Source organism: Schistocerca piceifrons, chromosome 1, assembly GCF_021461385.2.
Source record: "Schistocerca piceifrons isolate TAMUIC-IGC-003096 chromosome 1, iqSchPice1.1, whole genome shotgun sequence".
Classification (NCBI taxonomy): domain Eukaryota; kingdom Metazoa; phylum Arthropoda; class Insecta; order Orthoptera; family Acrididae; genus Schistocerca; species Schistocerca piceifrons.
This window is the reverse complement of record NC_060138.1, coordinates 726,067,021-726,139,109: the sequence shown is the minus strand read 5'-3', so window position 1 is coordinate 726,139,109 and position 72,089 is coordinate 726,067,021. Positions and strand designations below refer to the sequence as shown.

General features: G+C 39.7%; 1 protein-coding gene across 1 annotated transcript; it reads left to right on the top strand.

Annotated features, from left to right (window-relative positions):
* Window positions 1-22,595: 22,595 nt before the first annotated feature.
* LOC124711173 (39S ribosomal protein L9, mitochondrial) lies at window positions 22,596-60,899 on the top strand. The gene is made up of 5 exons (XM_047241101.1): window positions 22,596-23,041; window positions 33,746-33,905; window positions 43,111-43,274; window positions 44,082-44,282; window positions 60,690-60,899. The coding sequence occupies exons 1-5, from the start codon at window positions 22,967-22,969 to the stop codon at window positions 60,816-60,818; spliced, it is 729 nt and encodes a 242-aa protein (XP_047097057.1). The 5' UTR covers window positions 22,596-22,966; the 3' UTR covers window positions 60,819-60,899.
* The last annotated feature ends 11,190 nt before the right edge of the window (window positions 60,900-72,089 follow it).

Here is a 72,089-nt window from a genome sequence, read left to right as displayed (position 1 = left end):
AAGTAAAGCAGGGTACACACATGCAGCAAAAGTGTCGCAACAGCTAGTGGCATACTGCAGTTGCAATACAGTTGCATGTGTGAACTCCCAGTTTTTAATGGCGCAACTTCAGAGACGCAATTTTTGTCATGCCACAAAAAATTCAACTCAATTGAAATTTGTTGCGCCGCTTTCATTCCACCACTGCTCCTTGGTGGCAGTATTTCGAAACATGATCATACTGTCACATTTATTGTCGAGTAATTGCTGCTGTACTCTATTTGATTTCAGTGTGTTTTCGTTTTTTCTGAAAAAAGTGAAAACAGAGGTCGGTGGATACACTTTCACAGCTTCTAGGACTACGAGAACAGCAACCTATGTTTGATTTTCTGTAGCAATGAGTATATGTGTGTGCAAGTGTGAGAGTGTGCGTGTGCGTGCGATATTTGCAAACCAATGATACATCCCACAATCTTAAAAGATTTTTTTGACGAATAAATAAGTAAATTTAACGTACATGGCGGAGAAAAATTGTGTCATGAAATTTAAACCCTGGATAGCTGATGCCAGTAGGTACTAAAGTTACTAATGTGTAAGTTGACAACGCACCATTTTAAATTACGGAAACTTCGCGCGACGTGCTCTGATTGGCCGTGGGATTGCCCTGCTGCCATTTGTCAGCTGACAGGCGTCGCTATGTTCACAGATGCAAATGGCCCTCACCTCGTCACTGACCCAACGTGATATGCATACTTGTCGAATAGGTCTTCTTGTTTGTCTCCACCTCCACCTACCCTGAACACAGGCTCATGCATTACTTTTCATTATGTTCAATGACACTTTATTGCTTATTGACCTATCATAAACTTCCTTGAGAGTTTCATTTGCTTTCTCAGCAAGGACTTCTCTTCTTTTCTCAGTGACTGTAATATTGCTGTCATCAGCGAAGAGAATTTCTTTATCATGAGTGACACTACTGGGAAAGTCATTGATTTACATCAGGAACAGTATTGGTATTAATATGCTACTTTGCGGAAACCCTATATTAATGTATGTTAGTTCTGATAAGTGTTTTACTAAATGTTTGGATCTATTTGAAGTATGTGTTATCTCTACTCTTTGTACCCTATCTGTTAGCTACCCCTCTTATTCCTAATGCTTCTAATTTATTTAATAGAATCTTGAGGTCGACTGTATCAAACGCCTTAGAAAGATCCACAAATATGCCTGTGACACACTCATCTTTATCAAGAGCATTAAGTACAACTTTTGTGAATTCTACTATGGATGACTTTGTATTTTTGCCACTTTGGAAACCAAACTGTGATTCGCTTAAAGGATTGTAATTATTCAGGTAATTAATTACCCTGTCTTTCATAACTGCTTCTATTATTTTTGGGAATGGTGACAACAGGGAAATGGGCCAGTAATTTTCTATGTCTTCTGCATTACCTTTCTTAAGCAAAGGTACAACTCTTGCCTGTTTTAACTGCTCTGGAAATGTCCCTGATGTGAAAGATTAGTTTATTATTTTGTTAAGGGGCCTTGTATAATCCCTATGCATTGTTTCAGTACACACATTGGTACTTCATCTGAGCCTACTGACTTTTTGAACAGTTTTATTGACTTCATTCTCTGTAGTTGGAAGTAACATCATTGTATTTAGTGCAACATTATTTACAGGCGTTATATTTGTTTGGGGGAATTTTTGCTGTAACTTCTCTGCAATACTTAAAAATGCTTGTTTACATAGTTTGCTAAGTGTTGTGGATCATTCATTACCTTATCCTTCTCCCTTAGCAGTATGTTATTCTGCGTTTGTTTGCACGATTTACTCATGAGAGCATAGTGTAGCTGGATTCAAGTATTTTTATTAATTAAAATAAAATTGACAATTACAATCCATTGTCACACACAGCAGCTTAAATCTTTTTTATTTGTTCTGTCCAAAACGTGTCTTAATGTTAGTGTGATTTTCGATGCGGGCAAAGTGCAAGCATTACTTCATCAGTTTTCATTTATTTAAATTTAGTGTTCCATAGTTAAATCAATGGGTTTCAATGGATTTCTATATTTGTTTACCACCTTAAGTTCAGTTATACGTAATCATACTCAGTGTAGTGGTAGTACCTGATGAGTCTCAGGTACACAGCATTCACTGTCTCCCTAAAAAACATGGAAAATCGACAGGAGCAAATTCTAATTTTAGTATAATCCAAAGCTTTCCAGGCCATTTAGTGCCACTACATTTTGACGAATCTGTATATAGTCCATGTCTCCTTATCCTGTTGCCTCACAGTCTGTGAGTGAGCACTGTATGATACTGAGTAGGAGGAGTGCCGGGTGTGTGCTTTCGCAGTGTGTGCAAAGTGAGTGCTGGGTGTGTGCTTTCGCAGTGTGTTCAAAGTGAGTGCTGGAGCATAGAGTTTCGCCACGCGCTTGCAGTGCTCTACAATGGACGATCACGTCACGATGAAGTCCCCTGGTAAGTAAGCTCTGACGACGTCGTCGTTTGCTAACATTTGAAGGTAACCTATTTACACTGCACTCACTCATGTTGGAGTAGATTTTGTGCTTTTTATGTTAATAATCTTTCTGTTATTATTGCGCTTTGTTTTCGTGGTAAACTGCGTATATTCCTCAACGACTTGGATATTTTTTCCATTGAGTGCTCTTACACTAGGGAGGTCAGGTGTCTGAAACCGAAACATCGTTTAGGTTTTACGATAATAGAAGATAGCTGACTTAGAATCTGTATATAAATAAGAAAGTCGAGGCAGTTTTCATTAAATAGCATTTTAAGTGAAAAATCAGTTATAATGAAGGAGGAAAATACTGCTGTTTATGACATTGTTAATTATGTAAGAAAACAAAACATAATGCATAAGAAAAACAGGATCTGTTTCTTTTCTCATAAATATTGTTTGCTGTGTTTATATATAATAATTTTCACTAGCAAATTAACGCCATTATTTTCAAACGTTTCCCCCCTCAGCACTTTACCCCACTAAATTGATCAAGAACATAGTTTTTGAAGTTTGCTTTGCCCATTAATAAATTTATCATTGTTAAATCCTCAAAAACCGATACCACACTCCAATTTCTTATGTCATGGATGGTAACTCACCTCACTTTCATTGTTAGGTAATGGGCTAAGGGAACTGACACAATGTAACGAGCCATGACAGAAGGTGTGCATATATCTTGCCATGGTCATGTGTTGACACTATGTGATGGTCAGTGTGAATTGGCATGGAAGCGAAGTTGCCACAGAGATGAACTTCTTACACATGCATTTCCCCACCACCTCTCATGTAAGTCAATTTATATGTGGAAGCACCTACTTGCACACTGTCATGCCAACTTACATCTAATTTATCAAAGTTAAAAGCAATTTCACGATGTTGCTCCCCTTACCATCACCTACAAGTTTCAGGACCTGTCGCTAGGTGGATCTGCTCTCATATTAGTCTGGTTCGTTAAACTGTAAACATCCTCAATCATTTTTTATGTATATGAGTAGTTTGCATTATGGGAAAATAATGAGCTCAGTCTTCAATTAAACAAATAATTACTATGTGAAGTAGCATAACTTTCTTAACTATGCAGTATATGTCTCATCCATCATTCAGCAATTCCCTACAATCATTTATTTGTAATAAATCCTTTAAAGTGATACACAGACTCAAAAAATGTAGTAACAAATAGTGGATTTGCTGAGGTTCATATTAATGCAGAACAGTAAATATGGTAAAGGTACTTTTTACTTCAGTATAATGACAATAATGTTTTACTCTAATCATTGAGTATAAGTATTACATTGAAGTGAAAATGCTAAATTTGTTTTGCTACTCTTGACCGTAATTAAAATCCTATATCAATATAAATATAAATACAACTCCATTCATATTGATACAATCGCTGAGTAGCGACTGTCGTGCACAGTAGCATGAAGTTTGTTTACAAAATTAAGTATCATATTGACAAAATAAGCATTATATTTAAGTACCTGTCACCTATTAGATTTTTGCCTTAATTCAAAATAAAAACAAAGTGGAACTATTAACATAAACAACCTTTCTTTTTGATGCACCTTTGGTGTACTGTAGATAACATTCGAATATTTAAAATGAAATTTTAGAATTTGTGGTCTTTGGAACTTTATACTGGTAAGTATGTGGTAGTGATGATAACGTTTCCAATTGACAGATAGCCCACAGTTATTTGTAATGTAATGTGAGGACTTATCATCTCACATACATGTATTAGATTTTTGTTTAGAACCATAAATGTGGCTCAAAAGAAATTCAACATTGATTTTACATTCGAAAGTGAGTTTCGTCGTTGCAGATAGCTCCGTTATTAGCATGTTAGAGGTCTCAATTTCTGTAACCAACATTTGTGAGTGTATTTTGTGTTCATCAATATCAGAATAAGCAGTCTGCCTAAAATCTGCACAACCATATTAACTCCTTTACAGAGAGATGTTCTTTTCACTAGAATCTTACTGGGAAGCTTCATGTGACAATAGTTTCTACTGAGAATAAATTAACTTGAGACATTAAATTTTCCCGGCGAATCGAATGTTCAAATAACTTACAGGTTTGCTGCTGGCTGATGTCGTCGAACACTGCCGATATTTCGACAGAGCACACCCTGACATTCTCAAGACATTTGTGCCTTGAGAATGGCAGGCTGTGCTCCTGTCGAAATATCGGCGGTGTTCAACAACATCACCCGGCAGCAAACCCGTAAGTCATTTGAACATAAATTAACTTGTCACCAACATACTCGACTTATGTCTGAAATAGTGCTGGAAGGAACTGACACCATGAATCATGCAGGGCTGCCCATAAATCCGTAAGAGTACGAGGGGGAGAAGATCTCTTCCCAGCAACACATTGCAAGGCAGCCCAGATATGCTCAATAATGTTCATATCTGGTCAGTCTGGTGGCCACTGGAAAGTGTTTAAACTCAGAAGAGTGTTCTTTGAGCCAATCTGTAGCACTTGAGGACGTGTGGGGTGTCGAATTGTCCTGCTGGAATTGCCCAAGTTCGTCAGAATGCACAATGGACATGAATGGATGCAGGTGATCAGACAGGATGCTTATGTACGTGTCACCTGTCAGAGTCGTATATAGAAATATCAGAGTTCCCATATCACTCCAACTGCACACATTCCACACCATTACAGAGGCTCCACCAGCTTGAACAGTTCCCTGCTGACATGCCGGGTCCATGGATTCATGAGGTTGTCTCCAAACCTGCACACGTCCATCCATTCGATACAATTTGAAACGAGATTCGTCCGACCACGCAACATGTTTCCTGTCATCAAAAGTGCAATGTCAGTGTTGAGGGGCTCAGGCGAGGTGTAGTGCTTTGTGTTGTGCAGTCATCATGTACAAAAGTAGGCCTTCGACTCCAAAAGCCCATATTGATGATGTTTCGTTGAATGGTTCGCATGCTGACACTTATTAATGCGCCAACATTGAAATCTGCAACAATGTGCGGAAGATTTGCACTTCTGTAGAACGATTCTCTTCAGTCGTTATTGGTCCTGTTCTTGCAGGATATTTTTCTGGCCGCAGTGATGTCACATATTTGATATTTTACCGGATTCCTGATATTCACAGAACACTCATGAAATGGTCGTATGGGAAAATCCCCACTTCATCACTGCTTCGGAGATGCTGTATCCCATCACTTGTGCACCACCTATAACACCACGTTCAAATGCACTTAAATCTTGATAACCTGTTACTGTAGTAGCAGAAACCGATCCAACAACTGCACCAAATACTTTTTGTATTACATAGGCGTTGCCGACCGCAGCGCCGTGTTCTGACTGTTTACATATCTCAGCACTTGAATATGTATGCCTGTACCAGTTTCTTTGGTGCTACAGTGTATAACCAGAATTAGCAATGAAGTTCATTAATGACCAAAGCAAATTTCGTTACAGATATTCCTTATTAATGTTGTAAGATAAAATTTGAAAAATGAACATACATTTCAAAACATTGGCATTTATTTAAAACCAAAATACATACTCACAAATACACAAAACAATTTTCGTAAGGATATATGTAGAACCTCTTTACTTTATTCATTGTGCCATTCCCACGAAGCAAATAAAGTCGGATAACTGAATTTTTTCCTTCAATACAGCTGACTTTTTCACATCGAAAAATGTTAAGTAATAGAAATAGTTTCATCATTTTTTTCCTTATTTGTATGCAGGGTATGGCAGCTCTGTTCTACTTTTGTAAAATTAAATAATTTTTCTGCTTCATATATTTGACCTCTCTTGTGGCAGAAAACATCCAAAAGCAATATGTCACGAAAACAAAGAAAAACAATAAAAATAAATATAAAGAAGAAGCAGAAGTACACAGTCCACTACTGTAATGTGAGTGCACTCTGTGAAGATAGGTTATCTTTCGATGTTAGCAAAATATTATCTTCCACCCTCACCTACGACAACATCAACACTTTCTCCCCTAATAACCTTATCACTGACATCTCGTTCCTTCGACGACCTGTTGCAAAGTAACCCACATTTTTGGCGAGCTATCAACAGGTAGAGTCTGTGAACATATGGTGTGATGACTAGGGGCAGGCCTAACGGGTGTCTTGACGGTCCAGCAAGTAGGAACAAATTGTCTTTGAATCCTGGATCCTGAGTGAGACACTTCACAGTATAGCGAGCAATGACTACCGCATAACACGACGAAATTGCATAATAATTTACAGAAACCTCACATCTGAAATCCACCTACTCGTAAAGATTATGATATTGAGATGAGTACACTGCCTTTTTAGTAATATTTATATTGTAAAAATTACGAAAGTTACGTCAGTGCAATATAGGAGCAATATTACTTAAACTTTGAAAAATTGATATCTCATAAACAATTGCAGTGACCTTGACAGTCAAGGGGCTAAACGATAGCTAATGACATCAGCTATCATCAGTGATGATCGCGCATTGCTAACTATCATACATATTGAAATATATTTTATTTTCATTATTGCAAATTTTGTCAATGTGTCAGAACAATGATTACTCGATAAATGCACTTCGAATAAATGCAGCAGTTGTAGCCTGAACCATTCCTTACTTTTCAGCATGTTGTACTGATTTTTCAATTTCAATTAAATAACCATTTGGTCCATAATAAAAATGTAAGTAAAATGAAATTGGTTCTACTTATGTAAATCTGACACGACCATTCAGTGGAGATCAAACAAATGCCTCTATTGAGCAGACCGTATTTATTTTGTTTATTTATTATAAATGGAGATTAACGCAGCCAACTAGCTGCAAATAATAATTTAGTACATTTACATCGGTTTTGACACGTCTAAGGATATCTTCATCAGAATGAAATTATGAGAATCCTATAAAATAATACATAGAAGAAAAAGTTCGACACAAACATTAACCAAGATCAAAAAGTCTTAACACAGAAAGATTATGTATGTAAAATTATATCACAAGAAGGTGAAGGTGAAAGTTTGGGGCACACATACTAAGTCAAAATTAAAAACAGTCCTGCTTTTAGTACATATATTTTGCAAGGAAAATAAGACTGATCAGCCTGGTGGCTTATATTGCTGCTACGAAAACATGATACAAATTGCGCCGCCTATAAGGACGGCAGTGACTTATGCCAATTAGAGACATTATAACAGAAATAATCGAACTGAACAACTCTTAAATATAGAAAACAAAATTCGAAAGGTGGGTGCTTAATGTATTCTTGAAAATATGAAGTAGTCAAATGAAGTACACCTAAGAGCCATATATTAGACTTTACAGAAATGGATTTACATAAAGTTTAGAATATTGTAGAATATTTACACAAATAGTTGAAGAGTCAAAAACATCCACATGAAGGAAACTTTAGTAGTACACATCCCTATGAGTTCTGAAGAAAAAGATGTTTCAGAACTAGTGGCAGGGAAAACGTAGTAAGAAATAAAGAAACCAAAATACTGTGAGTAGTGCATTAAAGCAATCGAAAAATTTTTTGTTGTGTAATTGCTAACTGTTCATTGAAGACAAGGCCATCGTTCTTAGAAATAGGCCTGAAAATCTCCAGCTCTTCGAGTACCTCGAGCCTGTGACATTTCTTTTCCCTACACAAAATGAAAATTTCTTCAGCACTATTTAGTTTGTGGCCAGGAACTAACAGATGATCACCAAAAATAGAACAATGAACAGTAATGTCTCTTTTCCCAATAAATGTTCCTTATACCTGGCATTGAAAGATCTTCCAGCTTGTCCTATATAATAAACAAGGCATGTATCACAAATGATTTTATAAGATCCGGAAGTGTATATAGAAGCAACAGTGGACTTGACATTGTGAATAAGATTTTTCTGTAAGTTCTTGTTAGTAGAGAAGGCAACATTGCATTCACGGTTTTTAACTAGAAGACAACGAATTCTATTAGAAATATGGCCTAAAACTGGAATGGAAAAAACTTTTTTATACTCATTACTGTTACAAACAACACTGATGTCCAAAAAAGTCACTTTAGTGTCAGCTTTAACTTTGAAGATGTTTTCAGCTAATGAGGGATAATAATCGTTATTAACTGCAATAGTCTTTATTAAATTCATGTCATCATTAATTTTTCTGGTCACAAAACTACAGAAACTGCAAGATGAATAGCTGAATGCAAAAATGCTTCTCTATAGGTTTGAGGATGCTCTGAACTAGTGGACAAAATCTGATCTGCGTTAGCAGCTTTTGAAAAATACCAAAGGAAAGCTTGTTACTGTCTACGGCAATGCTAAGGTCCAAGTAATGTAGCTGATGATCATTACTTTGTAATTCATAACTGAAATTGTTTTTTTGTGGAAGACTATTAAAAATTACAAACAAATTCTCAGTATCTTCCTGTGAATCACTGTATACGGTCAAAGTGTCGTATATGTACCGAGAATATAACAAAATACCCAGATCAGTAGCTGAAAAATTATTGAAGAATTTTTCTTTCAGCGAATTAATGAAAATATCAGCCAAGATGCCTGCCAGTGGATTACTCATTGTCAGACTGTCAGGTTGATCGTATAGTTTTCAACTGAAAACAAAATATTTGTTTTTTAATACCATTCTTGGCAAACACATGAGGTCATTGATTTGCTCATCAGAAATATCTTTTTTAAAAAGTGTGTTGGTTTTTTTCATTGCTGTCAATAGTTGTTTGAACAAGTACATTAGTATATAGATTTGTAATATCTAGTGAAAACGATTTAGTATGCCAATCACACAGCAAATCTTTGTTTTACTCACTAGGTTTTGACTATTGACAACAGAATAGTTATTTTGAAAAAGGTCTTATGCGCAGACATTTCACTTCAAAAAATTGTAATGTTTTAGCCACATACATGTTTTGAGTAGCGACGATTACAGTATTCACTTCATCTGATTTCCTTATAAGGGCATTACTTTCTTTTCCCTTGACATTAATATTTTTAATCAATTTTTTAACACAATCTTATTGGGAGGATTTTTAACTGCATATCTCTCAAAAATATTACATACATCATGGGGTACACTCATTTGTAGAGAAGTGTCAATTTTGATCTACAATCTTACTTTTTACAACATTTTTGTCTGATGTGTTGTGCATTACATTGTATTTAAGCCCTTTTTCCAGCATGGCTATTTCTTCTGGTGTAAAATCTATTTCATGATATTTCAAAATTCTGTTAATTACTGATGCTCAGATCTATGAAAATTACTAACAATGGGATTTTATACAGGTAAAATGACCTTGCATTTAGCCAGTTTCTTCTCGTGTCTTTTAGCAATACAGTTATTATAATTGCCCATCCCCTCATTAATAAAATCCCAAATTCACCAATTAGAAAATGAAAATGCATGTGAAAAAAATTAGTAATCTCAAAATACTAAACATAGATTTCTTCATTTAATCTGTCCTTTATCTTGTATAAAGTACTAATTTCGTCGGAAATAGTTGTTTGAACTAGGCACAGAAACGTTTTTGGATCCTTCATGCACTGTCTAGTGTTGAGATTGGATTTAATCTAATTTGGCAAAAGTTCTTATTCTTCACAATGATTATTAAAATTAATAGCCATGTCTATATTAACAGTTTTCTTACCATGTCTTTATATTTTGATACTGCTGAAGACATCGGGGCCAGTAGAAATCTTATATTTTGAACATGGCTGTCTTTCAGCAACTGTATGTAAGTCTCAATGGAGAAATAACACAGCCAACCAGCTGCAAATAATTGTTTAGTTCACTGACATTGGTTTTGACACCTCTAAGGATGTCTTCATCAGGATGAATTTCTAAAAATCCTGTGAAATAATACACAGAAAAATAAGTTTGACAGAAACATTAACCAAGATGAAAAAGTCATAACACAGGAAGGTTACTTATGTAAAGTTACATTGCGAGAAGGCAATAGACAAAGTTAGGAGCAGACATGTTCAAGTCAAAATCAAAAACGATCCAGCCTTCAGTACCTATATCTTGCAAGGAAAATCAGACTGATCAGCCTGGTGACTTACATTGCTGCTACAAAAACATGACAGAAATTGCGCCACTTATCAGGAGCAGGCTCATTTGAGACATTATAACAGAAATAATCGAACTGAGCAACAGTTATCTATAAAAACAAAATTCAAAAGATGAGTGCTTAATGTATTTTTGAAAATACGAAATAGTCAAATGAAGTACAACTGAGCGCCATATATTTGACTTTACAGAAATGTGCATTACATAAAGTTTAGAATATTTTAAAATATTTACACCAACAGTTGAGCAGTCAAAAAAACATCTGGAAGGAAACTTTAGTAGTAAACACCTATATGAGACCTGAAGAAAAAGATGTTTCGAAACTATAGGCAGGAAAAACATAGTAAAAGTTAAAGGAATCGAAATTCTTTGAGCAGTAGATTAAAGCCATTGAAAAAATTTGTTACATAATTGCATAATTCTAATTGCATTGAGGATGAGGCCCTTGTTCTTAGAAATATGCCTGAAAATCTCCAGCTCATCGAGTATATCGAACCTGTGACTTTTCTTTTTACTATATAAAATGGAAATTTCTTCAGTACTTTTTACTTTGTGACTGGAAATTAACAGATTATCAGCAAAAGTGGTACTATGTATATTAGTGCCTCTTTTTCCCAATAAACGTTCCTTATGCCTAACACTAAAAGAACTTCCAGTTGTCCTATACGATAAAAAGGACAAGCACCACAAATGATTTTATAAGCTCCTGAACAGTGTGTAGTAGCAACTGTGGGCTTAAGATTGTGAATAAGATTTTTCTGCAAGTTCTTGTTAGTAGAGAAAGCAACTTTACATCCATACTTTTTAACCAGAAGACGACGAATCCTATAAAAAATACTGCCTAAAAATAGAATGGATTTTTTTTTATACTCATTACTGAAAGAAACAGCGCTGATGCCCTTAGGCACCATAGGTGACTTGAACTGCAAACATGCTTATTCTGTTCTGAACCATCGAAGAAGTAACTTGTGCATGAAGGAAGGCCTTATTTAGTTTATTCGAACTTGTAATGTGATAGAATTTGTGTGCAAGTGCCCACACAGTATCGTAGGAAAGAGGAAATTTTATTAAAAGTCAATGAAAGCGCTGTTGGACGATGGAATCTGGGACCGCTTTGTGTGAAGCAACAATGAGGCAGCAAACTGCAGCATTGCTTGAAGTTATTGCGATATGAGGCGAGGAACTAGACCAGAGCCAAGTCGAGACTTGCAGATGGCTGACGTTTGGGAATTTATCTCTGCCATACTTTCTGTCTCTCTCTGACATTACGTCAGAGGCGAGGGAAAAGGCAGTTTAAATAGTGAGGTACTTTTACCTTGGGACAAGGTGTGCTAGGCCAGTCAAGTGGCGGGATGGACCTGTGCTGGTCCACACTTATAGGTGACAATCTGGCAGCAATGTTGTAAATATTCTATGGAAATCTTACTTGTTTGGGCCATATTCCACCTCTGGGGACGCAACACCGGGGCACAACAATGTCAGCCAGTTACTTGGAGATCGCACAGTCAGCAGTACGGGCCACGTTCGCTTCCCACATAGCGTACCGGGGTCCTGGTGAGGCATATGCTATGGGAGGCGTGGCAGGGCTGGAGCAGTGCGAGAAACAGCAGTGGGGGTTGCCATCCGGCAAGCACAACTAGCGGCAAGTTGCAGCACAGGAGGATGCAGGTTCGATTCCAGCCCTGTACTGGGAGCAGCAGCAGCCGAGGGCCACGGGTGACCAGTACACACACCTTCGTTCCATGGTCGGACAGAGCAGTCCAAACGGGGCAGAGTGCGGCGAGGACCAGGGACTGTAGCAGTCCGGACAGCGGCGTGGCGCCAGCCTCTACGCCGCAACAGGCGAGGGCGAGCGGGCGAGCGGGCGAGCGCGGCTGAGTTCCAGCTGGGCAGCTTTGCAGACGGTAGCAGCGATGTCAGCATACCAGGAGTTGCTGAGCCAGTTGGACTCGCGACACAGTGCGTGGGCGGCCGCCAACATTACGCTGCACTCATCGAAGCACTGTAAATCATGAGAACAAAGTAATGCCACCAAATACCACTGTATCACTCTGCACTGCCCCTTGATTCTCTTGATAATGTTCGGCCTCCTGACGAAAGACGGTGGTGTGTCCAGGCTTCAGCACGTCATCTCGAGTCCCGAGTTCGACCAGCCTGACACCCTGCAACAATATGATTAGTCTTCATTGTACTAAAATTGATTCATCAGAGAAAGAAAACAACAAATTTATGACGAGCTGAGACTTTAGTCAGTGGTGCGATAAAAACACTGTTCAGATCAGGAATGCAAAAGATTGTGACTGTAAGTGCAGGTAACAGCATTATTTTTAAACTTTACATCTGTGTTTGCAAGATAGTAAATCTTTCTCATCAACTGACTACGTGATTTTCATGGTCGTTACAATGTTGTGGCCAAAATAAAGCAAATAAGTCTGTGAGATACATGAATGTGATGCTCTGTAACTTAAAAAGCACTAAAATAATTGTTATTAACATTCTACAGAGAAATGACATGCTTGAAGACTCTATTGTCCAATTTGGAGTGTGTCAAACAAATGAAAGATTTAAAGCAATCTGTAATAAATTACACATTGTGTCTCTGATAAATGTCAGCGATCTAGGAAGAGACCTGCACATAACTCAAGGCATGCACATGAATAAATAAAATCAAAAGACTGCAAGCAAATTTTTGAGAAATTTAACGAAATTTTCCACAAAATGGTCTAAATAAATGCATTGCCATGGAATGGTCAACGTACACAAAGAAGATCAGTAACAGAAACAGCCACTGCTAATAAGCCAGGGAACCTTGAGAACTTGTGTGACATCTTAGTACCCCTAAATACTCCTGTATGGTCGAACAGACGAAATTCAGACTTAAAATCATACAACAGAATTTATGTACGTGGATTGACAGACCAGATATATTAGTTTAACTGAACACTGATACACTGAAGAGGTGATTAGTATTGATGAACCACTCACCATGAACGTTTGCTCAGCTGTTAGCAGAAAAGACTGATGGAGGTGTAGCAGTCTTCATGGAAGAGAACGTAATTTCAATATTTTAACGGTAGCATTACTTTCTGCTTTGGAGTCTCCCAATCTGCTGCAATAAATCTAAATGCAGAGAATTAAACAGCAATTTTTTGTGCCTGTAGGCCTCCTGTGGCAAATATGGATATTGCATAACAAGAATGGTTGACCTTAATTTAAAAAGTGTAAATGACTGAGTAATCAAGTGATGACCTAATCCCAATCTTCATCTGCTGCTTATGTATTGATATATGTTAGTGCCAGAACAATGCAGCTCTGTTCTATGACCTGCAGTATGAAATAGATGAGATGCACTTTGTAATCTTGTCCACTGCTTCATTTTATTTAACCAAGATATTCTTCTTCTACCTTATCTTCATTGTCTCTCAGTCTTCCTCTGTAGAATCAACTGTAGAAGCGTATATTTGTTGATCTGTAATATGTGTCTCAGGTATATAGTTTTTCTTCTTTTAAACATTGTTAACATTTCTCGCTGTCATTGTATTCTTCGAAATACTTTAGTGTTAGTCTTCTTGCTGTCCATGGGATTTTAAGTATTCTCCAGCAAATCCATATTTCAAAGACCCCTATCTTCATTACTGTTGTCATATTTAGTGCACATCCCTCACAATGATATAGAAGGACAAACCAGGTGCAATATCTTACTTGAGATTTCTTACATTTTATGATAGATTTATGGGCGTTCTCTATGCAACATTTTATTTCCGTGTCTGTGCTGCAGTTTCACAGAGCCACCTTCAAAGGTAATTAAACATGTCTACTCTATGTATTAAGGAGTCGGTGAATTGTAAATTTGCATTTGTAAAGCAGTCACTCTGCCTGCTGTATGACAATCACAAAATTTGTCTTTTTGCTGATAATATTGAGACATAGATTACTAATGTTATCTCCTGCTATGCTGACAAGTTGTTGAAGATAATATAAAATATCAGCAATCAACACTGTATCATCAGCGTAGTGAATGCTGTGATGAAGACTTCATTAACCTCTATGCCTTTTTCCATACCACCAAGTGCTTCCTGAAAAATGCTCTCCAAGTACAAATTGAATAACAGGAGTGACAGAGTGCATCCTTGCTGGACTCCTCTTCAGTTGTTAAATGAGTCAGTGACCTTCTTATTAAAACTTAACCTGTGCTGTCTGATTCCAATATAAATTCTTTGAATGGCAGATGTCTTTTTGATCTACAACCATTCTTTTGAGAATATGCATAAGTTTATGATATTGCACAGTATCAAAGGTCTTTTCACAATCAATAAAACAAAGGCCTACATTTTTATTCTTATCATAATATTTTTGCGCTACAACATGCTAGTACAACTATTGCTTCTCTTGTACCTAAACCTGTCCTAAACCCAAACTGTGTCTCACTAATGAATTTATCAAATTTTTCATATAGTCTTTGATGGACGACTTTTAGAAGTATTTTCAGGGAGTGACTCGTTAGACTATTTGAGTTTATGATCTTCACATATTCTTGCATTCTTCTTTTTTGCTAAAGGTATCAAAGTTGATAATAGCCAATGTGCAGGGTAATGACCTGTATAGGAAATTTTGTTGAAGACTTTGTGTAAGGCTCTGGTAACTTCTTCATCAGTAAGCTTAATGATTTCCACTGGAATTTAGTCAGGTCACATTACTTTGTTGGTTTTCATGTTTTCTGTGACTTTCTCGATTCTGAGATGAAAAGAATTAAATTAAATTTACTGTACAACTCAAAACAAATAAATCTGTAGTCATATACCTTCACTTCCGATCAAGAAACATATCGAGAAAAATATAGAAACGTCTCTGATATTAACTATAGTTCCCACAGTTACATAGTACCAACGTTGTTTCATAATATGTATCCATGCACCCAGAATTGTATCAGTTGTAGCCACTCTGTTTGTTTTAAAATGAAATATACTTTCCATGTGGTACTACAGAACATGAAGAAAGAGTTTCGTGTTTTATTCAAAAGCAAAATGTTCATGCAATACTCCATTGTTGGTCAGATAGGATGTTTTGCAAAATAGGAAAGAAGAACTTTGTGTGTGTGTGTATGTGTGTGTGTGTGTGTGTGTGTGTGTGTGTGTGTGTGTGTGTGTGTGTGTGAGAGAGAGAGAGAGAGAGAGAGAGAGAGAGAGAGAGAGAGAGAGAGAGAACCCATTTTTGGAGACAGAATATTGATAGGAAACAGAACATTAAACAAATGCTGATAGGCATGTGAAATGAGGGGAATAGGAAAGCTGGAAAACTGACCTGTCTCGTTGAGTGCAATTTCATCATTTATCTTAAATACATTTTCTGCATAAGTCTTGTTCAGAAGAATTGTTTTCTTTATTTTTTATCACAACAGTGGCATCTTCACATCTAGGGCGTATATTATTTTTTGTAAGTAAATCAATAAGAAATCAACTGACTGAATGTGGATGATAATCATAGGGAACAAAAGTCTGAAAACACACACACAGTGTAACCAAAGTACCAAACCGGCCGTTTTGTTGAATTTTACCTTCAGTTTATTGTTTTTACCATTTGATTAACAAGCGTATAATACTGTTACATAAGCTGCCATCTAAGCGTGTCATCCACTCTTCTTGGTGCTGTTAAATGGTCTTACACTGAAGATCTAAAATAGATGCTAGAAACAACACGTTATAAATCTAATTTCATTGCACAGTTTCTTTAGAAATAGGTTAGCTTGAGAATTTTCGGGTGCTTAGAAAACTATATTTTCCTTCAGTTACCGGCATGAGCGTTTTGGATACATAATTTATTTCGTAGTAAATCAACGTTTTTGGTTCACAGTTAAGCCAAAGACTACATCACCCCTGAATTTCATTGTATATGAACGCAAATAAACGCGCGTTTTTGGGAATTTGCGTAATCTATGGGCTGTTTTTAACAAATCGGCGTTTGTGATTTGGTTACTGCAGCAGATTCTCTAATTAGCATATTGTGTTACATAAACTTTTCCCTTAAAGAGGACTACCCCTATATACACTCCTGGAAATTGAAATAAGAACACCGTGAATTCATTGTCCCAGGAAGGGGAAACTTTTTTGACACATTCCTGGGGTCAGATACATCACATGATCACACTGACAGAACCACAGGCACATAAACACAGGCAACAGAACATGCACAATGTCGGCACTAGTACAGCGTATATTCACCTTTCGCAGCAATGCAGGCTGCTATTCTCCCATGGAGACGATCGTAGAGATGCTGGATGTAGTCCTGTGGAACGGCTTGCCATGCCATTTCCACCTGGCGCCTCAGTTGGACCAGCGTTCGTGCTGGACGTGCAGACCGCGTGAGACGACGCTTCATCCAGTCCCAAACATGCTCAATGGGGGACAGATCCGGAGATCTTGCTGGCCAGGGTAGTTGACTTACACCTTCTAGAGCACGTTGGGTGGCACGGGATACATGCGGACGTGCATTGTCCTGTTGGAACAGCAAGTTCCCTTGCCGGTCTAGGAATGGTAGAACGATGGGTTCGATGACGGTTTGGATGTACCGTGCACTATTCAGTGTCCCCTCGACGATCACCAGTGGTGTACGGCCAGTGTAGGAGATCGCTCCCCACACCATGATGCCGGGTGTTGGCCCTGTGTGCCTCGGTCGTATGCAGCCCTGATTGTGGCGCTCACCTGCACGGCGCCAAACACGCATACGACCATCATTGGCACCAAGGCAGAAGCGACTCTCATCGCTGAAGACGACACGTCTCCATTCGTCCCTCCATTCACGCCTGTCGCGACACCACTGGAGGCGGGCTGCACGATGTTGGGGCGTGAGCGGAAGACGGCCTAACGGTGTGCGGGACCGTAGCCCAGTTTCATGGAGACGGTTGCGAATGGTCCTCGCCGATACCCCAGGAGCAACAGTGTCCCTAATTTACTGGGAAGTGGCGGTGCGGTCCCCTACGGCACTGCGTAGGATCCTACGGTCTTGGCGTGCATCCGTGCGTCACTGCGGTCCGGTCCCAGGTCGACGGGCACGTGCACCTTCCGCCGACCACTGGCGACAACATCGATGTACTGTGGAGACCTCACGCCCCACGTGTTGAGCAATTCGGCGGTACGTCCACCCGGCCTCCCGCATGCCCACTATATGCCCTCGCTCAAAGTCCGTCAACTGCACATACGGTTCACGTCCACGCTGTCGCGGCATGCTACCAGTGTTAAAGACTGCGATGGAGCTCCGTATGCCACAGCAAAGTGGCTGACACTGACGGCGGCGGTGCACAAATGCTGCGCAGCTAGCGCCATTCGACGGCCAACACCGCGGTTCCTGGTGTGTCCGCTGTGCCGTGCGTGTGATCATTGCTTGTACAGCCCTCTCGCAGTGTCCGGAGCAAGTATGGTGGGTCTGACACACCGGTGTCAATGTGTTCTTTTTTCCATTTCCAGGAGTGTATTATTTGCATTTACCGTAAATTAGCTTTGTTTTTGGGTTTGCTAACAACTATAGTTTTAGGAAGCTAGCAATTTTTACTACAGGTTTTTGTGCTGCCTTAATAGAAATCTCAGTTTATGTGTGTACTTCAATTTTTATAGGGAATTAGCAACTTTTTACTCCAGCAGATGAAAAGATATCAGCAGGCTTAATTTAAAGTTATTTGTTAACTGCCTTATAATGCATTGCACCAGTCAAAATGCAGCTACATTTTGAATGCTGTTCTCAAACATGGGATGAGTCGGTTGACGTTTGTAAGTAGCAGGAAATCGCCCTGACTGTTGTCAAATGATTGACAGCTGCTGCGAATTTGTGTGTTGGAGGACCTCTCGAGAGTTGTGTAACTGTGGTACCTAAAGTACTATCCTCTCCCTAGGACCCTGCCCCCTCTGCAGAAAGTACAGGATCTGTCACTGTGAATGGCATGTCAGTGGTAGATCTAAGCGTCCTGTACAGTGTGGATGGGGACTTGGGAGGACTCAGGTTGTTGTACTAATACCTCTAAACAACAAATCTAAGGTGCTGTCTTTCACTGAATCTGAAACTGAGCCAGTGGGACTCACTTCACCTGTTTTGGGAAACCTCTTTTATCTGGTGTTAGAAGGAGACATATGCAAAAGGATAGGGGTCTATTAATTGTAGGCAGTTCAAAAGTAAGGTGAATGATTGTACCTCTTAGGGAAATGGCAACTACGTACAGGAAAGGACACCAGATGCTCTGAGTGTATATGCTTGGGGCCTCAGTCAACATGTTGAAGAGGCTATCCTAGCAGCCACTGAGGGAACAAGGTGCAACCAACTGCAGATTTTGGTGCACATTAGAACAAATGATGCCTGTCGTCTGGGTCCGAGAAGACCAAACATCCATTTGGACTTTTAACGAAGCTCAAATATGCAGAATTCTCCCCAGAATCGATCGTGGCTCTTTGGTTCTGAATCGAGTGGAAGGACTGAACCAGAGACTTCGAAGGTTCCATGACAAGCTAGGCTGCGACTTCTTGTACCTGCGCAGTTTTGTTAGTGGTGGGTGTGATAAGACATCCTGTGAAACTTTACTAAATGCCTTCTCTGAAAACTACCTAGAACGGGTAGTTAGGAATCCCACTCATGATGGAAATGTATCGGATCTAATGGCAACAAACAGGTAGCTGACTGTGGGTGGTGTGCATACAAGGGTTTTTGAGATTAGGGAGCTATTTATCAAATTCAGATAACGATAGTGGTAGGAAACCCAGACGTATCAGTGTAAGATCGAAAGAATTGCCTCCCACAGGTGAGGGTCTTAAAATTCTAATGGTAAACCGCAAAGCATTCACAACAAAGAGGCTGAGTTGAAGAGCTCATGAAAAGCAGTGAAGCTCACATAATACTAGGTACAGAAAGCTGGTTGAAACCTGAAACTGATAGCAGTGAGATTTTTGGGAAAAATTTAAGTGTATATCGAAAGGATAGGCAAATGGGAAATGGGGATGGTGTGTTTGACACAGTAGACAAGAAACGCAAATTCACCGAGATGGAAATTGAAGCTGCATGTGAGATTGTTTGGGCAAGACTCAGTATCAGGGGTGGGCATAAAATGATAATTGGATCCTTCTATGACCCACCAGACCCATCTCCTGATGTAACCAAAAACTTTAAAGAAGATCATAGTTCACTTGTATGTAAGTTCACCAATCATACTGTAATTATGGATGGAAACTTAAATGATCCAACAGTTAATTGTGAAAATTGTAGTTTTATTAGTGGTGGATGTGAGAAGACATCCTTTGAAACTTTACTAAAAGCCTTCTCTGAAAACTACCTAGAACAGATAGCCAGGAACCCCGCTCATGGTGGAAATATATTGGCTCTAAAGGCAACAACCAGACCTGACCTCTTTGAGGATGTCTACGTCGAAACTGGTTTTAGTGAGCACAGCACGGTTGTGACAACAATGATTACCTAAGTACAAAGGACAACTAAAACAAGCAGAAAGATACATATGTTCAGTAGTATCATATCTCAATAAGGCACTTGAAACTTTCAGCTCAGGACAGGAGCATGTAGAGGAACTATGGCTCAAGTTTAAAAGGATAGTTGATCATGTACTGGATAGAGATGTACCCAGTAAAACAGTTCATAATGGGAGGGAACCTCCGTGGTACACAGTCACTGTAAATAAACTTCTAAGGAAACAGAGATTACTGCATAATAAGTGTAAAACAAAGCATAGGGTACAGCTAGAGATGTTAAATGCAATGCATTTGGCTGTCAAGAAAGCAGTGTGTCAAGCCTTCAATGGCTACCATAGCACAATATTATCAAGTGATCTTTCACAGAAGCCAAAGAAATTCAGGTTGTACGTAAAGGTTGTTAGTGGAACGAAAGTTAGTGTCCAATTTCTAACGAATGAGACAGGAACTGAGATTGAGGGTAGCAAAGCAAACGCTCAAATACTTAATTCCGTATTGAAATGTTCCTTTAGAAAGGAAAACCAAGGAAAATAGTCCCAATTTAATCCATATACCATTGAAAAGAAGAATGAAATAAGTTTTAGTGTCAGTGGTGTTGAGAAACAGCTGAAATCGTTCAAACTGAACAATGCTCCAGGGCCTGACGGAATCCCTGTCAGATTCTACGCTCAATTGCGGCTGAGTTAGCCCCTCTTCTAACTATAATCTATTGTAGATACCTCGAACAAAAAACCGTGCCCAGTTCTTGGAAAAAGGCATATGTCACACCTGTCTACAAGAAGGGTAGTTGAAGTTATCCACAAAACTGCCGACCAATATCCTTGACAGCAATTGGTTGTAGAATCTTAAAACATATTCTGAGCTCAAACATAACGAGGTATCTTGAACAGAATGACCTACTCAATGCCATCCATCATGGATTTCTAAAACATCGATCAGATGAAACCCAACTTTCCCTTTTCTCATATGACATACTTAAAGCTTTGGGTCAAGGCAACCAGGTAGATGCAGTATTTCTTGATTTCCGAAAAGCATTTGACTCAGTACCAGAACTACACTTCTTGCCACAAGTACGATCATATGGGGTATCAAGTGAATTTTGTGACTGGATTGAGGACTTTTTGGTAAGGAGGACACAGCATGATGTATTGGCTTAAGAATAATTGTCACATGTAGAAGTAGTTTTAGATGTGGCACAGGAAAGTATGTTGGGACCCTTGCTGTCCATGTTGTATATTAATGACCCTGCAGACAATATTAATAGTAAAATCACGTCTTTATCATATGATGCAGTTATGTGTAATGTTGTACTATCTGAAAGAAGCTGGGTAAACATTGTCAGATGGTGATAAGATTCCAATGTGATATGGAGATTGCCAACTTGCTCTAAAGGTTCAGAAACGCAAAATTTTGCACTTCACAAAACGAAAAAGATGTAGTGAGTGTCTGTTGGAATCGGCCAAATCATATAAATACCTGTAGGGAGATGAAATGGAATGATCACATATTTTCAGTTGTGGGTAGACTACAGTTTATTGGTAGACTACTGGGAAAGTGCAATCAGTCTACAGAGGAGATTGCTCACAAATAATTCGTGTGACTCGTTCTGGAATATTGGTCAAGCGTGAGGAACCCCTACCAAACAGGATTAACAGGGGGTGTTGAACATACACAGGAAAGGGCAGTATAAATGGTCACAGGTTTGTTTAATCAGTGGGAGAGTGTCACAGAGATACTGAAGGTGTTGAATTGGAAGACTCTTGCAGATAGACATAAACTTTCCCTCGAAATTCTGTTAACAAATTGTCAAGGACGGGCTTTAAATGCTTACTCTAGGAATATGCTACAACCTACTACGTATCGTTCGTTTAGGGATCGTGAGGATAAGATTAGAACAATTATTGCATGCACCGAGGCATTCAAACAATCATTCTTCTCGCCCTTCATGCGTGAATGGAACAGGAAGAAGCCCTAATAACTTGTACAATGAGATGTACCCTATGCCATACACCTCACGGTTATTTGGAAATTGTAGGTTTAGATGGAGATATTATGTGGGGGGGAGGGTGCAGAGATGATAGTGTATCATAAGCATTTGTAATATGCTGGATACATCTTCTTTTGCAACGCATTTAACCAGCGATCGGATGTTTTATTTACATCTTACTTAGACTGCAATGTAATGGGAGTTAATGCACTAAATATAAACGTCAAAGTGTTACCAGAGAACAAAAACGTGCACTAGCCTACAAGAAAGAGGAAGATAAATCCACAAAAACTGGAAAATCGACGGAGCTGGTGGTAAATAATTAATATGTGGCAAATGCACTGGTTTTCTTAAACTTCAAAGTTATTTAGTTGCTATCAAGACGTTTTGCAATACTATCACAGCAAAAATTTACTACTTCAGACTCTGCAATACGTTGTTTTAAGTGCCGTGCGATACCTAAAAACTTACTGTGGCTGACCCAGATCCCGAAAAATGAGTGCATCTGAGCTGTGACACATAAAGAAGGTCTTCAAAGTTTGAGCTTTTTGGTTTCCTTCATTCTTCTTCAAAACGATTTATTCCGGGTTTCAAATGCAAATTGTTATGATGCTTACGAAACATCTGTGCCAAATCTCTATGAGGAGAATCTGTCTGTACTAGTGATGTAATGACATTCTAAATGTACAGTGTGCTTTACGGACAAACCTACGGCACAATCTACGAGTATAAGGCTTACGGCGTCCTGAGATAACGTGACCAGGCTGACAATGTATGTTGACAGCACAAATTGTGTTCTACGCATTTGAATACTCACTCCAGAGACCTTTGTATTCTCTGCCCTAGACACAAGTTGTTTACATCGTGGGTAGGCAAAGATATGCAGAAGCATCGTACATTGTTTGTTTGTGTCGTCGGACTGTTTTGAATAGTAAATGTTTTATTTGAAGTACCTAAAAGAATACAGACACTGGAAATGTTGAAGCATTTTTTGAGTGCCTCAAGAATATGTGGGGCAGTTACAGGAGTGCTTACGTCCCAACCAAACAGAGTATGTTTCCTCTACAGTGGTACATTATTTTGCTTTAACAAATCACTGCATATGAGTAGGGTGTACACAAATGCGCAGAAGCTTCTATGTTCATAGCCCTTTTTAAAAATTATTTGATCGAATGATTCTTTTTCCTATGAAGTCAAGAAATAAGTGACAACCACCCTGAAAAACAGATTAGGGCAGATAACAAAAAAAGTTTTATCTTTTTTTAAATTTACTCAGATGCCTAATAACTGATTTGACATGAAATGGAAGTTTTGTTGTGTACTTTTATGCATTAATAATGCGCCTTTTTCTCTACTATATTGAGATTTCTTACATATTTGTGAAGATTGTCGAGTTGAGCTGAATTCTTTGGTGTGCGTGTGTCACCAGTTATGTTGAATTGCGTTTATAATGGGATCCGTCTGCCCATGCCTATTTTCTTAATGATTAAGCGTAGGTATATGCTGTTCAACGTTCAGTCAGGCTCAAGTGCAGCAAGAACATTTCTTTCTGCACACAGAATGACAGTGAGTTTCACATAGCCAATGGAAGGGTAGTATAAGCGATGCAGTGAGAAATGAGCAAATGACAAACTGTTTTCAGTGCTGAAATTGAAAATTTTTACATTTTTTGGTGGCGTACCATTGCTCTCCGCCATTTCTTGGAATACATAGTTGCGTTTAGCTTTGGGCACAACAGGTTTACTTAAATTGCTGGAACCTGAATGACATTTTTGTACTGTAACTTCAACAGATTGATGGCCACAAGTTTTTGTAAAACATTGTGTATTGTAAGATTTATGATTAGATTAGGATATGAAAGGTTTGGTTACATTGTGACCACCAAGCATTTGGTTGTTTAGTTCTGAGGTAGGTACAGAATGTATATGACTGTAGTTTTGTTCAGGTTTATATGCAAGACATTAATTTTAGTTAATTGGTACAAAGTGTGCCACCTAACATTTATCTAGTCATTAGTTATAAAAGCAGCACACCCCATTGTATTCCCGCCACACCACACTTTACAGTACACACTGGCGCCATTGATATGCAAAACACACAACACCTCAGCATAATCTGCTCAGTTGATCGTCCAATTCAGCAGGTTCATTCCATACACTGATCTGTCCGATGCATGAAATTGGTCAAGGAACTGCGAATTATCAACCACATTGTTTTGTGTGCTGTCTGAAAGGGGGGGTAAGCATAATTGGAAATCAATGTTGAAGGTGACAGTATAACCCTCTCAGCGTTTCATCCAAAGGCAGTTAGTATCATAACTCCATCTTTAAGTGCACGTGTTTAAGTCTCCGTTAATTATGTTTATATTCTGCACATCCCTGTGAAGCTTATGACACCAGATTCTTTCCAGAGTAGCTTACCATGTAGTGAAATATCTTTCAGATTGCTTTGTTGATGAAGCAAAGGAAGAATGGCTAGTTATGCATTTCTGAGGTAGCTGCTGTCAGTTACTTTTATCTTCATGGCACTTGCTGGAGTGGTATGTAGAAGACTTGAAGATTGTAGATCCTTACTCTGTGAGTGTTTAGATTTTTGTGTGTGTGTTTGTTAATGATAAAAGTGTCCACAAAGAGGGGGTCGGCAAGAGGAGTGGACACTTGCTTCCTCCTCCACCCCGTTCTCCAGTATCTAGGTTACAGTAAAATGAAATGAAATGATGGTGTGGCGTTGTAGGCTGGGAAGCCCTTCCCAGGGAAGTTTGGTCACCAGGCGCAAGTCTTGCGTGTTGGTGGTGATGAGATGATGAGGGGGCAACACAACACCCAGCCCTACTTGGCTGGGAATCGAACCCGGGCCTGCTGCATGGTAGGCAAGCATGTTACCACTCAACTAAGCAAGCAGACTGGAGTACAGTGTCATTATACATCACATAACTGTCATAAACTTTTAGAAGTAATTTCCCTTGATTCTGTTGAACCTCTTATTTAGTCAGTCAGAACATTAAATTAGTTCTTTTGTCCTGACACATCTTGAAAATCACCAGCCAATTTATGGAAAATTTGAGTTTTGACTCCCCTCCTCCTTTCCCAGATAATTTCAATGGACGTCCATGCCGAGTGGCCTATTTCTATACACTTCATGCCTATATTAGTCCAGCCTGAAATAAATCCCATATACACTTGAGCCGTCTTCTAATGTAAACTGCTTAAGACTTTTTCTCGAGCAATCTTGGTATAGGAGTTGCATAGTGCCCCATCCTCCCACCTTGCATATTTTGTAGTAACATTTAGTATATGTGATATGTAATATGCACAAAAATACTTGTCACAGATATGTATGTAATGTAATAATGTACTATAGCTTTTATGAAATTATTTTTATGAAGTTACTTTTCAGTTTCTATTTCTACAAAGAAAACTGTTAAATAAGACACAAATGTAGACATCTGGCTACATAACAGATCAGCCTGTTATTTCACATTCACATTTATTGGCTTTGTCCTCTCACAACTAATTTTTCACCTTGCAGTCTAATCTAGAGTGTAGGTTATGCTAGATATCTTTCATCATAACCGGGATTCAGGAGGGTGGGCCACTGTCACACTGTAGCTAGAGTAGAGTCGGCAAAAGAAGATCCCATACAGCTGTCATTGCCAGTGTTAGCTTTCATATGAACTGCAAATGGTTGCAGGCAGAAACAGTAGTTGTCTATGGAGCTGGCGGCACCATTCAGACATTTGCACGCTCTGCTGAGCAGTTATACAATGAAAGAACTTTCTGGATGCATTTTGTTATGACACCTGAATTGTTATGAGGGTTACAAGTTTCAGGCTCACCTGTAAAGTGATTGAAGTGCTAGAGCCACTTTTGTGAAGACCACTTTTACAGAGACTGAAAAGTCATGAAGAAATCTTCAAGGTTGGCATTCCACTGTTCCTAATGTAAAAGAGGTGGACTCTTGCTTCTAGGTATAGTGTTACAACTTTTTGTGCTCTACACAAAAATGATGAAAATAGAGTTCAGAAAGCAATGCATTTGGCATAATCTCAGTTCAAAGTGGGCAACAACTCATGTCATGAGAAATTTGTCCCATAGTTTAATGAGGCATAAGTAGTGGAGAAAGTGCGCTATGGACCTAGTCTTTTGCCTAACTACTGTCTGCCTGGGTTTTAGTATATCACAAATTTGGGCCTGGCTTGTGTGTTTAATTACTGTGCTACCATCCTGTAAATTTGCTAAAAAACACGAATGTATCAAAATATACCTGTGTTCAAAGCAATGTATCTCATAATGGATGCCTACCACATTACATTCATTAACACCATTCAACAGAGCACATTTCATTCTATTTCTTTTCTCTATTTAGCACTTGACAATTTGATTTTAGTGCCTGAAGCATATCAAGTTGTTGCTAAAATTGAAAAACAAGATCAAGTTAATGTATGCAGTTTTGGAAATACTGATTCACCATGCCATTTAATGACATACAGTTCCTTAAAAGGACTTAACACTGTAAAGGAACTTTCTGTAGAACAAGGATTACTTCCTAGACAGAGTGATTTACACTCTACTGAAAATGCTCTACTATGCTTCCGCCACGAAGCTTTACTCCTACAAAGACTTGAATTTTTGCAAAGATCATGCTCCAACCCATTTATTAAGAAAAACCATAAACACGAAATAGTATGCGCACAGTCAACATAAAAAATGCTGATCCCCTAAAAACGATAACCATGTCTGATATTAAACCAGGCCAAAAAATGTGCCCTTCCTGTAGAAAAAAATTTGATTCTCTGAAATATTCACATATGGAAGCTACATCTCAGTCAGATGAAGATGATGAGGCTAATGTTGCTCACAATTTGGGTACAAGCTTAGCAGCTGTTGGAATATTACCATTACAATTTCAAGTAATTGGTGCAAAGGATACAAAAGGATATGCAAAGCACAAAATACATAAACTTGACGATCCAATTATTAAGAAAATTGCAGAAGTGGGAGGACTTGATACCAGTGAACTGGAACAACCATCCACTCAGCTGATCCAAGAATTGAAAGACAAATTACATACATCAAGTCATAATGCGAAAATTCAAATTTTGACCTTAGTTCCCCAAAGCTGGCCTATGGAAGAATTGTGTGTTTCAGAAAGAATGGTAAGGAAGGCTAGAAAGTTAAAAGCTGAACAGGGAATATTGGCACAGCCCAAAGGTAAATGTGGGAAAAAAACTTCCTGAGGCTGTGAAGGCAAGAGTCATAGAACATTTTTATGATGATGAGTTTAGTCAGATTTGTCCAGGAAAAAAGGACTGTATTACTGTTCGGATTGATGGAGAAAAGGTTCAAAAACAAATTTACTTATTACTGAGTAACTCAAAAGAAATGTTTGTTGCGTACGACTTAAAAGAAATGTTTTCTGTGTACCACAATAAAAATGGACCAGAAATTGGATTTTCCAAATTTTGTGAATTGAGGCCAAAGTGGTGTGTGACTCTAGGCACAGCTGGTTCACATTTAGTTTGCGTTTGCACAGCACATCGGAATGTGAAACTAACATTGGCACACAGTCCAGTCAAAAAAGGCTGTAAAATTTTATTGAGCAAAATTGTCTGTAATTTGGAAACAAAGGATTGTATGTTTCATTGCTGTGAAGTAAGTCTAGGAACAGAAGGAATATTTGGAAAGTGCTTTTGCAGATATTGATCCTGAAGGTACAATTCAGTTCAAACAATGGATTCACACTGACAGAGATACACTTGAAACCAGAGAAATGACAGTTGAAGAATTACAAAACTTTTAGTCCATTCTACTCACCTCTACATTGAAAAGCATCAGAGCAAGTGCAGTTCACTAAAGAAGGTCTCAAACCAGGAGACTTGATTATATTAATGGATTTTGCCGAAAATTACTGCTGAATTGTCCAAGATGCAGTTCAAGGATTCCGTTGTGAAAATAGTCAAGCTATAATACATCCGCCGGCCGGGGTGGCCGAGCGGTTCTAGGCGCTACAGTCTGGAACCATGCAACCACTACGGTCACAGGTTCGAATCCTGCCTCGGGCATGGATGTGTGTGATGTCCTTAGGTTAGTTAGGTTTAATTAGTTCTAAGTTCTAGGGGACTGATGACCACTGCAGTTGAGTCCCATAGTACTGAGAGCCATTTGAACAATACAATCATTTGTCATTTACTACAAAGATAATGAAGACCTAAAAAGCGTCAGCTACTGAATAATCAGTGATTGCCTCCGACATGACACAGTTGCAGTGCATGCATTTTTAACGTACTTGATCAAATTCCTGAAGTGCATTTTTAAAGAAATTAAGCATATTTGTTATTTTAGTGGCAGTTCTGTCGCACAGTACAAAAATTTTAAGAGCTTCCTAAATGTTTGCCATCATGAAAAAGATTTTGTCATTATTGCAGAATACAATTTTTTCGGAACAAGCCAAGGCAAATCACCATGAGGCGGAGTTGGGGGCACAATTAAGCATTTAGCAGCAAGAGCTAGCCTTCAGCACCCAGTTGTCAACCAGATCTTAATACCAACTGATCTGTTTGAATATTGCCAAAAAATGTGCATGGCATTGAATGTATCTATGTTAAAAAAAATATTTAAGATGAAAAAATTGATCAAGAAAAACCTTTTGGGATGGATGTACAGTGTCTGGTACAAGGACCATCACCATTTTGTGCCAATTGATGAAAAGCGACTTCAGATTCATATCAAATGATACATTGTCCTTTATAGCAAATGTTAACAGATATGCTAAAGTTGCTACTAAACATGTTGCCATAACTCAACTACAGCCTGACCAGTTTGTCATTTGCGTTTATGATGGAAAATGTTGGATAGGAAATACCTGTGAACTTTCATTTTAAGAAAAAGATGACTTGGTTAATTTCATGCATCCTCATGGGGCTGCTCAATCATTTCACTGACCAGCTAGAAAAGGCATATGCTAGATTCCAGAACAACAGATAATTGCAGTCATACCAGTTCCAGCTGCTTCAATGATGGGGCAGCAATACAGTTTGCTGGAATCAATAGTTTTGGACATCAGCAACAAATGTAAAGCATTTAACAACTGAAGAATTGTGCATTATGACTTGGAAATCACAAAGAGACCCAAACAAGGCTTGGGAACCTGTTGGATACCAACATTCAGGCTTGGGAACCTGTTAGATATCCACATTCAGGGTTGGGAACCTGTTAGATACATTCCGGCTTGGGAACCTGCTAGACTCCCACTTTCAGGCTTGGGAACCTGCAGTAAAGAAACCCACCCGGGGCTCACCTTGCATGGGTATTAGGCTACTAGTCACTGAGATTGGTAGTGGCATAGCCACCGTGGACCAATGTAAGGATTTTTCTCGAGTTACAAAAAAAATCAATAGTTTATGCGCAGTTTTTGCACCTTATCCAAAGAGACACCAAAATGAAAATAAGTTTTTCTAATAGAATGAAGTGTGCTCTGTTGAATGGTGTTAATGAATATAATGTTGTAGGTGTCCATTTTGAGACACATGACTTTGAACACAGGTATATTTTGATACATTCATGTTTTTTAGCAAATTTACAGGATGGTAGCACAGTAATTAAACACACAAGCCAGGCCCAAATTTGTGATATACTAAACATCCAGACAGACAGTAGTTTGGCAAAAAACCAGGTCCATAGCGCACTTTCTCCACTACTTATGCCTCATTAAACTGTGGGGCAAATTTCTCATGACATGAATTGTTGCCCACTTTGAACTGAGATTATGCCTAATGCATTGCTTTCTGAACTCTACATCCATCATTTGCTTGTAGAGCATAAAAAGTTGTACCACTATATCCATAAACCCAGCTCTTTCACATTAGGAACAGTGGAATGCCAAACTTGAAGATTTCCTCATGACTTTTCGGTCTCAGTAAAAGTGGTTTTCACAAAAGTGGCTCTGGCACCTCAACCAAGTTACAGGTGAGCCTGAAACCTAGCATAAGGTCATGTAGGGCCCCTCAGGCACACACTGTACAAAGTTCATCAAAATTGAAGATGGTTGAGCTGGGAGCCCTAGGACAGTTCATGTTTTGGCCGACTACCATCATACTTTGTCACAAAAATGTGAGAGAAAACAAAAATAAAATCGATAGTGAATTTTAGACATTCTTAAGAGAGGAATCATAATTTATGGGAAACCAAGACACAGTGCATGTCTGTAAGAGAGAAATAATTAATGTAAGATATCTTGTAATAGTTCGTGTGAAAAAATAAAGTGTGATCCAGACAGCTCTTTCATTGGATAAATCAACAATGATCACTGACTTCTACCAAACAGTCTTCCTTTTATGGCTCAAAAAATAAATGAATAAATAAAAATTAAGTTTTTCTTGCTGTCTGTGACCTCCATACCTGAACTGAAGGAGAAGAGTTTTGTAGAAGAAGATTTGTTCTAAAAGTTCACTTATGGAATTTGACTGCCAGTATCAGTTTATTTTTCAGTTTGTGGCAGTTTATTTGAGTGCTTCCCTAATATTTCAAATTCTCAATAATATTTCTAACAGTAACTCCTGTGTATGCTGTTTGGAATACTTTGGAATACTTGGACTTGCAGACCTAAATTTGAATTCACATAATTCTCTCCAGGCACTTATTCTGGCAGTAAACACATTTTTATGAGAGTGCAAATACAAGACACACTTGTGGAGAAAGGCTTACTTGGTCCTTCAAGTAATATACAGGGTGGTCCATTGATCGTGACAGGGCCAAATATCTCATGAGATAAGTGTCATATGAAAAAACTACAAAGGATGAAACTTGTCTAGCTTGAAGAGGGAAACCAGATGGCGCTATGGTTGGCCCGCTAGATGGTGCTGCCATAGGTCAAACGGATATCAACTACGTTTTTTAAAATAGAAACCCCCATTTTTTATTACACATTCCTGTAGTACGTGAAGAAATATGAATGTTTTAGTTGGACCACTTTTTTCGCTTTGTGATAGATGGCGCTGTAATAGTCACAAACATATGGCTCACAATTTTAGACGAACAGTTGGTAACAGGTAGGTTTTTTAAGTTAAAATACAGAACATAGGTACGTTTGAACATTTTATTTCGGTTGTTCCAATGTGATACATGTACCTTTTTGAACTTATCATTTCTGAGAATGCATGCTGTTACAGATTACCTGTAAATACCACATTAATGCAATGAATGCTCAAAATAATGTCCGTCAACATCAATGCATTTGGCAATATGTGTAACGACATTCCTCTCAACAGCGAGTAGTTCGTCTTCCGTAATGTTCACACATGCATTGACAATGCGCTGACGCATGTTGCCAGGCATTGTCGGTGATCACGATAGCAAATATCCTTCAACTTTCCCCACATAAAGAAATCCGGGGACGTCAGATCCGGTGAACGTGCGGGCCATGGTATGTTGCTTCGACGACCAATCCACCTGTCCTGAAGTATGCTATTCTATGCTTCAACAGCATGCGAGCTATGTGCCGGACATCCATCATGTTGGAAGTACATCACCATTCTGTCATGCAGTGAAACATCTTGTAGTAACATTGGTAGAACATTAAGTAGGAAATCAGCGTACATTGCACCATTTAGATTGCCATCGATAAAATGGGGGCTAATTATCCTTCCTCCCATAATGCTGCACCATACATTAACCCGCCAAGGTTGCTGATGTTCCATTTGTTACAGGAAGCAGGCACGGCAGTTGCAAATGTGGTGCCACTTCTTCATGCCACCTGGTGTCATTGGTCACACGCCAGCCTTGAGGTTTTGTGAGGCATCTTGCCTTCTGCTCAAGCATCACTTCTGCCCCCTCTGATTGGGTCCAGATTCTGCAGTTGTGGCTGTGTGAGTGGAACACCATGCTAGTCATGGCAATTAGTGGTTTTTAACTTCTGTCAGCAATAGCAGAGATGGCCGTTGAAAGCTCAAGTGTGTTATTCGAAATGGTGTGGCTTATAAACCAAGAAGAGTTTATTCAGAGAATACATTCACAATATTTGAACACTGTGTCTGGTCTTAAACTCCAATATGTATGTTATGTCATACTGGTTGGGATCAGTGGTGTTTTCAGAGACTATTGGTCTCCTACTTAACATTAGTTTGTATTTTAGCAGGGGCTGTATGTGTCATCACTACATGTGGCTTTTTGACAGAATCCAGAGTCACTTTCTTCCAAATGATTTTTTGATTTTGAAGAAAGACTTCCTAGTAGTTTCAAAATTAATCATTTCTGTCACCTTTTTCTGTAACAGTTCTTACCAATGAGTTTTGTGCATATGGTGTGGAGTCATATGTAGTGTGAAGCTATACAGTGATTTTAGTGCATTGTCAGGTGTTCACTTGACCATCCAAATTGTCCAGTATTTTGGCAAGCTGATGTCTGGTCATCTTCAGGCAGTTCTGATGACTAATTTGTCTTTGGCTGGGCATGTTTTTATATACCCCCTCCCTTTCGATAACGAGCTCAGGTCCGCAGTATTTGGGGGCAGCTCCACTGACATACATATATGCACAAACTTCCCAGCTGTCATGCCCCTTCATGACAAGAAGGCATCCTCGTAACACTGTTGCACAGGGCTCCTGAATCCTCTGATCATCCGAGTTCATCAATGGAATTACAGCTCCTGCAGACAGTCTTCTAGAAGAATTGTTATAATGACCATATGATCAAGGTGCCATAAAACTGAAGGAGTCTAGGTCGCAGCTTCTAAAGGAAGAAGAGAAACCTGTTATGATAACATTTACCCCTTTTGTTGGTAATGCAGCTGCAAAAAAAGGGAGATTGCCCTGGGAAAATTTCATCAAGTGTGTATTTCGTCTGTTGCCAAGACAAGAGACTTGTTGGTACCATTTAAGGATGACCTAAGGCCCTGAAAACCAGAAGTCTATAGCATCCATGCCAGTGTAGGAAAGTTTATGTAGGTCAGTTCATCCGTATGATAAAGGAAAGCTGCGTGGAGCGCAAGTGTCATACAGGAACAACCAACAAAGTCAGCTGTGGTGGGGTGTGGCCTCTCCATGGACATAGCTTGAATTAGGCTAGCACCAAATTGTTAAAACAGGTCTACATGTTCTGTGATTACATTTTAAAAGAATCTAGAGATCCGGATACAAGATGTGCTGATATGTAAAGACAACAGTAAGCCTTGGGACCCGGCCTTGAGCGTGTTCAAAGCACAATAGCAGTCTGTGGGTAGGTCCTTGCACACCACACCAACTAAAGAGCTTAAATCACACTACATAGAAGTGCCGCCTCTGCATCAGAAGCATCTCGGCCCCCACATTGGTGGCATACATACTAAGGTTCACAACTCCTGGCTGCACACTTCCTGCCTCCACAATGCCAAATTGAAACTTATTGGACTAATGGGGTATAAGATGGCGCCCAGCAGAAGACAAATCAGGACTGCCAGAAGAAATTCAGCTTGCTGAAATACTGCACCATTTGCTCACACTTATACACTGATTGATGACTTCTCTTGTATTCCAGTCATTTTAAAATTTTGAAAATGGCTTGATATATATTCAGTACAAGCACCAATGTCAAAAATATTCATATATAACACTTGACTGTCTCTGGAACCCTCCAGATAATAGAATATTCGTTCCCTTTTTGTAATGTGGTATGTGACATGGGTTAAACTGCATTGTGCTGCACAAGTTTTTATCGAGTTCATGGAAAATAATTTTAACTGGCACATTTACTGAACAAAATGTTTTTGCATTATTTAATTCTAGACAACAGTGATTCTTAGAAGGAAGTGGCCTCCAGGTCTTTATAAAAAGTCACAGCAACCAAAAAAGTTACGTGGACGACATCACGTTTATGAGTTTGTGGAAAACACAGAGTTCAAGAAACAGCCTGAAATAGAAGTTATTTTGACTGGCTATGTCAAAGGTAAGTATCATTAGTGTTTCCCTTAGGTGACATTTGCAACAAATCTCTTTGTTGTAGTATACCTCTTTAGTGTATGATGAGCAATTGCTAAGTTAAATAATATGCCAAAACTCAGTTATTTTTGTAACAGCAGCTGGTCATTGTATTCATGTAGCACCTTGTTGTCCATGGTAAGTAATTGAAGTAGCTTTAATTTAGTCATTATTACTTGTAGGTAACATTATGGAGGGATAGCATTTAAAGATGTGCATCAAACCAAAGTTTACATTGAGAAGTGGGATAAAACAGCATAACTAAATTTATTAAGCTTAATGATGTGGTTGAGTGACTGTGATGTATGTATTTTTGTGTATGATGTACCTATATTATACACTTCTGGTCATTAAAATTGCAACATTATTTTACTTTTGTATATAAATATGATAGGAAGAACACATGATTAAAATTGTGATTTGAGGGTGTACAGGGTGCAAAATTTTGTAAACGGATCTACCAACCTCTGGCAGCAACAATGGTTTCATCATTCTGTGCTGCTTGATTTCTGTGCCAGAGTTCATCAGTGGTTGTGCCTGGCAAGTGATGGCATGCCAGTCTCTTGGCAGTTGATGACCAGATATTTTCAGTGAGTGAGGGATTAGGAGAACGTGCTACCCAGGGCAACAGATGAAGACCCTCTGTATTGAGGTATATCAGAACAATGTGAGCAATATGCTATCTTGTGTTATCTTGTTGAAAGAAAACATCAGAGTGACCTTGAAGATATGGCACAGTCATTGTCTTTAACTTGTCAGAAATGTAATGGCTGCTGTCCAAATTATTGATTGTGGGAACGAGAGATGATCATGTTATGTTCTTAGTGGCACCACATACCAACATGCCAGGTGCTGAACACTTATGAGAATGCTGAGTACAGACTAGCTATAAATTTGTTGTCAGGTATGTTTTGCCATGAGAAAACACATTTTTTTTCTTAATTTTACCTAGACGTGTTTTGTGGAAGCTCCAGCATCATCATGTGGTTTTTATTCTCTTTCTATTAAATGACAATTGCTCTTTACTATCTGTACATATAGAAATTTCAGTTTTTTAAAGAAAAGTATTCACAGATTTGATAACAAATATTTTTATGTACGAGGTCTGTTCAAAAAGTTCTGGAACTTTGCCAAAAAAATTTTCTGTGCCTACCTTTTACTTCTCGTGCATGGTCTCCTTCGAAAGACTCTCCTCCACAATTGATACACCACTCCTAAAGCTGTTTCCACATCCGGAAGCAGTCTTGGTACGCCTTTTGCTGGATTCCGTGCAAATGTTATTTTATCTTGTCTATTGTTGCAAATCTTCGTCCTTTCAGTGTGGTTTTCAACTTTGGAAATTAAGAAAGAGCCCGCAGGGTCCACATCTGGAGAGAACGGAGAATGAGGCAGCACAGTGATTTTGTTTTTTGTGCAACATCACGCACCAGCATGGTGTGTTATCATGATGCAAGAGCCATGAATTCTCACACCACATTTCAGACCATTTCCTTCTCTTATTTTCTCGCTGTCATCGCAATATGTCCCAGTAGTACCATCGATTAACAGTTTGTCCCTGTGGCATGAATTCATGATGAACTAATCCTTCAAAGTCAAAGAAAACTATCAACATGGCTTTGACATTTTACCTGCCTTAACAAGTTCTTTTTGGTATTGGAGAACCTTTACCAACCCATTGTGAGACTGAACCCTGGTCTCTACATCCTAACTGTAAACCCACATCTCATCACCAATTACGATTCTCTTAAGGAACATCTCATTGTCATTTGCATGATCCAATAGCTCTTCACAGATAGCATGGCGAAGGTGTTTCTGGTCTTGACTCATGAGCTGTGGGACGAACTTGGTGGTAACACGATGCATTCCCAGACACTGTTTTAGGATTTCATGACATGATCCAACTGAAATGTTACATTCTTCTGCAATCTTTCAGAAAGTCACTCTTTGATTGGCATGCACAGCTTCATTGATGTTCCTGACATGAGCATTGTTGGTAGACATTGTAGGGTGTCATCTTTAACTTCCATCTGACAATTTTTAAACTGTGTGAATCATTTGTAACACCAAGTATGGCTTAAGCAATCATCAATGTAGGATTCCTGCATCATTTGATGTGTCTTTGTAAAGATTTTCTTGAAATTGACACAAAATTTAATGCAGACAAATTGCTTCTCTAACTCCACCATTTTGAAATGTGCAAACTGTGCAACATGACGTTCTACTCAATACAGCACTGAACGATAACTAACAGACAGACAACAATGAAACTTCCAACAGCTACACATTAAACACAGGTGTGTGCAGGGATACCAACCGCATTTTGCTCTGACACACCGTTGGCGCGAAATTACAAATGTTACGGAATTTTTTGATACCAAATGCTGTATTTTTTGTGGTTTTCTGTGTTTTTGGTTATACCTGGTTTTCTCTCACAGTTTCTAATGTGCAACCATAAAGAACTTGATGTAAAAAATTATCAAGTTGGTGAATACTGTTCTTAAAAAACTGAAATTGTTATGCATTCAGAGAGTAATGAGCAATTTTCCTGTTATTTAACAGAAAGAAAACAATGCTGTATCTTCAGCTAAACATGTATGAGTAAAACCAAGAAAAAATTGTGTTGACTCAAGACGGATTGTATCCGAAAACAAATTTGTTTTAAGCAAAAATGACAGAAAAGCGAGCTTCAACCTCAAGGTAAACAACCTGGCTATGTTCATTCTCCCCAGATACTCAAAACACAATACAGTCATCACGATGCTGTATGCAGGAGACGTGGAGCTATGTTGGCGTACTGCCCATGTGGACACTTGTCTTCTGCAAATAAGCCCTTTTCCTCACTCTGGGTGACCATATGATTTTATATGGCCAAGTGAAGAACATGTTTATCCTCTTGGCTGCTAGTTGTGTGGGGCCATTGAGAACCTGCATAGCGTTGAGTATGACCTACCCCACTCCATCAGTTCCGTATTTGTATAACATTCATGGGATACTGAAAAACATGGGCAGTTATATTGTAGAACAATAAACTGCAGTCTCAATGGGCCATTATCCTTTTGCTGTCAAATTCCAAGACATGCTGTTAGATATTTCTCCTTTGTACATGAGGCATAACATCTTTTCCCAAACAACGTTCAGATGCAATTTCCGTGTGAGAAACCTTGTGTGTAATCTTTCCTTTTATACAGAATTTAGATGACTTTACTTCAAGTTGCTTCGTGCAGTTGTGCTGAAATGTTACTTGCATAGATCCACCTTCATTGCTACCTCACAACCCATTTTTCTTACAAGATTTCATTCAAATTTATGACAAGCAGGTTTTGGCCAGAAATTAAAGTCATGGATGAGGGAGCTCCAGATGGCCAAGTGTTTAGAGAAAATCAGCATTTTTTGCATGGGTCAGGCTAGGCATGAGCCAGTTAGCATAGTTTCCTGTCAGCGTTGGCTCAGTGGGAAGAGTGCAGAATGAAAATCTGAGGATTGTGGGGTAGAGTCCTCTCTTTCTTTTTATCTTCAGTCTTTTGTATCACATACACTGCAAGTAAACTGAAATAATGCTCAGTATATTATATTTATTATAATTTTCCTAAAGGGCATGAAAAAGAAAGGCAGTGGAAAATTTGAAATTGCAAATAAATTTCCAGGATGGAATTGTAAGGTGTACATGAGAACTTCATGTATAATGTTAGCTACTTCTGTTATTTTGCAGTTGCTGATTTATGCATGCTGGGCTGACATTCATTGTAAAAACAGAGGAAGAGGTAATTACCTGGGTATTTTGCAAGCATTATAAATACTGTATTTTTACACTCACATGGTTGTTTCAAAGTTTATGTTGAAAAACAGACTTGGTTTAAATTCATAAAGATTCTCTGTAGTTGCACAGTTTGGCTAAAAATCAACCGCAATGCATTATTTCACAAAATATTGACAAGAATAGCTGGTGAAGTACAATGGAATGTATTCTGATGCAGTAGCATGATTTATTTTTATCTCTAGATAATAATTTGCATATTCAAGAATGTTATAGGTCTGCACTGTATGAGAAATTGATGTTTTTTGCTGTATTCATGATGTTTCAATTTTAATGCTTAGTCGTGTATAAAATGTGGAATATTTAGAAAGATAGAGAAGCCAGTGGAACTGGAAGGGCAGAAGACCACATAGAATTAAAGTAAGGCTATACATTTTTCTACAGAGCAACAAGGAAGTTTTGAAATTCAAATTTTTAAAAAATTATGTACAAGAAAATTAAAAACAGTATCACAGACATTGAAGGGGACTCAGGCGGAATATCATGATTTTTTTTTTAAAAAAAAAAACCTGGTTGTGCATCAGCAAGACCCCCCCCCCCCCCCCCCCCCCCACACACACACACACAGGATTCTGTGTTTAATATTTTAGATTACCCATGCAGGGAAAGAACATGCTAATGTGTCTCGCTACAGGGAATAAATATGATTTGTCCAATGTTTTTTATTAGGTTTTAGATTCCTTGTAGGTTGACAATGTCGAAGCAAGAAACAGAGAATTTTCCTTTATTGTCCCTTTAGTTTGAGACATTCTGTTGAGTAATGCAGGTTATTCATTTCTGTTTTAAGAGTTTATTATTTATTTGGAATGATGAGTATTGCATCTGAGGATGAAAGACAGAGACCTCAGATGTTAGGAAAAGGCAGTTATGAGGGTGAATGAGCACAGTCATGAAGAAATTAAAGGTTCACTCACATGAAGTAGGAGAAGACTGCAACTGTAAGTTAAAGTGTTTTGAGGTGCTAAGTGCTAGCTGGCCGGTGTGGCCGTGCGGTTCTAGGCGCTTCAGTCTGGAACTGCGCGACCGCTACAGTCGCACGTTCGAATCCTGCCTCGGGCATGGGTGCGTGTGATGTCCTTAGGTTAGTTAGGTTTAAGTAGTTCTAAGTTCTAGGGGACTGATGACCACAGATGTTAAGTCCCATAGTGCTCAGAGACATTTTTTGATAACAGTAGGTGCTGAAGAAAGATAAAATATTATACAAAAAATTAGTGATATGGTAGACTGAAATGAACAACCATTGTATCTGAAAGGCCTCATTACAATACTTCCACATCTCAGAAGGTGATCGAGGAAGACTGAAGATGAAGCACAGTTTCAAGAGTGTAATTTCAGTAACAGAGTAAGAGTAAAAGGTGATGACATTGTATTACATGAAATTCTTACACAAAGAAAAGCCTTTATGGCAGTGCATGAAGTAACAAGGTGATGATTAATGACAGCCCAGAAGTTTCTGAAGCTGAACAAGTCTCCTTGTGCTGGAGAGGGTAAGCATGGAAGTAGGCCGTGGGAAATTAAGGAAGAAGTCGAAATGGAATTTTATGATTGCATTCATTCGTTTAGGGGTAGATCAAGTCATTACCACAAAGACAGGACAAGAATTTAAAAGAGGAACTTTTGGTTGAAAAATTACAGTGACTGATCTGGGAAAATACTCGAATTTTGACATTCCATGTGAAAAGCATAGAACAGAATTCAACACCAAATTCAATATAGCTTTGGGTATCCTAGGAATGATATGTACTCAACCTGCAGTAGTTACATTGCTTAGATGAAAGTGCTGAATGGAATGTTATCTGAAAATTTAGATGTCATGAAGGAACAAGTCTTGAAAGAAATTAATAAGATCGCCATCGACCAGAAAATACCCAAACGCAAAGGTGAAACATTTTATTCTGAAAAGAGAAATACTTGTTTAAAAAAACAAGAAGTCTGATGAAACAGAAGCACTCTGGACTACTAAAAAACTGTACGCTTACTAAATGTAAGTACTAATTACATGTATTACAAAACATGTATTACAAAAGGCAGTTGTCTGTTTGCTCTTTCAGTATTCATCAGCTTTCAAATGCGACTTCAGTATTCTGCACTTATTACTGAAGATGTTGGAAGAAAAGGGGGCAAAGAAGTTGTAACCCTTTCAGATCACTTTGTGACAGAATAACTACACAAGAAAGTCAAACATCTTGAAGCTTTTGTGATTCGTGCTTGGGCTAGAACAAGACTTACACTCTATCAAGGTATCTTAATTATCTTGTGAGTGAACAGAAACCTTTGGAACTTTATCAGAGGACACTCTTTTTACAGAGTTTGATAAGAATATGGAACTGATTAACACATAGGCAGTAGGAAAAGTTCCAATGGATTGGTTGTGGATCATGGTGGATGTTCAGTGGGACCTAAGCCTCTTGATGTTGTGGTGATCAATCAACATATGGTATACAAAATTGGGGTCATTTCTGAAGAATGGATATTTGAGGAAATGTCATTTCCTAACATTGTCCATCAGAGAGGCAAAAACCTCACTCAACATTGGGTAGCTAAAAATAGAGTTTGAATCTTATCAGTGGTGAGAGTTTCATAGTGACTTCAAGAGCAGCACTCTGGGGACTATCTGTCCCCTGCATACAGAGGTAAAATATAAATGTATAATAAAATATTTTTAGAATAATTTTGTATAGTGCTAATAATAATAATAATAATAATAATAATAATAATTTGTCTTTATGGGTACTCTGGCAACATCAAAAGCAAAGTATCAGTATCTCCAGGTTTTGAAGGTGTATTGCAAATAAGAAGCTACCGTGTTTTACACAAATATTTTACACTAGGCTGACAAGTGGATTTGAGACAAAGTTGCCACTTTGTCACATGAAATTAAAATAGCAAAGAGAACCTCTTTACTATGAAGTATCTTTATTGTTTCAAACTTTTTTTTCGTTACAGAATAATCTGACACACTGTATTTAACAAAAATACAATTTTTCTAACAAGATCTTGAGTGTTGCTTTATTCAAGTGGCACTTTTATCTCTCTTTTAACACATGACATTCCTTTAAACATTATGCCAATAAAGCCACAATTTAAAATTTTTAGCACTCGGTTTATATTAAATTTAATTTATATAACATATCCTTCAAAATAACTTTTGTATTCATTAATTTTAGTTTCAAACTTTCAAAATGCTGTCCTGAACTATCTAATAATGCAGACAAAGCACATTCTATTCCTGTGCGCATCTTTGGTTTATACACCAACAAACAATAATTATGATGAGGTGATGGAAAAACCTCTACAAAGAGTTATAGAAACATGCAAATGGCAGCAGTTCCGGTGCTAGAGGACATTGAAAGATATTAAGGTAAAAGTAGAACTAAAAACATAGAATGGTTTTTTATCAAGAAAACTTGGGAATTGTACAAACGACAGAGATCATACAGTAGTAGAATTTGTTGAAGAATACTTTGTGCCAAAAGAAAACAAATGGAAAATAGACTTTGCAAGGCCCAAGTTATATTAAACAACGAGCTCAGTATCTTGGAAAGTGCAGGTTATACAGACTTAGTTTAGATAAGCAATTATTTACCAAAGTTACTTATACAAACAGCATAAGTTACAGCAGGTAAAAGAAGGCAAAGAAAAACTAAAATTGCACAACACAGCTCTTAAGAGAATATCAGACTTTGCGGCACTTGAAAATAGGAATGTGAAGGAATTTGCTAGATTAATAAATACCTTTGGGAGGATTTAAAGAGATACAATAAAAGTTTTGTAATAGATATAGTTATTAATAATAAGAATTTGAAGAAAATGTGCATTGATTGTTTGGCCTCGTGGTAAGAAATCAGTCAGCAAAATGCCTTTTCTGTCCCAAAAAACGGTGCACATGACTTTTTGAGGTGTCAAGATTAGCGTAGGCTGGTATTACACTATCAAATTTCTTTGTCCAATATCTTTGTCAAAGAAATTTGATAGTGTAATAAGGAACTTTGACAAATATCGTCAAATATTTGATCAAATCTAGGGCAAGTTTTCGTAATTTCAGTTTTTCAGTAACAATTTCCTGAATTAGTGATGGGGAGATTTGTGAAACTTCCATAGCAACGGCACTAAGTGTAAACTTACAGTTGTGCTTAATCTTCTCTTCAGTTGTGTGGACCAGTTCATCAGTAACCACAGACAGGCGTCCATTTCATTCTTCATTGTGCACTTGATCATGTCCTTCATTGAACAGTCTGACCCATCTTCTAATCATTGAATCATTGTCCTTAAACCTCACAGATTTGCTGATGAATTTCCTTTGGTTTAACTTTCTTTGCATTTAGAAAACTAATCACAGATCTGATTTCACACGCGGCAGCATTTTCAATTATGGCTGACATTATAAAGAAGCACTACAAAGCACATGTTGGCATCAGTGATCTGAAAATGGCGTACGTGTCTTCTCCTTGAGTCAGAGTAATTGCCGTGCATGCTCAGAACTGCAATCATAGTGCTGCCGCAGATAGAAATAGAAACAGAACTTACTTTGTGGAAGACCCTCGTAGTATTTCCGTGGAAATAGTTAAAGCTGAAGAAAATTACATAACTTTAGTAATAATCTGTCAGGTTTCTTGCAATTGTTTTTTGGAATGTGGAAAACAATTAAAAATTTACATCTTATGTAAATACAATATAATGAATTGACTTAGCCTTATGAAAGATTACTGTATTACAGTGTTGGTTGTAAAGTAAGCTGTTACAGAATGAAATAGCAAAATTATGTTAAAACATCTTTGGAGAAAGACAATTCCCCAAAACTGTAACAATACTATGAATGTATTACTTCACAAGAAAAGAGACAAAAAAACTACATACCTGGCACACTCCTCTGCATAGTGCACAAGATAAACTTTAAAATTATCACCACTCGCATGGCAAAAACTTGGGACTTTAATCAGGATTGGCAACAAGTTTGCTTTGGAATTGGATACAGTACAATGGACCATTTGCAAGTTATGAACAAAGTTATAGAATGAAGGATGAGTGTGAATTACTACTCTGTTTGGGATTCATAGACATTAAGATAGCTTGTCACTCTTTTACTAACAAGCTCTTCAAAGAAGGGCCAGTATTCAATATGTCAAAGATGAGACCTGTGCTCTGAAAAGAAAAGCACAGGGTGCATATAGAAAAGAAATACATGTACAATTCCTTTGAATTTATTTCTTCTATTTTGTATGTCACATTATTTACTGGTTTTTGTTGCAACAATGGATTTTTTGTTTTGTTTTATTACATCTTATCGATAAACGTTTTGTTAATATGTACTGGTTGTAGGAACGTAATTCCAAGAGTAAACAGTAAATTTACCTTGCAGGTCTTGGAGACCGAGGTGACAGGGTGTTTGTGAAGCCAAACTATGCCTACAACGAGCTTCTACTCCCAGGTCTTGCAGTTTATGTTACACCAAACAACATTGAAAGATATTGTACAGATGAAAATAATAGACAACGAACATATAGCTCACCGTTTGTTCAGCGAGTAAGTTTAGTACATTTTATTGAAAGCTATCTTGCACCTAAACATTTGTTGATTTGCTGTATCCTTCAGCCCTCCTACATTCTCAGCAGTCCGTTATTTTGCCACATCGATGAAGAGTGTTTAAAGGTTGCCAGAAAATGAGATTATTACTATAGCTATGTCATGTATGGTACTGCTCTAAATTTGTACTACATACAGATTCTGCATATATACAATTGACTTTTGTGAAGTATGTTACTTTTCTCCCAGATGTTTGATAATTGACAGATGATAGAACTTCTAATTATCTTTGACTGTCATTGAGCATACTTCCTGTTGTATGAATTTATAATCTGAAACTACAAAGGCAGTGTAATTATCCAGTCTCTTACTCGGTACTCTGAGAAATATGAGGATATAATTTTTTAATTTTAATTTATTTTATTTTATTTTATTTTTTTTTAACTGAGGTCTCAAGTTTGTTACCAAAATATTGCAAAGCTTCATACGTTGCTTAATTTTCACATGAGAAAATGATGTTTTCCAAAACCAGTTAATGTGGAGAATTATTGTGGTAATAACTGAGCAATGTCTTCCTAATCTACCTTATATGGTTAATTTCACTGATCAATCTTAACATATATAGTGCTGCCAAAAGTCACCTGTATAGCACATTGTAAATGGGAAATTTTGAATGGCACTACTTTGACAGAATGTGATGACATTCAAACCAGTACAGCTGAAAACATTTTTGACTAATGATGGGACATTGTTCTTCTTAGTAATAAAAGAAAATACGTGTACTTTCTTTTGCATTTTTTTTTTCAGACACTGGGATTCTTGTCAAACATGAATCTACCAATAATTATGAATAAGGAAGTTCCATGGACAGTGGAGCCATGGCATGTACGAGCATCGTTACGCAAACGTGGAGTGTATGTACCTGAAGCAGCTATCAAAATACCTGATAAACCAATAACTGGCCCAGACTTGGACAAGGAGGGAAAAATATTTTATGTTGCTGTAACGGTAAGTGCTTGCTTTAGAGTGTAGTCTGAAAACAGCAGTATGAAAGATACTAAGTGTGGCTGTTTTTGTAACAGTGCATCATGTAACATAACTTTTCGTGTTTTTATTGCAAGAGCATAGAATTCGTAATATAATGAAAAATATTGTATGGAATGAAAATAATTAAAAGAACTTACCACTAGATATTTTAAACATTGATGGATGGATCAGTCGAACAATGGTAAATCGAGGGTGGAATAACAACAATATTATTATGAGGACAGATTGCTGCTCACCGTCTAGAGGATATGTTAAGTTGCAGACAGGAACATGAGAGCTTTTCAACAGGCCTTCTTCTAATGCAGAAAACACACACACACACACACACACACACACACACACACACATTCATGCTAGCACAACTGTCGCATACGAGACCACTGTCTCTGACCATTGAGTTCAGACTGTGAGCAACTGAGCTTGATGGGAGAAGAAAGGAGGCTGGGGCTAGGATGGGGGAGGAATAGCAGGGTGGAGGTGGGGCAGGTGTATTACTGCTTGTGGGAGCATGCAGGGACGTGATCGGGACAGGGTAGGACTGCTGGGTTTGGGGGGGGGGGGGGTGAAGAGGAATAGGAGAGAAGTAGAGGAGGAAAAAAAGACTAGAGGGTGTGTTGGTGAAATAGTTAGTGCTGCAGTGGGAGCAGGGAGAGGGATAGATGGGTGAAGGGTAGGGACTAGTGAAGATTGAGGGGGGGTTTTGGGAACATAGGATATAATGTATAATGCAGGGAGAGTTCCCACCTGCGCAGTTCAGAAAAGCTTGTGTTGGTATAGAGGATCCAAATGGCACAGGCTCTGAAGCAGTCATTGATGTGAAACATGCTGCGTTGGTCAGCATTTTCAGGAACTGCGTGGTCCGTCTGTCTCTTGGCCATAGTTTGTCGATGGCCATTCATGTGGACAGACAACTTGTTGGTAGTCATTCCCAGGTAGAAAACAGCATTGTGGTTGCAGCTTATTTTGTAGATCACTTGGCTGCTTTCACAGGGAGCCCTAATCCCACATTAGTATCATTTCTTTCCAAAGGTCTTACATTAGCACACTGGACACACATTCGGGAGACAACAATTTAAACCCACATGCAGCCATCATTATTTCGGCTTTCTGTGGTTATTCTAAATTGCTTAAGGCAAATGCTGGGATGGTTCCTTCGAAAGGGCATGGCCACTTTCCTTCTCCATCCTTCTCCAGTCTGAGCTTGTGCTCCGTCCCTAATGACCTCATTGTTGACAGGATATTAAACTCTAATGTCTTCCTCTTCCAAAGGTCTTATGTTTTTCCCCACTCCCATATTAAATCATGCTGTACTTGTTAAAGACCTTCCCTCTGTCTCCAGGTTCCTGCAGTGGAAACACTTGTTCTCCACAAATCGTACCAATCAAACTCGACCCAAAGCCAATGTTGAATCCTATGTGACTCAGTGCACTCTTCCATCCAACCGTGATTCACCCTCACTGTCTCCAAATCAACCTATGTTAACATTCCAGAATTTTTCAGAATTTCAAACTTTGCCTCACAATTGTTCCCTAAATCCGCAACAAGGAAGCTAACCTTATGTCTGCACAGAAAACTGCAGTCCACCACCTATAAACTGGTCCTGACCTTATAGTCTTATGTGCCACCAAAGGTTTCACCACTGTCATTTTGAATCACATGGATTACGTGGCAGAAGGATTCCACCAGCTTTTATATTCGTCCACCCATAAACTCTGCCACAGTGAACCCATTCCACAAATATAACAGGATCTTTAGTCTTCTCTCAACTCCTTACGCCATCCCAGAAGCTGTCCTCTGAGTCTGCTGTCTCCTCACCAGTACCACTACCCGATCTCGTACCCTGTATATGCTTCCTAAAATCCATAAACCCTACCATCCAGGATACCCCACTGAGCCAGTTACTGCGCCTCCTGAGAGAATTTCTGCTCTCTTGGACCAACACCTTCAGCCTATTACCCGTAACCTACCCTTTTATGTCAGAGACACCAACTATTTCCTCCACTTAGTCTCCACAGTTCCTGTTCCTTTACCACATGACACCATGCTCTTCACTAATGATGCCACCTCCCTCAACACTAACATTCATAATGCCCCAGTTTAGGTCTGTGAATGCCTCAGTGTGACCCTTGGTATATTTGTAGAACAACTGCTCATCACTACAGATGTAATGGCCACAGGTTGCTAGGCTGTATGGAAGACACTTCTTGGCATGGAATGGGCGGCAGCTGTCAAAGTGGAGGTATTGCTGGTGGTTAGTAGGTTTGATACGGACAGAGGTACTGCCGTAGCAATCTTTGAGCAATCTTTCCCAGTGCCTGACTGATTCCAAACCTACAACCTCCTTCCTGGTCACCACAACCAACTGAATCCTCACCCATAATTAAAAGGCATCACCTACCGATAAATCCATGGTAACAGCAGTGGGCACCCACATAGCACCATCCTATTGATGGGCCATCTGGAGGAATCCTTCCTAACCACTCAGAATCTAAGACCTCCAAATGGTTCAGATTCATTATGATATCTTAGTGATCTGGAAGGACACTCTCTCCCCATTCCTCCAGAATCTCAACACTTTCTCCCTCATTTGCTTCATCTGGTCCTCCTCAACACAAGAGGCCACCTTCCTCAGTATTGTCCTCCACTCAAAGATCACTAAGTCTGTATCAGTCCTACTAACCTCCAGCAATACCTCCACTTTGACAGCTACAACCCATTCCATACCAAGAATTCTCTTCCATACAGCCTAGCAACCTGTGGCCATCACATCTGTAGTGATGAGGAGTTCTCCAAATATACCAAGGGTCACACTGAGGCCTTCACAGACCTAACCCTCCCAACCTTGTACAGAAACAGATCTTCCATGCCTTGTCTCTCCAGTCATCTACCACCTCCCACAATCCCACTGTCTGGCCACAAAGTAGCACTCCTCTTGTAACTCAGTGCAACCCAGGACTTCAGCAACTGGATCACACTCTCTGCCAGGGTTTCAATTACCCCTTGTCGTGTCCTGAACCAAGGAATGTCCTACCCCTATCCTTCCCACCCCTCCCACAGTGTGGTATTCTGTTGCCCACTGAACCTATGCAATATCCTTGTTCACCCCTGTTCCACCAGTGCTCCCAACCCCTTGCATCATGGCTCTTATCTGTGTAATAGACCTAGATGCAAGACTGTTGGACCATCCAGTTGCAGAACCTGCTGCCCAACACAGTGTGCTTCACTTCAGTGACTACTTCACAGCCTCTGCCATCTGGATCTTCCCTACCAACATCAGCTTTTCTGAAATGCGCAGATAGGAATACTACCGCAATATGTCCTATATTCTTGCAACCTCCCTGGCCTCAACCATCACCAGCCCCTGCCCTTCACCCAGCTGTCCTCTGCCCAGCTCCCACTCAAGCACTACACAACCTTCTATTTCACCAATGCACTCACTAGTCTTCTTCCCTTCCTCTACTTCTCTCCTTTTTCATCCCCCCCCCCCCCCTCCCCACCCTCAAACCTCCTGACTAAACCTAACAGTACTATCCTGTCCTACATGTTTCCACAAGCACCACTACATCCTCCCCCAACCACAGCCCTACTAACCCCCTCCTCCCTCCATGCCCCAGCCTCCTCCATAGCCCCCTCTCTCCCCCAATCCAGATTGCGTCTCCCATCAGGCACAGTTGGTCACAGTCTGGCTCCAGTGGCCCGAGACAGTGGTCATGTGTGTGTAAGTTGTGCTTGCTTGAATATTAGTGAGTTTTCTATGTTAGAAGAAGGCCTTTTGGCCGAAAGCTCACATATGCAGCAGTCTTCTCATTGTCTGCAGCTGAACATCTCCTCTGTATGGTGAGTAGCAATCTATCCTTTACATAATATTAATTGACGGCTGCCAGACAGACAAATAAAAAGGTTGTTATTACTGTTAAGCTACTGAACTTTTGTTCACCCTTGGTGCATAGTCCAACATCTCTCTCACCCCCTCTCTCTGTCCTTCCCTCCCTCCCTCTCCCCCTTCCTCTCTTTCCTACCCCCTCTCTCCCTTTCTCCTTCTTTCCCTCCCCCTCTCTCCCTTTCTCCCTCTTTCCCTCCCCCTCTCTCCCTGCTCTCTCTGGTGTGAGAGAAATGAGTGAAGCAGGGGGTTAAGAATTTATGTATGACTCCCAGAGGCTAGTAGATGAAGTTACAGGAAAGGGGAAGGATTGAGATGCTAAAGAGAAAACTACCTTAAAATGAGTTAAATAAGGGCAAGAAAAATAATACAAAATGACGAAGTAGCATAAGGGACACAAGAGGCAGAAAATTGTGAAAATGTCTTCAGTGCAGTTATTGGGTAGGGGGAGGGGGAGGGGGAGGGGCAACTCCATATAACAGCAGTCACAAGGCAGCTGTTGACAGTACCTTTATATGGTGTTGATTATGCTCTTTAACTGACCTCTGATTGTAATATTGACTAATATTTGATGGTGACTGTCAGCACTAGTGTATTTTAATGTAGATTTTACTTTCTTGTCTTAGGATGCACAGGTACTCCTGTGAAAATTGTTTCAACAGGCAGCCATCTAACATACAGCAATCATTGGTGCTCCCTACCCATTTAAAAGAAAATTTAAATCTTACATCATTAACGAATCCTCTCACAAAGAGTCTTGTTATTTATGTTCAGGGATTAAATATTTATGTTAGCTAATGGACAGGTAGCATTGTTCTTTGTAGAGCTGCATGACAAGTGGTATTGTGTTGTAAACAGTCTTCTGTAACGACGAGGCCACATGTGAAGACCCAGTGCCGAAAGCCAGACACTTGCCAACACCTGCTGACTCAGCACTTAAACCATGCCACTGGCTCATGCGGATACAACATGGTCGTTGAGACAATAATTGACATTTTGAGATGATTCAGCAAAATCTACATTAAAATACACTAGTACTGACAGTCACCATCAAATATTAGTCAATATTACAATCAGAGGTCAGTTAAAGAGCATAATCAACACCATATAAAGGTACTGTCAACAGTCTGTGTACATGACATCAGCTGCAGCAGAAAAATTACCTTGTCGTGTATAAAAGCTGCCTGTCTGGCCAGCTTGGAAGTGTTGGAGGAGTAAGAATTAGGTAGAGATTCCAGATAAAAATATTCAATGTGGGGACAGTCTTTTGACTTAGCCGCACAGCAGCACGGTAGGGAGGAAATTGAAAGATTATTCGAAAAATACCCGAAATTGTTTAATCCTCCCTGTGTCTGAAAGTAAGTTCCTTTATTGTTTTTGAAAGAGAGAATGGTATACTAGGTAACACAAATGAATGCCACATGAATCGACACCCATTGCTAGTCCAACAATGGAAGGGGTGTCAGTGGAGGAGGAATGATTAGCTGGAGAAGAGAAGAGAGAGTAGCAGCTGAGCAGTGTGCCTGGAGTTATTTGAGTGCACATCACAATGACAGATGAAGTGTACTGAAAATGTGGTCATGAATGGAAGTGCCTGCTTTATCTGGTATGAATGGGCATTTGATATTAGTGTGTCCATAATGCCTACAGAGCATTATGGTGAAAAGGTCATGTCATGTCAAATGATTGGTCATTGGTATTTGTTGCATGTTCAGAAAAGGACTTTCTCCTGTTTCCTGCATTGAAAGCTGCTCTCTCAGGATGTCACTTCCAAACCAATGCTGAGGTGGATCAGGGTGTGTGTGTGTGTGTGTGTGTGTGTGTGTGTGTGTGTGTGTGTGTGTTCATTGCATCCCAGGGCACAGAGTTATACGAAAGTGGTTTCTTCAAACTGATTCCATCCTGCAGCAAGTGCCTCACTGTTGATGGTGACTATGTTGAAAAATAGTGCAAGGTGTATCGTTCATGATGCCATGGTGTATTTCTTTTTTACAATGAAGTTTCCTTGTGGTTGAGCCCCCTTGATGGAAAATGAGGAATTAGGTAAGGAATGTCCCTCATAATTATACCATAAAAGGCCCCAGACAGTAGTAACGCTTATATACAGGATGCATCAAAAAATGTATACACACTTTGAAGTGGCATAGAAAATTTATTTCCTGTTCTACAATGTTAAATTTCTGGAAATGGAGAGCTTAAAGTCCAATTGGAAAAATAAATGTACTTTGCAAATGTGATTAATGTTCAAACTGGTGGCCTTAAGCATCAATACATTTCTGAGTACGAGTCACCCCTGATTCCATACATCGTACCAAAGTGTCCAATGAGATTTCTGCGCACACTGCCTGAATCTCATTCCAAAGTGTGTCCAGGTTATGTGGTTTATGTTTGTACACCTCATCTTTTACTGTGCCCCATATGAAGAAATCCAGCAGCGTGAGGTCTGGAGAGTGTGCAGGAAACTTGATTGGTCCCCTGTGTCCTATTCACTGGCCTGGCACATTGTGATCCAGGTATGCTCGTACGTCCCTATGATAGTGCGGCGGGGTGCCATCTTGTTGGAAATAAAACTCATCATTACCGTATAATGCACGAATGGCAGGGAATATGGAGTCAGCAAGCATTGTTAGGTATGTTTCTCTAGTAACAGTACCTTCAAAGTGGAGAGGCCCACTGAGTCCCCTTGCAGACAAAACACTCCACACATTTACAACAGGCAAATTCACAGCCTTTTCGACTCTAATGTGAGGATTGTCTTCAGCCCAGTACACACAATTGTGCCTATTGACAGTTCCATTGAGTTTGAATTGGGCTTCGTCTGACCAAATTATGCTACCCTTAAATCCCGGTTCACGTCTCACCATCTCCTGAACCCATTCACAAAATTCTAACCTTTGATCTGGATCGTCGTCAATTAGCTGTGGCACCAGCCTTGGAATGTACACATAAAACTTGCCTTTCTTCAGAATGCATAGCACACTACTAGCACTTACATTACTCTCTCGTGCCGCTTGCCTTGAAGATTTTTGAGGTGAACGCTGAAACAGCTCTAAGACCGCAGTTGTGGAATCATCACTTGTAGCTGTACAAGGTCGCCCTCATCGACATTTATGTACATCACACACTGTTCCATGAATTTTGAATTTGTCTCATAGACGTTTAATTGTTAACCTTGAAGGTGGTTTGTACCAAACTCGCTTCTCCACTGTCTTCGAAGCACAGCTACATTCTCAAACTTCCAGTACCACTTCATTATCTGCTTCCATGCTTCAAAGCTCAAACGCACATCGACCATGTTGCAGTTACTTCCTTGCCACTGCTGCCACCTGTTGAAGAAACATAACATTACTTTCTCACAGATATTTAACCTTGTAGAACGGGAAATAAATTGTCTATGACAGTTCAAAGTGTGTATACGTTTTTTGACACACCCTGTATTTGTTATGATTGCAGGTATTTAAATCGAAAGATAGGTACAGACATGCACCCAAAAACAATTTATATTATCGTGTGACACAAGCAGTCATGCCGTGGAGGTCATTGTGAGTCAGGAAATTGAAAGAGAAGAGCGTCCAGTACCTTATGCTCCTAGGCAGCTAAATTAGGTAGTGAAAAACTACTCATCTACTGAAAAAGAGATGCTCAGTTTGATGTATGGAATCACATATTTTGGTTGATACTTGTCTGGTCAATATCTTAAAGCTGTAACACATCATGCAGCACCGAAATGGCCTGTTGGTGTTAAGGATCTGCCTATCCACTTGACTCTGTAGGCTTTATGGTTAAGTGAGTTCGATTTAGAAGCCAACATAGTCTTGGGAAGGCTCGTAGTAATGCAGACACATTGACAAGATACGCACCATGGTATGTATTGCTATATCTGCAGAGGAGTGGTGAAAAGCTGCTGACCAGGATTTACAGCATTTTACAAAGTGAACTCAGTTCATTATATGAATGGCAGGGCATGGAGGCTGATGATCTTCAGAATGACGCATTGCGGAAAATACTGGTGGCGAACGCAGAAGAAGCATGTGATACAGCATGTCAAAAACTGTGTACCATACTTGTAAAGGGCTGAGCTAAGTCATCAACAGATTACATGCAGAGGTTACACGAGGCTAGCAGACTATTCCAAATGATCACTAGGGATATTCTTGGTTCCTGTAAACAGAATTTTGCTAAGAGATTGAAGGGTGTACAGTGTCCCAGAACAGAAGGTGTACATAAGGGAAAAGCCAAGTACTCAAGTACCCCACTCAACAAGTGGATTATGTTGACTGATCTGTACATCTCAGAAAGGAAAACGGATAAGTTTGTTGTGCAGTATGAAGGGTTTTATCAAGTAATTGAAATAACGTGCCTGGTTAATGTAGAGTTAACAACTCTCAACTCCTGCCAGTGTTGTACATGTAGGGTGAGTCTGTCGAATTAAGAAAACCTCTGAGGCACTGCCTCAGTTGCCGGCAGCTCCTTCAAAAGAGGGCAGGGAGGTGGCAAGGAAGAAAGGTAAGGCAGGCAAACGGAACAAGATACTCTTGTGGTTACTGCAATGTTTCTGTACACCCAAGGCCACGATGTGGTCTTGTGAGCTAAATTATTGATTGCCTTGCCTTCTAGGATGCAAAAATATGTGTGTTTTATCTGTGCCTTTATCAGTGTTTGTTATTGGTATATTTATAGTGGAAACATAGTGTAATTAATTTAGTTTGTTGGGGATACATCAGTGTTATGTAGTGCATTATGTTGCTTATTTTATGAACTGTGTGTTTTGTGTAGCAGTAGCTTCCTGTCCAATGTAGACTCGCAATAGGAAGTAGGTTGTCATTGATTGCAAATGTGTACATGCATGTGAGTTAGTCTTGGGTATATAGCTTCAAATTTAAAGATTCTTTCCTGAATTGTATTGTTTTGTGAGTTGATTTGTTCATTAAAGATGATGGGGGGAGTGAGGAAATTCTTGTGACAGAGTACACGAGGAACTGCTGGTAATGGGAGGCAGGAACTCTTGTGCAATGTTCTCCATCTTGGAGCTGCTGCAGAGCCAGGCAGGAAGCCCCTTGCACTGTTCTCCATCTTGGAGCTGCTGCAATGCCAGGCTGAGTATGTTACCATCTGCCCCACAAAACTAATACATACCATGATCATGTGAGCTCAACTTGTTCTGCATTGAGGCACCTTCATTTGAGTGGCCAAGTGAGGTAATTGTAGGTAAAAATGAGTTGTGCCAAAAAGATAGGTCATTTTGCCTCTTTTCAGTAGCAGATACTGTAGTCATCAGCTGTACCTACTACGACCAAGGATGCCTTGGTAGTGCACAATGTTTAGGACTACAAGGGCAAGATTTGCTGATCAATAGCACCAGCTGCAATATTTATGAACCCACCTACCAGTTACTCACCACCATCTCCGGAATGACAACTCTGACACCACCTATGAACCTTCCCTTTGAAATTTTACGTAAAGAAAACCTATATTATTTAAATCTTACTTAAGACCTGACCCTTCTGGCAGTCACATTTATCATGTTTATTGCTACTTAAAGCATAAAATTGGCCAGATCCCACCCTTACTGTCTTTTGATGCTAATAGTGTCGGCTCAAGTGAGGAAATGGCGAAGGCTTGGAGAATTGAAATGATGTAGTGCAGAAATCAAGAATCAGAGAAGTGTGTCTGAGCCCATAAAAGTGAAATAGCTAACTGTATAATAAAGATGGCAGCTAAACTATAATTAGTACTCTGGACTTGTGTTTTGATTGGGAATTTAAAGAGAGTGAAGCGTAAGGTAACAGTGTCTTGGTTTCACCCAGGCTTTAGCCAATCATGAGTTCTTTGTGTTGAATTATTTCAAGAGGGGGGGGGGGGGGGGGAGTGTGCGGTACAGGGAGAAGCCAGGCCCGATGTTGAGATCCAGGCGCTTGTTGGCACTTGCTAGCTCAGCAGTTACATCATGCCAGTGGCGCTGCAACTGTGACGCAGGTGCTGGGGCAATACACAGTGTTTCGAGACTATTTGGTGGTACTTGGCAGGCCACGTACTTGACCTCAGCTGCGGCAAGACCTATCTTATTATGTATAAAAGCTGACCATTTGACCAGGCTGGGCACACTGCCATAGCTGAACTTTGAATCAGCATCAACTGTGAGTTGGCACCTGCCGTGAGGCCACCAGTGTTCTTCCACATTTCAACTGGACAGTCAGCTGGTGGTCCAGCCTCAGGTTGGACGGACTGGGTGTCAAGCTAGTGTCCTCTCAACTCCGAGCCACTGGGGCTCACCAGTGCCAGTCAGCACCCTCCAGCCATTGGTCTGAGACTTGATCCCAGGCAATGCAATTGCCAACTGCTGTGCTGAGTGTTGGCTCAGTTGGGCCACTGTTATGAGGACAGAGGTGGTGCCTCCTGACATGTTACCAGCCCTGAATAATGCACATCTAGTAAGGTCGCCACCGAGCCAGATTGACGAAAACACTGGCGCATCATTGCCTGCCCACCTTAGCCTTGGTTCACCAATAGCCACCGTCGCCCATCCCTATGGGCCGTATACCTAAGTCTGTACAACTTACAAGTCAATAAATTATTTGTCGCAACACTCTGCCTTCATTTTTTACATCTTCTCTCCATCTCCATCAGAGAACTAGTTGTCCACACCCAGCCCACAACCTTTACACCTCTGTTGTTACAGGTGTAGGTAACTATTTAATTTGAAAATTATTAATGTGTTCATGCAAATAAGTTACCAGTAGGTGATAAACAGCAGCTGGGTAATAACACTGAGACATCAGCAGCTATTTTCAATGTAGTGGCTTGCCTTCTAAATCACATATGTATATTTAGGTGGTGTAAACATAAATAAACAATGTAGTCATAGCTTATTGTGAGTATTGGATACAAATTTAGTTTCTAAGAGTTGCTTCTGTTTAGTTAATGTATACATTGAATCACTTCCCATTCCTGAAGGTTCTTTTCCTTTATAAAATTTATGGAATGTGATGTGCAAATGAATGAATTGTTCAGTATTTGACATCTAATTCTCAAAGCAGTTTTTGAGTTATTTCATTGATAACCAAATCCTGTGTCTACAGTGATTAATTGGTGAGCTTGTTAAGCTGTATTTTTCTCAGTCTGTACATTAAAGCTTTTTATGTGGTATCTTTAGCTTTAGTGTTGTTTCTATGTATCCCAGACAGGTGTGTGGGTAATTCATTACTTATCTTTGAACATTCAGATCAGAATCTCCATTAAATCCAAATAATTGAAATGCAGCAGTCTGTACCAACTTTCAGTCATTATATTACACACTCTCTCACTTGAACATTTGTTCTCAAAATTTCTTGTTTGCTTTCCACAATCACTATCCAGTAAACACATGAAAACATAGAACCATTTGACTTAACTTATGCAGATGTCTAGTTAAGCAATGAAAATTCCAGGATGGAATAACGACAATATTATGGGAAGGATAGTTGCTACTCACCATATTACAGAGATGCTGAGTCGCAGATAGGCACAACAAAAAGACTGTCAAACAAAGCTTTCAGCCAGACAAGCCTTCATCAAATTAGACAAAATGTGATCATGCAAAAACACACACACACACACACACACACACACACACACACAATTTGAGCTTTTAGCCAATAGGCCATCTTCTAAAACAACACACATTGACACAAGCGCAACTCACTCACACATGACCACTGTCTCTGGCCTCAATGGCTTGTGTGAATGAGTGTGTGCTTTCTACTTTAGAAGGAGGTCTTTTGTCCAGAAAATCAAATTTGTAGCACTCTTTTTGTTGTGTCTGTCTGTCACTGAGCATCTCTTCCATATGGTGAGTAGCTATCTATCCTTTTCTATTGTCAAATGTATAGTTAAATCAAACAATGGAAACTCCAGCTAGGAATATCAACAGTATAGGAAAAGACAGATTGCTACTTACTATAAAGAGGACACATCAAATTGCAGATAGGCCCAATTAAAAGACACTCACATATAGCTTTTGGCAACAGCCTTCACCAGTAAAACAAGCACACACACACACACACACACACACACACACACACACACACACACAAAAGCAAGCACACCTTGTAGTGCCTCGAGAATTTCGGGGTAAATTCTAGAGACACTCGTATTTCACCATCTCGAACACATGATATTTGAAGGATGAGTGTGTGAGGATGGAAATGTGTCTACTGCATCACGGTTTATGTGTGTGCTGGACAGGCGTGTGTTACGAGAAGACTAAAGTTGTGGCGGTCTATCGGCATTGACAAGTGGTGGCTGCGCATGCCTTGGAAGCCGTATGTCCAGTACGAGGAGTAATCAAGGGCTACTCTTTGGCAGTAAAATAGTAGTTACTGTTGGGAACAAACGAAGTATGTATGTTAAGTACTAAGGTTTTCCAGACTGGGTTGTTTTGCGAGACTTGAAAGTGCATGTGAAACTTGTGTAGTTGTTTTATTGTGAAGAAGAAAATATAGCAAAGTTGATATTAAAGTATTCTGAGAGTAAAAAATCATTTCAAAAGTAGAGAAGTAGTTTGGTATCATTTCCCTAACCAGCACGAAATCTTCGGAGAAGAAGCATTGTTAAGATCGACGCAGCCGTCTGTCCTGAGAAGGTCGGCTGCACACAATATGTAAATTACCCACGAGAGACGTGTGAGTCTTGCACCCCAGTACCACACAGTCTTCTCGTCAGGAAAACTTTAGAACCTCACGCACACACAAATGCTAGCTCCAGCATCTCAGACCGGAATGCATCACGTGGGATGTGAGCAGTGATCTGGAGGGAGCAGGAAAGGGGTATGGCTAGTGTGTATAAGTGTGGAGAGAGACGAACGCTGTCTGGTGGAGTGTGCAGGGACTAGAATACCGACAGGCGCAGTGTCAGGAGGTTGTGGGGTAGGGAGGTGGGGGGAAAAAAGGAACAAAAAAGGAGAGGAGCAGGGAAAGATAGGCGGATGCTTTAGCAGAGGACTGCAAATAAACAGGGTTGGAGAGCAGCATGGGCAGGAGATGATAGGACAGAGGGAATGGAAACTGTTGGATGAAGGGTGTGGGGACAGTATCTTAACATAGGTTGAGGCTGGGATAATTATGGGAGCAGAGAATGTGCTGTAAGGATAACTCCCAGTTCAGAAAAGCTGGTGGTGTAGGGAAGGATCCAGATGGCTTGGGGCTTGGGTAGTGAAGCAGATGTTGAAATCGAATGTGTTATGTTCAGCTGCATGTTGTGCCAAAGGGTTGTCTACTTTGCTCTTGGCCAGTTTGGCAATGGCTATTCATCCTGATGGACAGCTGGTTGATAGTCATACTGTGTAATGACTGCAGAAGAGCTGGTAAATGACATGGCTGCTTTTGCAGGTAGCCCAGCCCTGATGTGGTAGGATAAACCTGTGATAGGACTGGAATACGAAGTGCTGGGTGGGTGGATTGGGCAGGTCTGCTGGATCTTCCACAGTAGGATATGATCCATGTGCCAAGGGGTTGGGAGTGGTAGTGGCATAGGGATGAACTAGGATGTTGTGAAAGTTGGGTGGCCAATGGAACACCACTTTAGGAATGGTGTAATCGAAACCCTGGCTCTTCGGGATGGTGGGAGGATTGGGAGTGTGAGGGGAAATGGTATGGGAGATCTGTTTGCAAACTAGGTCGGGGGACAGTGCTTGTCTGTGAAGGCCTTGATGAGGCCCTCAGCATAGTGAGCAAGCAATCTTTTGTCAGTACAGATATGCTGTCCCCGGGTGGCCAGGGATTTCTTTTGGTGTGAATGGGATGACAGCTGTCAAAATGCAGGTACTGTTGTTAGTTTTAATGTGCACAGAGATGTTGATGAGTCCATCAGAGAGGAGGAGGTCAGCATCTAGGAGGGTGGTATGCTGGGTTGAGGAGGGAAGCGTATGGGAGAGAAGGTGTTGAGGTTGTCAAAGAATGAAGATAGGATGTCTTGGCCCTGAGACCAGAGCATGAAGATTTCACCAGTGAATCTGAACGAGTCTAGGGGTTGGTGTTTTGAGAGGCTAGGAAGGTTTCCTCTGCGTGGCTCATAAAAAGATTGGCATAGGAGGGTGACATGCAGGTGCCCATGGCTGAGCTACATATTTGTGTACATAATCTTCCCTTCAAATGAGAAGAAGTTATGGATTAGAATAAAGTTAGTAAGGTGTAGGTAAAGGTATAGGTGACGTTGCATTCTGGCCTGAGATGTTGGAGTTGGCAGTTGTGTGTATGTGAGGTGTGCTTGCTTATGCATGTGTGAATGGTGTGTGTATCTCTCTTTTACTGGTGACTGCTGCAGCTCAAAGCTTTATGTGAGTCTTTTTTTAATTGCGCCTGTCTGCAACTTGACATGTATTCTTTTCGGTAAGCAGCAATCTGTCTCTTCGTACATTGCAAATTTATAGCTATAAATTTATGATGATGGCGAATCATACTTTGGCACATCTGGTTGAGAGCTAAAATTTGCATAGTTGCTATTGCTTAAATTTGGGCTAAGAAGAGCATTAGATATATGAGTTAGTGACTTTTCAGATATTTCATAAGATTCACAGCTTTTTCTCAAAGGTAAGCAACAGCTGTATACACAGGGGGTGTGGCACTTCTCATTCCCACTGTTAGATATTTAACTGTAAATAGATTAATAGTTTCTCAAATCCACATTATTTAAAAGCATCCATTATCTTTTTGACTGTGTGAAGATTCCAGATGAGACCTAGAAATTGTTATAACTTTCGCTGCTAATATGCAATTTAGTGTAATGCTGTTATTGTGTAGATTGGTCACCATTGCCAGTGGGCCCTCACTGAGGACAGTATGATCCCGTAGGTTAGTGGCCCACATATCAGCTTTTTGCCCTCGTCTGACCACCTGTGCCATGGGCAGGCACTCAAGCTGAAACAGCCTACTCTAGAATATTCAGTGAAATGAAAACTTTCTTTAGTTTTTCCTTGCTTAGTTGCGTGGCAACTGATCATAATTTGTAACATTTCACAAATATTTTCTGTTATCAGACAGTAAAATCTGATAATTCACGTGGACAGAGCTTAGGTATTAAATTTACTTATTATCTCGAACTACAAACAGCAATAGTAGTTTTTAAGAGGTTATCATGACAGGAATTGTTATGAAGAGACTGTTAAATTTACATCTGGGACTTATGTCTAGAATGAACAGTAATTAGATTCCAAAAAAGATAGGAGCATTTATTACAAACTATGAAGGACATTCAATAAATAATGTAACATATTTTTTCTGCCCCAGTTTCAGTTCAAAAACATGGGTCCTCGTGTAATATTTCTGCTTCAATCCCTATAGTTCCATGAAGTTCTGGTAGGTAGTGGCACTATATGCACCCTTACAAAATGGCGTTTGTAATGGTGGTGTGTTCCAAGCTGAGAGCTGTCATTGAGTTTCTTTTGGCAGAAAACCAGAGCCTCACAGATACAAATAGACAATTGCAGAATGTTTACAGAGATCTGGTAGTGAACAAAAGCATGCTGAGTTGTTGGGCAAGGCGTTTTTCATCAACACAACAAGATCGCGCAAAGCTGTCTGATATCTCGAGTCCATACTGGCTGCACCCACCTGTGACTCCTGCAGTATTGGAACTTGCAGACACTCATTCGAGGTGATTGACAGGTCACAATCAGATGCATCGCAGCACAACTGGACATTTCTGTTGGCAGTGCTGGCACACTTGTCCACCAGTTGCGGTACCCAAAAGTGTGTGCCCACTGGATTCCTTACCACCTAACAGAAGACCGTAAAGAGCAATGAAAGACTATCTGTGCAGACTTGCTTGCTTTCAAACATCATCACAGGCAATGAAATAGGGGTTCATCATTTCAAACTGGAAACAAAACAGCAACCAAGGAGTGGTACCACATCACATCTCCTCTGAAGAAAAAGTTGAAAGCCATACCCTCAGCCAATAAAGTCATGGCAACAATTTTCTGGAACTCTTGATGGGGCTATTCTGTTTGATGTCCTCCCTCATGGTGCAATGATCAACTCTGAAATGTATTGTGCTACCCTCATGGAATTGAAGAAATGACTTCAGCATGTTCGTCACCACAAAAATGCAAACTAACTTTTCCTTCTACATGACAATGCAAGGACTCACACAAATCTGCAGACCTGAGAGGAGCCCACAAAACTTCATTGGACTGTTCTTCCTCATCCACTCTACAGCCTGGATCGTGCACCTTCTGTCTGTTTGGCCCAGTGAAGGATGCACTCCGTGGGAAGTAGTACTTGGATGATGGCTCCAGTGTCAACTAGTGGAGTGATACCATGTGTACATAGAGGTCCTCCCAGTAAGGTGGCATAAGGCCATTGCTTGAATGGATATTATGTGGGGAATAAAGTGGCGTATTGGAATCTTGAACAAAACCTACATAATGTCTGAAAAGGGTTGCATTACTTATTGAACACCCCTCGTACTGGGACATTCATTGAGAAATTTCACTTTGTATACTTTCTTTCCAGATAAATGGCCGGGAGAAGGTTGATGTCAAATGCCGGATCCATCACTGGAGCACCAAACTTAGTGACAGATTGCCATATGTTCCGGAGTATTGGAACTTACCTGATGACCCAGTTTTGGAGCAGTCTTGAGTACTTTTATAGCACCGAATAACTGAACATTGTATCTATTGTGATAATTGCAAAATAAAACAAAATTTTGATTTTCATGCATTTTGTGCACTGGGAAGAAAATGTTTCAAGCTTTTTCCCTGTATCCCAAGTTTCATTGTGATTAGTTGTATTTGGGTAAATATTTTTCAAATGTTCACTTAAAGTTTGATTTCTCTTAGTGTGAGTAAAGAACTGTTCTATCACAGGAATAAATCATCACATCAATAAACTCAGAACAGTTATATATCATTCTCAGTATGTGTTTTTAGGAATGTTTCCCCACTGCCTGCTTTGAAATCAAATGTGTAAACAAGGAATTGTTGTGCAGGACATGGTTAATCCAGATTGGGTTTAGAAGTAGTTTCTTAAGTGGAATACAATGGTTTTTACTAAAGAGGTTAACAAAGTTTTTGTATAGGTTGATTGGCTGTTCTTAAAATAAACCAAGGTTTTCTTGTATTATTGTATTCTTGTTCAGATAGTAATTAGACCACCATAATGTAATAAACAATACTTTAATATAATAGAGGGAAACATTCCACGTGGGAAAAATATATCTAAAAACAAAGGTGATGTGACTTACCAAACGAAAGTGCTGCCAGGTCAATAGACACACAAACAAACACAAACATACACACAAAATTCTAGCTTTCGCAACAAACGGTTGCTTCGTCAGGAAAGAGGGAAGGAGAGGGAAAGACGAAAGGAAGTGGGTTTTAAGGGAGAGGGTAAGGAGTCATTCCAATCCCGGGTGCGGAAAGACTTACCTTGTGTCTGTATATGTGTGGATGGATGTGTGTGTGTGTGTGTGTGTGTGTGTGTGTGTGTGTGCGCGAGTGTATACCCGGCCTTTTTTCCCCCTAAGGTAAGTCTTTCTGCTCCCGGGATTGGAATGGCTCCTTACCCTCTCCCTTAAAACCCACTTCCTTTCGTCTTTCTCTCTCCTTCCCACATGTGTGATGTGCGGATGGATGTGTGTGTGTGTGTGTGTGTGTGTGTGTGTGTGTGTGTGTGTTGTGTGTGCGCACGCGTGAGTGTATACCCCTTTTTTCCCCCTAAGGTAAGTCTTTCCGCTCCCGGGATTGGAATGACTCCTTACCCTCTCCCTTAAAACCCACATCCTTTCGTCTTTCCCTCTCCTTCCCTCTTTCCTGATGAGGCAACAGTTTGTTGCGAAAGCTTGAATTTCATGTGTATGTTTGTGTGTCTATCGACCTGCCAGCACTTTCGTTCGGTAAGTCACATCATCTGTGTTTTTAGATATACTATACAATTTATCTTAAGACAATAGGTTAAGGAAAGGCTAACACAAGTTTATGGCAATTGTAGACTTGGAGAAAGTTTTTGAGTGTTGGCTGGAACACTCTCTTTGAAATCCTGAAGGTAGCAGGGGTGAAATATGGGTAGTGAAAGGCTATTTACAACTTGTACAGAAGCCAGACAACAGTTATATAAGGTGAGGCAGAATGGACTCCCTAGTTTCAATCACTGAAGATCATGCAGGTGCAGTAGAGAAGTGGGAGTAGTGGTGTTAGATGTGGGGGGGGGGGGGGGGACAATATTTTCAGTAGTCACCGTGCTGTGGTTTGGTGAGCATTGAGGCCTTGTCGTAAAAATGTTCTTTAAAAACGATGATAATGTGGTGGTGACAAAGAGGACTTTTCGTGGTGGGTTTGGTTTGAATAATTATGACAGGGTTCCTGATTCTAAAACCACTAGGAAATAGATTATTAGTGTTGGGGCACCGCATGTTGCACTTCCTAGAAAACCAGCTGGCCAACGTAAAAGTGTGAGGACACCTGAAAACATCATGGCAATGAGATCATCCACTGAACAGTCTCCATCATGCTCTGCACAGAAACATGCTGCTGCTCTTGGAATATTGTCCAGAATGGAAAGGCGAATTTTACACTCTACCTTCATTTACACCCATACAAGTTAATGGTTGTTCAAGAACTTAGTTCAGAAAACTGGGTGACACGTACATATGCTTACAATGCAGTCTTAGCCTCTGTGCAACCCGATGTCATTCTGTGGTCTAGCAATGAAGCGCATTTTCACCTATCCAGCTCAGTAAATAAGGAAAATTTTCATTACTGGGCAACTGAAAATCCTGTTAAACTTCACCAAAGACCTCTGCACAGCCACAGAGTGACAGTGTGGTGTGCTGTGTCTTCCATAGCCATTATTGGGCCTTACTTTTTTGAATCTAGAGGTGCAACTGTTACTGTGAACTCTGTGTGTTACTGTGAGATGCTGGAGAAATTTTTGCTCCCCATAATAGAAGAATATGGTGAGGAATATTACACAGAAGCCTTTTGGTTTCAACAGGATTGTGCCACAGCTCATACTCCCCCTCGTTCATGCCAAATTCAGCAAGAACAGTTTCGCGACCACTTGATCTTACGAGGGGATGTTCCATGGTCCCTTCGCTCCCTGGAATTGACCCCTGTGATTGTTTTTCTTTGGAGATACCTCAAAGAAGAGGTTTACAAAGTTTGACGTAGGACACTGGAAGCTCTTAAGAGGCAGTTACAGATGTCATTGCTGGAACACTGCAAGATATGCGGAGAAGAGTTTTCTAAAACCTTTTTAAACAACTCGGTATGTGCATCTCTCGCTGTCATCACTGGGATGATATAATTTTCAAAACCTAATGAAATAAAATGGCACTGAACATAGTTTTCAGAAACAAAATCGTTTTTTATTATCTTTGTTGGCTTTTTTGGAATTCATCCATCAAATCAGGAAGTCCATTTTGCACCACCTTGTAATAGTTGACGGGCATGAAAAAGAATAGTGTTTGACAAGGGGCTGAGACGACAAGGTTGTAGGCTACCCCAACCATATTCAATCTGTACATTGAGCAAGCAGTAAAAGAAACCAAAGAAAAATCTGGAATATGAATTAAAGTGCAAGGAGAGGAAAAAAAAAAAGACTTGAGGTTTGCTGATGACATTGTGCTTCTGTCAGAGACAGCAAAGGACTCTGAGGACCAGTTGAATGGAATGGACAGTGCTTTAAAAGGAGGCTATAAGATGAACATCAACAAAAGCAAAACAGGCATAATGGAATATAGGCGAATTAAAGCAAGCAATGCTGAGGGAACTAGATTTGAGAATGAGTCACTTAAAGCTGTAGATGAGTTTTGCTATTTGGACAGCAAAATAACTGATGTTGGCTAAAGGAGAAAAGGTATAAAACGTAGACTGGCAGTGGCAAGGAAAGCATTTCTGAAGAAGAGAAATTCGTCAACACTAGATATTGATTTGACTGTTAGGAAGTCTTTCCCGAAAGTATTTGTGTGGAGTGTATAGAAGTGAAACATGGTCGAAGTTTTTTAAATGTGGTGGTTATAGAAGAATGCTGAAGATTAGATGGGTAGATCATGTAACTAATGAGGAGATGCTGAATAGAATTGGGAAGAAAAGAAATTTGTGGTGCAGCCTGACTAGAAGAAGGGATAGGTTGATAGGACACATTCTGAGACATCAGTGGATTGCCAGTTTAGTACTGGAGGGAAGTGTGTGTGTGGGAGGGGGGGGGGGCGGCATGTGCCCTTGTGGGGGAGGGAGGGGGGAGGTAAAAGTTATAGAGGGAGACCAAGAGATGAATACAGTAAGCATATGCAAAAAGATGTAAGTTGCAGTATTTATTTGGAGACATAGCGGCTTGCACAGGACAGAGTAGTGAGGAGAGCTGCATTAAACTTGTCGTTGGACTGAAGACCATAACAACAACAACAACAAGATGACAAGAGTGAACTTGCCTATACTGTAGCTGGTTGATGAGAGAGAGAGAGTAAGAGCTAAAAATCTAGCCTAAATTCTGTTTTCTGTTTCGTGTTTCTATGCACCAAACGTCAGTTATAGGTGAGTGGTTGTCTTTTCTTTATTTTATGTTTTGCCGCAGTCTCTTATAAATTGTTAATTCACACAAATTCTGATTACTAATATCAGTTCTAATCACACAAGAAAATATAATATTTATATACAAGATTACTAATTAATAACAGCTCAAATTTTTAATACAACTCTTCCTCTTGAAATCACTCAACTCATACCTGAATGTAACAATTTGTAAGGATAGGCTCACTCATGGGTAAAGCAGGTGTCAGACTTTGGTTCATTGACAGGTTTACAAAGGAGACTGCTTATGGATCATTTGTTCATACAACTTAGAATACTGCTTGAGTAAGCGGGACCCGTTCCAACCAGGATTAACAGGGGATATTGAATGCATACATAGAACGACAGCACAAATAACCACAGTTTTGACTCTTGGAAGAGAGTTACAGAGATTCTGAATAATGTGGGATGGCAGATGAGTAAAGATGGTCATGAATTATCCCACAAAAGCCTGTGTACAATATTGTGAGACCCAGTATCATGTGAAGAATTTAGAGATATTCTTCAGCCCTCTACTCATCATCCCCAAAGGGACCATGAAGGCTAATTACAGTGTGCACAGAGGCATTTAAGCTGTTGTTCTTCCTGTGATCCACACACAATTGGGCCCTAGAATGTGTATAACTGCTAAGTACCTGCCGCCATGCACTTCACAATGGTTTGCAGAGTATGCTTGTAAATGTAGAACCCAATCAGAGATCCTATCCTCAATTCAATTATAATACGATCATCCAAATACTGCTCTGTTCCAGAGACATCAACTCAAACAAGACACTTGAGTTTCAGTCCCACATTCAAATTTAATAGGCATTTCTAACTAATTGAACCTTTTTGGTAATTCCATTATCAGGTGAAGAATACAACTGTGAACATAAATGTTAAAAGAATGAATAAGAGATGGTAAAGGAATGGACAAATAACTGAATTGCTTATAAAGAGAGATTCAAGGTTAATTAATTTGCAGAATAATCAGTGGACACACTGCCAGCTATTTGTGTCCAGAGGGTACAGTATTTCAGTGATTGGGTCTGTTGACATCATCAGGTGTGTGATGAGCTGACCGTCTGGTGGTTCAGGGGTCACTTATATCCTCACCACTCACCAGGTCAGAGAGAATACCTGACCCGTGTTCTACAGTTTTTAGTACACCAGTTCACTGGCTGAGTGCTCATCTGCAAACTACCCCCAAAGACATGCTGGCGTGTTGACTGCAGTGGCATTCAATATTCTGTCTACATTTCACTTCCCATGGCATGGTGTCAGCAGCTTTCCCAGTTCTAGGCACCAGTTCCCTTCATTTGCTGAAAGTTTTGTTCTTTGTCCTTATTAAGCTGGTTGTTGTGGAATCCAAGCTTTGTTGAAGTAGCCAGAGTCATGGGTGGTGATTTGGTCATTGGTTCATATGTCAACAGATTACTTGACATTACAACCCCAGTAATGTGATATTGGAGCTAGGATTCTGCTGTATTTGTACTTCATGCCATGTTTTTCTGATAGACAGTGTTGTGTGACTGCTTAGTTGTTGACTGCATGAAATGAGTATGTTGATGTTTCAGCAGTCAGTCTTTAATGGTGTGTATTCTCTATGTCACTTAAATTTGCTGTAGTGGCACGATGTGTGATGCACCTGGCCTTGTGTAGTGCAAGATCATCCTTAACTGTCTGCAGTAATGTTTGTGTCTTTGTGGTTGGTAAGAATACAGGCTGAGTGTCGTGTTTCCACAGGCTTTGTTCTATTTTCCCCAATATAGCCCCGTGTATGGCCCAAATGCAGTGGCAATATTTCATTCCTGTTCATGCACTGTTTCAGAGGAGAGTGTAGTATGTTTCGTTTGTGGTGCCTTTTGAATCTGCCCCTCAGTGTAGCCATTTTTCTTGAAAACTATCAACAGATATTCTAGTTCACAGCTGCGAACTGCCAGGTGAGAGAGCCATACTTAGCCAATGTACTTGGGTTATTAGCGCACTGGTAGCTCTGAATATGCAGTTACAAGTCTGTGTGACTCTTATTGGAGTACATGCTGTGATGCAGTTCTCCATTATCAGCCTTCATCTTTGTGAGGTGCTCAGGAAAGGGGGCTCACCACTCACTTCGATCTCCCTTCATCAGTTTCATGTCCAGGTGAACGGAGCTACGATGTGTAAGGAACCTTTTCAGCTCATCTCATACATATCGACATATTATGAAGGTGTTGTCAACATACAAGAAGCAGCCAGTAGGTTTCTAGGAAACAGGTTCCAGTGCTTCATCTTCAGTGTGCTCCATATACAAGTTGGCCACAACTGGTGAGAGTGTGCTACCCATTGTGATCCCTTTGTCTGCTTATGGTATGCTACATCGAAGAGAAAATATGTTAAGGTCAAGACAGGCCATAAAAGAATCGCGTTCTACAGTTCAAACTTTGTGCCAGTAAGTTCCAAAAGCTCCTTAGAAGGGAACCTAATAAAGTGGTAGATGACTTCAGAGCTTACAAGGATGCTGAAGATGCTGAACTTGTTCATTTTGAAAGTGTCTGGCTGCAGTGCAATGTCTTCAGACTTGAGTATGTGATGTTGGTCTTTGCCTAACACATTTCAACTCCATTTACCCGAATATAAAACTGATGACGGTTAACGAAGTGGACACTGCATGTAAAGACATTGTGTCTAGTGGGAATGTTTAAAATGGTTCAAATGGCTCTGAGCACTATGGGACTTAACTTCTGAGGTCATCAGTCCCCTAGAACTTAGAACTACTTAAACCTAACTAACCTAAGGACATCACACACATCCATGCCCGAGGCAGGATTCGAACCTGCGACCGTAGCGGTCGCGTGGTTGAAGACTAGAACTGCTCGGCCACCTCGGCCGGCTGAGAATGTTACAGGAGGCTTTCTTTGCTGCACCTGTCACTTAATTACCAGATCACAATATTATTGGCAATGTGTGTCGGAAAGCTTTAAGTAAATCTACAAAATCAAAATATGTAAAGAATTTCGCAGCTTGAATAAATGTCCTTGACTCCATTGGCATTAAAATAGGATGTATCTCACCAACCGTGATCTTGTCTGATATCAGATTTTTTGGGACACTTTCTGTGCAATGCATTAAGCAGCCAGGGTCGTCCACCTGCTCCGACCCCCCAGCGTAAATTGCAAGTCCATTCCAACACCATGGTTATATCTTAACATATTCACTACATAATGTTTCTCCCTACTCTCTTGTGAGCTCTCCCTCCGTCCCATAATGTAATTATCTGGCGAACGGGCCGGACACTTGGATGATATCATCCAGGATACCGAGCAGCATACATAGCACACGCCCGTTGGGAATTTTGGTCACAATAACCATACATCACCACGATATCGACCTTTTCCGCAATTGACAAATGGTCCATTTTAGGACGGGTAATGTATCATGGAGCAAATACCATCTGCACTGGCGGAATGTTATGTGATACCACGTACTTATATGTTTGTGACTATTACAGCTCCATCTAACACAAAGTGAAAAAAGTTGTCCAACCAAAACATTAATATTCCCTCACTTACTACACGAATATTAATAAAAATGGGGGTTCCTGTTTTAAAAAAATGCAGTTGATATACATTTGACCTATGGCAGCGCCATCTAGCGGGCCAACCACAGCGCCATCTGGTTTCCCCCTTCAAGCTAGACGAGTTCCGTTCTTCGTAGTTTTTTCGTTGTTGTGGTCTTCAGTCCTGAGACTGGTTTGATGCAGCTCTCCATGATACTCTATCCTGTGCAAGCTTCTTCATCTCCCAGTACCTACTGCAACCTACATCCTTTTGAATCTGTTTAGTGTATTCATCTCTTGGTCTCCCTCTACGATTTTTACCCTCCACGCTGCCCTCCAATACTAAATTGGTGATCCCTTGATGCCTCAGAACATGTCCCACCAATCGATCCCTTCTTCTAGTCAAGTTGTGCAACAAACTTCTCTTCTCCCCAATCCTATTCAATACATCCTCATCAGTTGTGTGATCTACCCATCTAATCTTCAGCATTCTTCTGTAGCACCACATTTCGAAAGCTTCTATTCTCTTCTTGTATAAACTATTTATCGTGCGTGTTTCACTTCCATACATGGCCACACTCCATACAAATACTTTCAGAAATGACTTCCTGACACTTAAATCTATATTCGATGTTAACAAATTTCTCTTCTTCAGAAACGCTTTCCTTGCCATTGCCAGTCTATATTTTATATCCTCTCTACTTCGACCATCATCAGTTATTTTGCTCTCCAAATAGCAAAACTCATTTACTACTTTAAGTGTCTCATTTCCTAATCTAATTCCCTCAGCATCACCCGACTTAAATCGACTACATTCCATTATCCTTGTTTTGCTTCTGTTGATGTTCATCTTATATCCTCGTTCAAGACACTATCCATTCCGTTCAACTGCTCTTCCAAGTCCTTTGCTGTCTCTGACAGAATTACAATGTCATCAGCAAACCTCAAAGTTTTTATTACTTCTCCATGGATTTTAATACCTACTCCGAATTTTTCTTTTGTTTCCTTCACTGCTTGCTCAATATAAAGATTGCATAACATCGGGGAGAGGCTACAACCCTGTCTCACTCCCTTCCCAACCACTGCTTCCCTTTCACGGCCCTCAACTCTTATAACTGCCATCTGGTTTCTGTACAAATTGTACATAGTCTTTCGCTCCCTGTATTTTACCACTGCCACCTTCAGAATTTGAAAGAGAGTATTCCAGTCAACATTGTCAAATGCTTTCTCTAAGTCTACAAATGCTAGAAATGTAGGTTTGCCTTTCCTTAATCTATTTTCTAAGATAAGTCGTAAGGTTAGTATTGCCTCACGTGTTCCAATGTTTCTACGGAATCCAAACTGATCTTCCCCGAGGTCAGCTTCTACTAGTTTTTCCATCCGTCTGTAAAGAATTTGCGTTAATATTTTGCAGCTGTGGCTTATTAAACTGATTGTTTGGTAATTTTCACATCTGTCAGCACCTGTTTTCTTTGGGATTGGAATTATTATATTCTTCTTGAAGTCTGAGGGTATTTCGCCTGTCTCATACATCTTGCTCACCAGATGGTAGAGTTTTGTCATGACTGGCTCTCCCAAGGCCATCAGTAGTTCTAATGGAATGCTGTCTACTCCCGGGGCCTTGTTTCGACTCAGGTCTTTCAGTGCTCTGTCAAACTCTTCACGCAGTATCTTATCTCCCATTTCATCTTCATCTACATCCTCTTCCATTTCCATAATATTGTCCTCAAGTACATCGCCCTTGTATAAACCCTCTATATCTGCCATCTGGGCTCTTGATATTCATACAAGTGGTTCTCTTTTCTCCAAAGGTCTATGTAATTTTCCTGTAGGCAGTATCTATCTTACCCCTAGTGACATAAGCCTCTACACCCTTGCATTTATCCTCTATCCATCCCTGCTTAGCCATTTTGCACTTCCTGTCCATCTCATTTTTGAGACGTTTGTATTCCTTTTTGCCTGCTTCATTTCTTGCATTTTTATATTTTATCCTTTCATCAATTAAGTTCAATATTTCTTCTGTTACCCAAGGATTTCTAGTAGCCCTTGTATTTTTACCTACTTTATCCTCTGCTGCCTTCACTACTTCATCCCTCAAAGCTACCCATTCTTCTGCTACTGTATTTATTTCCCCCATTCCTGTTATTGTTCCGTTATGCTCTCCCTGAAACTCTGTACAACCTCTGGTTTAGTCAGTTCATCCGGGTCCCATCTCCTTAAATTCCCACCTTTTTGCAGTTTCTTCAGTTTTAATCTACAGTTCATAACCAATAGATTGTGGTCAGAGTCCACATATGCCCCTGGAAATATCTTACAATTTAAAACCTGGTTCCTAAATCTCTGTCTTACCATTACATAATCTATCTGGAAGCTGTCAGTATCTCCAGGGTTCTTCCATGTACACAGCCTTCTTTTATGATTCTTGAACCAAGTGTTAGCTATGATTAAGTTGTGCTCTGTGCAAAATCCTATCAGGCGGCTTCCTCTTTCATTTGTTAGCCCCAATCCATATTCACCTACTACGTTTCATTCTCTCCCTTTTCCTACTACCGAATTACAGTCACCCATCACTATTAAATTTTCGTCTCCCTTCACTATCTGAATAATTTTTTTATATCATCATACATTTCTTCAATTTCTTCGTCATCTGCAGAGCTAGTTGGCATATAAACTTGTACTACTGTAGTAGGATTGGGTTTCGTGTCTATCTTGGCCACAATAATGCGTTCACTATGCTGTTTGTTGTAGCTTACCCGCACTCCTATTTTCCTATTCATTATTAAAGCTACTCCTGCATTACCCCTATTTTATTTTGTATTTATGATCCTGTATTCGCCTGACCAAAAGTCTTGTTCCTCCTGCCACCGAACTTCACTAATTCCCACTATATCTAACTTTAACCTATCCATTTCCCTTTTTAAATTTTCTAACCTACCTGCCCAATTAAGGGATCTGACATTACACGTTCTGATCCGTAGAACGCGTTTTCTTTCTGCTGATTTTATATATATATATATATATATATATATATATATATATATATATATATATATATATATATATATACACACACAGTACAATTATGCAATTATATTTCTACTACAAATAATTGTATCAATTACAGACCATGACCAATTAACGTCTGTCAGCGAGAACAGCAGAATCGATAAGACAATGAAACAAAAAAACACTCATTCTCCCTCTACAAAAGACTACAGATAATGTTTGTAATTCTGGTAGCGCAGATAACTCTTCTTCATTCTTAAATTTTTTGTATTTTTTTCTACCAGAGGCAATGCTATAAGCACTGAACAATAACTAACGGACATACAACAATGAAACTTCCGGCACTTCCACATTAAACAGTGGTGTGTGCAGGAATGCCAACCGCATTTCGCTCCAACACACCATTAGCGCGAAACTACAAATGTCCGGAATTTTTGAACAGACCTCGTATCTGTGGGGAATGTCGCTTCTTTCATTCGTTTACTATGTTTAAGATGTCAGTCTTTCTATTTTTCTTGGTTGAGGTCTAGGGACGACTTGTTATCAAAACCCCTTGGGTTCAGTATTCGATCCCAGCCACTGCTTAAATTATAAATACAGATCATCAGCTGTGACGACCGAAAACCTTCGGTATAAGGACCCATTCTCATTCTGTCAATGGTCTCGTGAATGCAGGTGGAGGAGAGGACAGAGGTTTGTGGCATCCTCTTGCCCTTGGATGGGAAACTGCCATTAAAAAGGCGGAAGAATCAGCAATGATCAACGATATAAGGATGCAGAAGGCAATGGAAACTACTGCTTAAAAAACACGCAATGTGT

What these genes read in the sequence shown, in the direction of transcription:
- LOC124711173 (XM_047241101.1), top strand. Translation starts at nt 22,967, where the DNA reads ATGTTGAAGCATTTTTTGAGTGCCTCAAGAATATGTGGGGCAGTTACA. An exon ending in TTTGACTGGCTATGTCAAAG is followed by an intron (nt 33,906 to 43,110) that starts GTAAGTATCATT and finishes TTTACCTTGCAG; the next exon opens with GTCTTGGAGACCGAGGTGAC. An exon ending in TATTTTATGTTGCTGTAACG is followed by an intron (nt 44,283 to 60,689) that starts GTAAGTGCTTGC and finishes CTTTCTTTCCAG; the next exon opens with ATAAATGGCCGGGAGAAGGT.